We start from the raw sequence: 71,709 nt of genomic DNA on the forward strand, positions 1-71,709 counted from the left end.
AGTAAAAAACCTGTTATCTACACACTGTTCCCAGAGCTGGATAGGTGACTCCACATTCTACAGCTCTCTAGCAATAGAGGAAGTCAGACTACAGAAATGGAGAAAATCTCCTCTTCAGAATGTGGAAATATATTCCTGAGAGAAGTCCTTTCTTGAAGTTCAACACTCTCTGCAAGTCACCCATTCCCACCTTGCGCAGTGTAGTGGTTATCACATTCTCTTAACACACCAAAGGGTTTCAGTTTGAAAGCGGGCGAAAACAAGTGATCACTTTTCGCACATTTGTCACTGCTGACGTTGCTTTATGAATCTATTTTCTATACTGTGCTGATCAATTGGAAACCAAAAGGCGAAAAAGACACGTTCCCTCACCTAAGGTTGAACCTACAGAACCACATCAAATTCCAGGAATCGAAACTGCTAGAGCGTACGGAAGCACACAGCTTTATAAAGATTTCCAAGTGCAAGAGCTTTTTATTCATAAAAGACCCTATTTATGTTGTGTGAGAAATATTAATACAGAATCTTTTTTCACCAAATAAATGGGCTTCCTGACTTCAGAAAGCCATCTAAAAAAATACTAAAAGAACAAAAATTCCATTTGCTAAATGAAATGAAAACACATACCCTACCAAACCTCGAGTACAGGCCATTCAGGGTGATAATACAAAACCATTTATAATTCAACAAATAAAACCTGTCAACTGGTAATCACCACTTATCATAAAAAAATAAGTAGCAATACACAGTAGGTGACTCTTGGGTGCAAGTTAAATCCATGCAAGAAGGGGTTTAGTGTTATATTTCCAAATCAGATATGCAAATGAGAGATCTGGCCCAGCCAATCTCAAAGCTCCCTTGGTCTGGAATGGAGCTGCTCCCCTCTTCTAGTTATTCACACTGGATTTAGGTTACATATTAGCACATTTCATCTAACAGTTGCTCCAGAAACAAAAACGTAAACAAATGACCTGGAATGTGACCACACCTATGAGAATGTAGTTCAACAGATAACTTGTAAACCTTGTCATAAGATTTTTTTTGTTCTACAAAATAGACTTTATTCCGCAAAAAAAACATCTCAAAAGGAACATCTCACACATATTAACACTCCATGTAATAAAAAACAACGGCGGAACGGAGATTGATTGTCCGTTATCAATTTTTGCAAGTGGGGGCAGATTTGCACAATTAAGAGAGTCCCTCCAAACCTACCACTTGCTATTGTCCTTTAATCCCTGTATATCCCGAAGTCCTTTCCAGCGCTCCCTCGCCGTGGGGAAACCCCATCTGGCGATGTGGCGCTTCGTCCTCCTCCTGAGGTCCACCAGGATCCTCTCCTCCAGCTCCCTCGCTCCCCACTTTATGTTGTGCCGGATCAGAGTGTTCGTCGCCTTCCACAGTCCTTGTTTTGTGAGGGACAGCAGCAGCCCCCGCAGGTCCTGTGTCCCCTTGTCCAGTCCGGTGGGTGCCAGCCCCCAGCAGAATGTACTGGTGACTGAGCACCGCACCCGTTCCCAGGAGTTGCATAATGTTGTCCATTCTGCCCCACACTGCCATGGCGAAGGGGCAGCTCCAGAACACGTGCTCCTGAGTCTCCTCAACAAAACACGTGTCCCAGGGGCAATGCGGATTCCTGGAGATCGAGTGTCTGTAGAGGACCTTTCTGGTAGCCAGTCTCTTGTGTACAGCCATCCAGTTGAGGTACTTCAGTTGGTTGTCAAGTTCTTTGGGCTGTGTCCTTTCCCAGACTTGTCTGGGAACCTGCAGCCTTTCGTCAGCGACCAAATGCCCCCTCACCTCTTTGTACAGGGCTCTGTGTTTGGTGCAGAGCTCTGGCTGTCTCGTGGCCTCGTACCTCCTGCTCCACTTGACAGCGTGGATGTAGAACTCCGGTTGCCTCTCTGCCTTGGGCCCAGTGTTTGACCACTGGACCAAGTGCCTTATTGGGACGGAGAGCCACAGCCTGACAAAGTACTGGTACTTGTGGCAGATGGGCTCCCGCAGCGCCCGACAGAGGTTGCAGTAGAAGATGCAGTCGAGTTTCAGGGGGAAATATGGACATCTCGACCCCCTTCCTCGACCAGCTGACACATCCGGTTTCTCATGATGTACTCGTACGAGCTGCCCCAGACGAAGCCGAAGATCATCCCTTGCAGCGCTCGTTTGAGTCTGGCCGGCAGCGGGTACACCACCGCCAGGTAAACCAAAGCCGGCAGGATGTCTGCTTTCAACACCATCACTTTCCCTGTGTAGGACAGCGACCACGTTTTCCACAGACCCAGCATCGCATTCACCTTGGCGATCCTCTCGGTCCAGTTGATGGTCTCGTTGTCCTGGCTCTGGAAGGAAACCCCCAGTATTTTGAGAGGCTCCGTGCAGAGCTCGAGACCCTCCGGCGCCGTCGTCCTGTGCTTCCAGGGCCCGAAGAACTTCAGTTTGCTCTTTCGGCGGTTGAGCTTTGACCCCAAGGCTCTGGAGTATTGCTCCATGACCTGCAGGGCTCTCTTCAGCCCCCTGTCCGACCTCAGGAACAGCGTCGTGTCGTCGGTGTACTGGAAGATCTTCAGGGTTTCCCCTGCACCTCCCGGTATCCAGCGTCATTTCTGTGTTTCCGAGAAGGATTCCCACTCCAGAAGAGTGGGCCCCCCCTACACTCCAGCATGATTCTCCCTTCGTCCATTCCCTGGTGAATGTCCGCTTGTCGCTTTCATCCTTCAGGTGGACTTCCTGTAAGAAACAAACTGAGAAAGACTTTGAGGTCAGATCATAAAAGTCTCCCTGTCTTTTCACGGGGTCTCTCACATTTGATGTCAGAAAGGTAAGTTTCACAGTCATGATTAAGCAAATGAAAGTTTAACTTCCTCTCTGTGTACTTACAGTGGAAACTGGGGAGTCTACATCTGGGTACTGTTTAGCCTAGATGTAACTCCTCTCATTCGGGTCCTGGGGGGAATATGCTGGGCTCCCTCCAGGTCTCATTGGGGACTGAAAATTATAGATGCTGGAAAGGTCCAGCCCTACCATCAGAACCTGGCTCCAGAGTGGCTTTGAAGTAGTCCTCGTCTTCCTCGAGAATACTCTCCGCCACCGCTTCGGGAGGGCTCTTTTCTTCCCTTTCTCCAGTTGTTTCGGGGACCTCCAGTTGCTCCTGGACCTCAGGTGAGGGGGTCCCCACTTCCTGGGCTGCCTCCTCCTGTTGCCCTTGGGCCTCTGGGGAGGGGGGTTCTGCTTCCTGGGCTGCCTCCTGCTGTTGTCCTTGGACCTCAGGGGGGAGGTTTTCCATTTCCTGGGCTGCCTTCTCCAGTTGTTCCTGGGCCTCAGGGGAGGGATGTTCCGTTTCCTATAGGACGAGGAAACGGTTCTCCCTCACCACTCTTTTTTTTTCTGTCCTTCTGGTGGATCCGCCCTACTTCGCTTCTTCCGCTTTCTCTATCCCTTCTTGGTGGGAGTTATCCAGGGCCCTCCGGTCGGCCATTTTGTCCGTCATCTTGTGGCTCCACTGCGGCTGGAGGTGTGGCCTCGGCAGTTTCGGTTCTTTGCGGGGGAGGTGCGGGTTCTTTGTTCTCACCTCCCTCCCTTTGTCTTGAGACCGGTTTCTGCCGGCCGGCTTCCACGACCTGCGCAAACGAAGGTTTGCTTACCTTACATTGGCGAAGGAGGTGTCCCTCGGCGCCACATCCATCACACATCTTGGCAGCCCGGCAGTTTTTTGCCAGGTGCCCATCTTTGTTGCAGTTGTGACATCTGACAATGTCACACGCGTTTTCCTTGCGGCCGGACTGTCTGCACTTTTTGCAGAAATCCGGCATCCTGGGGTAATAAAGGTACCCCCTGTCGGATCCGATGTTGAAACGGGCCAGGGGGTGCTGGAAACCGTCGACATCCTCTGGGTCCTCTCTCAGGAGGACTCGGAACTGGCGTTTGCCGTACCAGATGCCGAGACTGTCCCTTATCTCCGTCGGTTGGCCCGCCACAGTTACATACCTCCCTAGGAACGCTGTTATCAGTTCCGTTGGCACATAGGGATTGTATGTGTGGATTGTGATGGTCATCTGGTTTATCTTCCTCATCGGCTCCGGCCTGATATCAGAGAAACCAGTGTGCTTACCTTTCTCTCTGATTAGTTTTGTTGCCTTCTCGTATGAGGAGTCCGTGACCATATAGGCCTCCATGTATTTCTCTGCCTTGTTGTCTTGAAGGCAGTAGAGATCTCCAGCCACCAATTGCAGGATCCCTCTCAGGAAGGTCACGAAGAAGGTTTTTGCAGTTGGCATCGTCTCTCCTTTTTTGGTCCAGTGGAACCGGATCAGTTTCCTCTTGTCTGCCATCTTCTCTTTTTCCTGGAACAAAGAAGAAGGGAAAAAGGGAGAGAAAGAGAGAAAGCAAAGGCCCTGTGGGGAGGAGGGTTTAGCTGCTAAAGGAGCAGCAAGGGATCCCTGGCCTTTGTCCTTGTGGGCAAAGCCCAGCTAGGTGCAGGCACAGGAGGAGGCCTTCGCTGGTCTCGAGGAGGGAGACAGGTGCTTGTGGTGAGCTACACGTACTCGGTCCCGGCTGAGAGGCAGGAGAGGCAGAGAGAGAGGAGAGCTGAAAGTGCTCTCGAGGGTCTCAAGGAGAGACTGAGTGCCACGTGCAGGCCACGTACACCCACTCTCAGCCGAGAGGCCAAGGAGGCAGAGAGAGAGAGGGAGCGGATAGCGCTTCCGAGTCTCGAGGAGAAAGCAAGCACTGCGGGCAGGCCACGAGTACCTACTCCCAGCCAAGAGGCCAAGGAGGCAGAGAGAGAGAGAAGAGAGAGAGGAGAGAAAAGCGCTGGTTCCCACCCAGCTCACCTGCTGCTTGGCCTTAACCCCCTGGGCTCAACCCAGAGCGATACCAGCTCAAGCACTCTTCGGGGTTCCGGAGGGGGAGCAAGAGAAAAGTGGAGAGGAGAGAGAGCAGAGAGAGAAAACATTGCTGTTGGATCCCACCCAGCTCAGCTGCTGCTTGGCCTTAACCCCCTAGGCTCAACCTAGAGCGATACCAGCTCAAGCACTCTTCAGGATCTTCGATCTTCGCCTAGACTTTGGAAAGACAAGAACTGCGGGCATGCCACTTGAACTTGATCTTAGCCAAAAGGCCGAGAAGCGACCTTCTGGTCTAAACACCCTGGTCTTTACCCATCATGGTCCCCTAATAACCCCCCCTCTCTGAACTAGCTTCATCACTCTGCTCTCTTCCCCACTGAGATCTGCTGTGTGCTGAGCGGACTGGGGCTGCACACTGGTGGGGCTGGGGGGATCCCCATTAACCTGTAAAGCGCTTTGAGTGGAGTGTCCAGGAAAGCCCTATAAAAATGTAAGGGATTATTATTATTAAGCAGTAAAAGATGGCAACACACTTCAGGCATGCGGAACATGAATGCTGGCCATGAATATTAATAAGCTCTGCATTCAATGACAACACCACAGAGAAAGAACACGTTTGAGCTGAAAGATTTATGTTTCACATTGAAACTGCAGGAAGTCTGATTACAGTGTAATTATGTGGCGAATGTTTTTACCACCAGGGGGGGTGTTAAAGTGTTTTTTAAAACTCTGTTCACTTTTGGACATCCACGTTGTAGGAAGTGATTTAGCTCCAGTTTGCCTTTTATTTTATTTTTGAGTAAATAAACATAGAAATTGGCCTGTCTCATTATTGTCCAGTGCTTCAGATTAAGGAGCTAGAATTGCATTAAGGAGCCTCTGAGACTCCTTATTTGATATATATGGAGCACTTGGGTGACAGCTCTGTGGCTCAGTGGTTTTGCTTGGCTACCTCGTACTGCAGGTGCCCCGGGTTCAAGTCCAGACCCAGAGTGGTGTCGGTATGGAGTTTGCATGTTCTTCTGTGTGTGTGTGTGTGTGTCCGTTATTGGACTAGCAAGGTACGCCTCTATCCATCCTGGATGCATGCACATGACCTAGCAAAAGACTTGAACCTTGTGCTTCCATAGGATAACAGAGTAGCTACGAACACAATGATTACACAGTACCTAGTTTGGGCGATGTCTTACACCCATGAAAGTCCCCTGCAGTTTCATCCTCAGATATTGAGCAGATATATTCCAGATTTATTCAACCCTGACAGCCTCGATCCTCTCTTGACAGCCTTGTTAGGAGCAAAGCCAATTACTGCTGCGTTTAATTACTCTGGTGACCGACACCAAGCTGCATGGTCACTATAATCCAGTATTTATTCCCTACATGCCAGCGTGATTAAGTAGCACTATAACCCTGAGTATGCACAGATATATATAGTATGTCTCCTTCAAGAAGTTCCTTGAAGTATGTTCCTTTTAAATCATTAATACTACGCATTTTTATATAGATAAAATTAAATGGTCTGAGACCCATGTTTAAAAGTTTAAAACAGATGTAAGGGCGTTATCTACAATACAGTATTTCTAAATGTAAGAACGTGAAAGCTGTGTGGACCTGATCTTTTTTTTATCTTGTTTAGTTTTTTTTTTGTCAAGTGCAATTGTATTACAGATTGTAGCCCCTGAATGTGTTATTGGTGTTATATGTTATATGTATTATTGTTTGTACTGTATTAATTTTTGTTGTTGCAATAAAAAAAAACGAAAGTCGTGCATAGCAACGGTCACTAAGGAAGTGCGGCTTAACCAGGAATTCCGGTGTCCATGCAGTAGCGTCTGCGGCCACAAGAGGGAGACACACCCGTCCGCTCTCACAGTGGATCAGCTGTCACACTGCTCACATGGGGGTGGAGGGGATCCCCATTAACCTGTAAAGAGCTTTGAGTGGAGAGTCCACAAAAGCGCTATATAAGTGTAAGCAATTATTATTATTTATAACAAATCAAATTACTTAAGAACATATGAAAAGGTAATGATACCAATAGACAATTCAGCTTATTAGAGTTCTGTGTTTGTCCTGTACACATGTACTTACGATACATGGAATAATTTACAAAGATCCCACTGTGTCCCCCCGTGTAGAATAGATGTTCATAATCTGTTTAGTCTATTGTTAGTCTCTAAGCCGTCAACATTGAAAATCTGCCGTTTAATCATATTCCACTTACTGTAAGTCCACCTGTTCTGATCTGTGGCTTCAATGTCATCCACCATCAACCGACCAACCATTTTCATTCTCTTTAAAACTTTGAAACCCAACTTTTCAGCAGCTGGTCAGAAAGTCAAGTTACCCAGTAAGGTTTATCAAATGTTCCCTTCCAAACATACGCAAGAGAAAAAAACACCAAAGCAAACAATTCTCAAATAGTATTTCCTTGGACTTTAATAATACTACTACATTTAAATGTGATAATATATATATACATTCACTAAACAACTCTAAATGAATTTTCACTGTACTGAGACCAGACCTTCATGTTTAAGAATCACTTATAAAGAAAATATTAAAATACATATCCATATATATTGAACCTTAATATAAATGCTACGGTATTTGAAGTTTGATGTCGGTCTGTCGCCAGTGGCGTTTTGTGTAGACCAGTGTTTCACACTGCCCAGAGGAATCCTGTGCAGACTGATCTTCTGACACTCAGTCTCCCATGGGGTGGTACTGCCCTGCAGAGCAAACACATCACTGATGAACTACCCGGCTTTCAGAACACATGACGGCAAGGCTGTGCTGCTTAAGCATCTCACCGTCTTCCTCCTCATCTTTCGAGAACACCACGCCATTGTCCTCCTGGCTCCAGCACAGGCTGGTGTTTCTCAGCTCGGTGTGCTTGGACAGCTCTCTCGTCAGCTGCGGAGGGAACAGCATCACAGCGCCCGGGTCAGAAATCGGGCTCGGTATGTCTTCCTGAATGAGAGCTGCAGTCTTTTCGCGGTGGGGAGGAAGCAATCGCTGGGCGAAACAGGGAAGCAGCAGCAGACAGTGCCTGTGGCGGGTGATAGTGGTCTGTAGTGGAGGTGGAAGCTGGAGTGAGCACTCTGAAAACACGGGACATAGCAGGATTCGAAGTTGCAGAACAAAGCACGAAGGCAGCCAGAGAGGCGATGTCGAAAAAAGGCAAATCTCTGAGCCGATAGATACCCAAGCGAAGCAGCTAAGAGACAAAGTCGAAGCGAGAAATCTTCAATGCCAAGGAGCAAACACAAGTGCGATCCAAGAGCAAGGTTGAGGGAAACGGGGTCAAAGCATCGAGGAAAACTTGACTAAGGAATGCCAAGGCTAAAGCCTGAACTCCCTAAGACTGAGCGAGGAAGTGATGTCATGTGAGGGCTGATCGTCAATATACTTGGATAAGGAGGCAGGTGATGGCTAACTGTGAGCAGGTGGAACTGATCTTCCACCTGATTGCACTGTCATGGCAACTGGGTGATTGACAGGTGGCCACGTCGGTTGCTGTGGTTACTCGGGAGGGTCTTCGAGCAATCCGATGTGAGCAGGCATGACACAATAAAGCCAGCAAGGGAAACGTCAGCACTTCAATATAACCGCAAGCATGATCTCCAGTATTCTCTCTCTTACATTCCAGTTTAAAGCCCTTACTAACTCTGTAGCGGCGAGGCTTATTAAAATACAGGAATTAAGTTTTCTGTTCCCTTGCCAGTCCCTCTCTCCTTCACTTCAGTGGTGCTTGAGGCCACTCCATTTGGTTCACAATTAAGGTGTTTCCCTAGCTGATAGAGTGTCCTGATAAGGAACAGCTCCCCAATTCCTGAGATTCTCCAGCAACATTAGTAATCTCAATTCTGGCGCCTAAAAGTCTGAGATTCCAAGGTAAAGTGTTATTCAAAGTTGGTTTACGACTCTAAGGTCAGAGGGCATGGTTACTCATTATCAGCCAATCAGGAACTGGTAGGGCAGGTTAACCCCACGTGGGTCATGATGCCCATGAAACTTTAAACCAATGAACAACCTGCAGTTCCTCCAGGTAAAAACAGGCAACACAGACAGCCTGTAAACCGGTTCTCAGGGCAGAACAGTTAGGAAGCGCAGAACAGTTCGCAAGGAAACACAGTTCCCAAGCGCAGGACATTCTCGCAGTGCGCCTGCTGGACATTCAGCCTCAGGGTTCCACTTGAACATCCTCAGACTCAGCCCGGACCACCACATAACGGCCAGTGTGTCTGAGTGCAGGACTTTCCTTTGTTCTAAGAGTTGAGAACGGAGGTAGCTAGCGCGTAACCTCCACCCGAGGTTAGCATCAGCAGCAAGCCTCGTGAACAGGTTGGAGGCTTGCTGCTGATGCTATTCAGCTGAATCACTATTCAGAACTAGCGCTTCATCACGAACAAACCGGTCTTCTTCTTGACCTGCTGGGACCCGCAGTCATTTTTCTCCTGTGCACAAATTTTGCTAGTAAGCCAGAACTAACTAACTTCAGAGAGGCCACTGCTAGAGCATCACAGTAGAAATCTCTCTCACCACGTCGCAAACAGCACCACTGCCTGGCACCGAGCCAGAGAGCGCGGATTGGACAGCAACAAGCCGCCCTTTGCTTCTTTGTGTCTGCAGGAGATCTGACTCCACACAGATTGGATGAGTATACAACATTCTGCATTACAGCTCGAGAATTCAATTGTTACCTTAACCACAGTTGATATCAATTTAATTCCTTTGAGTGATGTACTTGTTTTGAGTATCTAGTGTAGAAGTTGTAACGAAGTTCACTTATGAAACGGTCTAAATGAATGATATACTGAACGTATGTCCTCTTGGTATTGGTAACTCTTCGTGATTGAATATATACCTGTTGTATTCTGCTAACTCTCGATAAGATCTGTTATGTTTATATGCACATTTTATGTATTAATAAATGTATTCTCGTATATTAGTACCTGTGTGTGTGCGTTGTTTGAGTTGGATTCTAATACCATGAAAAGAATAATTTTGTGACTCACTGCTACAGTTAAGAATTATCCCAGTTAAGGCACAACCCCTACATTACTGGTGCCTCGTGAGAGGATACTACAACTCTATAACTCCACCCTATATCTTTGTGTCTATTCATATGCACCCTTAATGCAAAATGCCAAAAGGAAGATAATAGTAACTTCTTGTGTTTGTTTTGTATGGTGTTTATTAATCACTTCCACTCCCCAGTTTATAAATACTCCCAGTCTGTCCACAGCTCTGCGCTCAGCTTCTCTTGCTCCCCTCCCTCCACCCCAACTTCACCCTTTTGGCTGCCTCCCTGGCTCATTCTTCACAAATTATTTCCCCAGCCAGGTGAGGTAACACTAAAATAATAAGTACACTATCCCTTTTATATTCATCTGATTGTTTCCTCATTAGTCGATTTTGGAAGAAACTACTAAAATGCTTTTTTTCAACCAAAGAAAATCCCAAGTAATGACTCATATTGGTAGGAACCCACTGCGTGTAATGTGTGACAACCATTTTGATTGAGTGTATTTCTGATTTCTGTATAACGTAGCAATGTGTGGCTCCTTATGCATAGCATTGACTGGATTATCTTTTTTGTCTACTGCAGCTCCACCTATGCACACTGACACAGTCTAGCAGTCGATTTCCTATACCTGGACCAGAAGCCACTCCTCAACATCTGGGTCATTAGGATTCAGTCCCGAGTCCATTAATATCCTCACTCTCAGTACCACCCTCTTCCCTGCGGAGGAAATAATGAAATCAGCGTAGAAGACAATAAAAGAGGCAAACCCCATTCTGAAGGAGCATTAAGTGATTCAACCTGCCTGGTCTGAGGGACAGTTATATGGTCAAGGACGTCAAAACATCACTTACAATATTACAAAAGACTGGTGCTCCGGAGGTGGCTCCAGAGTCTATCCCAGCAAGCAACAGGTGCAAGGCAGGGCTCACCCTGTAAGTAATGCCAGTCCGTCACAGGGCACACACCACAGCTAATTTTGCCCAGGAGGTAATTCAAAACCTACCAGCATGTCTTTGGACTGCAGGAGGCAACCCATGCAAAAACAAGGAGAACATTCAAACTCCATGCAGACTGAACCCAGAGCTCAGGCAATACGAGGCAGCAATGCTAACCTCTGCACCCAGTGCACCCTGGGACTGACTCTGGGCCACCACAAGCGCAAACTGGACAAGCAGTCGCGGAGAGCGAAGTGCCGGCGACGTTCCCCGCAAGTTTACCCCTATAAGGCTGTTGAAGTGGCCCCGCAATAACTTACCACTGTAGCAGAAGAACGCGTAGGTGGTATTGCAATAATAGTCATTCCAGGAGCCTCTCGCACTCCCCTGCAGATTCACAGCGCCACAGCTCTCAATGCCGCCATAATTGTTCGGCTCCCCCTCGTACCAGGGGCGGAAAGTGGAGAAGTCCCCATCGGACCACTTCCAGGGCTCGGTGAACAGCCCGATCCAGACTTCCCTGCCTCCGGCTGTGACTCTTACTAACTCATTCTCGCTCTGGCTCCTCACCCGGGTCAGGTGGGTGTAATGTTCTCTGCAAAACATCAGGGCTTCTGTCCAGTTCTTGGCCTCAGCCACCAGGAAGTATTGATCGGCTGCGCCTTCCCCCCCTGAAGAAGTGAACCCCAGTCAGTAGTCTGGTTGAGGGTCACGGAGCAGTGTTAGCAAGCAACAGGCAGGATACCACCTGGATGGGACGCCAGTCCACCGCACGCAGACACAAGCCCTAGGGTCAGACATTCCCAGCAGCCAATTCACCCACCAGAGCTTCGGACCATGGGGGACACTGGAGCACCTGGAGGAAACCTAGGGCCCTGGTGCAGGATTTGAACCTAGGGCCCTGGTGCCACGAACACGGGGAGAACATGCAAACTCCACCTCGCCACCCCAGGATTTGAACCTAGGGCCCTGGTGCCGCGAGGAAGTGACGCTAACTGCTCCTTATATAGCACTTTTCTGGACTCCACTCAAAGCGCTTTAACGGTAATGGGGACTCCCCTCCACCAACACCAATGTGCAGCCCCACCTGGATGATGCGACGGCAGCCATAGTGTGCCATAATGCTCCACACACATCAGCTATCAGTGGGGAGGAGAGCAGAGCAATGAAGCCAATTCATAGATGGGGATTATTAGGAGGCCATGATTGGTAGGGGCCAATGGGAAATTTGGCCAGGATGCTGGGGTTACACCCCTACTCTTTTCGAGAAATGCCCTGGGATTTTTAATGACCACAGAGAGTCAGGACCTCGGTTTTACATCTCATCCGAAGGACGGCACCTGTTTACAGTATAGTGTCCCCGTCACTAAACTGGGGCATCAGGACCCACATGGACCGCAGAGTGAGCGCCCCCTGTTGGCCCCACTAACACCTCTTCCAGCAGCAACCTTAGTTTTTCCCAGGAGGTCATCCAGGTACTGACCAGACTCACACCTGTTTAGCTTCAGTGGGTTGCCAGTTGTGAGTTGCAGGGTGATATGGCTGCATTATTATGACTACACATTCAGTATTCGTGCGAGAAAGACTGTAAAAGACTCATGGGACATTTACCTTGATAGCAAATGGAATACCTCGTGAAAGTGCAAGAGCGATCAGCCCACAACCCGCTGCTGATCATCGCCACGCAGTTCTCCTTGCCGCTGTAGTTGTTCGGTTCTCCCGCGTACCAGCTGGTGAAAGCAGACCTCCTGGCGCCATAGAGGTAGCCCCCCCCAAGGGACCACTGCCACAGGTCCCAGACGTAGTACAAGCTGATCCAGGCGAAGCCGGTGGCCGGCTCGGCGGTGGCGAGGAGCTGCTCCAGATCGGCTGGCCCGCTCACGGTAGCCATGTCCGTGTACTGGCCCCTGCAGTACGCCCGAGCCCCCGCCCATGTCCTACGCTTGCTAACAAAGTGGTAGCGGTGAGGTGAGGCCAACGCCCAGAGGCCTGAAATGCGGGAGGCAGGGTTGAGGCTTAGGAGCAGTGAGTGATCAGCTCGTGATGCCTGGCCAAGCCAGCCAATGATGGGCCAACGCATTGGAGAAGCAAATCCGGTCAGGAAATGGCCTGGCACTTCTCAACCTGACATTTGTGGCTGTCGTTTTGAGTGGTTTCATCTTCCCTGGGGGAGAATTTCAAATGGGTCTGCCCATGCACTGTGAAGTGGCACAGGGGCTAGAGCACTGCAGTTTCTCAGCGCTGGGACGCTGGGTTCAGCTCTGCTTCTGGTCTGGTTTGTATATTCGACACTGTGCTCACACTGGGTTTCCACTGGGTGCTCCAGTCTCCTCGCCAGTTGAAAGGCATGCTGGTATATTCACTGACGTCTGGGACAGTTAGTGCAGGTGTGAGTGTGTGTGCCCTGTGATGGAGTACCACTCCTTGTGCCTGCTGTAATAAGCTCTGGCTGTGCCACCACCCTGAACTGGATGAGGTGGAACAGGTGGGAGGATGGAATATTATATAATCAAGAGCACCTCTGATATAAATGTCGGGTGGAACGATAAATTGACACAAAGCAACAGCATCAACAAGACCAGATGATAATCGGTCTAAGGAGGTACAACCTCCAAGTTGATAGGCTGGTGGCCACAGGTTTCTTGATGAGCAATCGGCCCCTCAGTTATTTCTGTACTTCGCTCAGGTCCAGATGAGCGGACGAGTCCAGACGATCGCAGGCCATACAGAGGGATTAGCGGAGGCCGAGAAGCGGGCAGCAAATGAAATTCAAATGATTTAAACCAGAAACACCTGACAGATGACGTCTAACTGCAGGGTTCTGGCGTGCAGGCGGGGAAAACAAACTTTTGATGCAAAACTCAGGGAGGCGACTCAGGGAAAAGACTGAGGTGTTTATGCTGATGAGTCGTTTGCATCCTCAAAACAATGTGGGTGAGCCATAAGCCACAGGCACAAGGCAGGACAGATGAATGACTACGTTAACACAGGGACACCAGCCCATTGCAGGGCACAGATACGCCCACACTCACATCAGGGCCAATTTTCCCAAAAGCCAATTGACCCTCCAGCATGTCTCTGGACTGTGGGAGGAAACTGGGGCAAACCTATAAGAAACACACATGAACTAGAGGGACATACCACCTCCAGACAGCAGACAGCGGAACTGAACCCAGGGTTCAACCACTCCAGTCATTATACATCAAATGAAACCCAGTTAACTGATTGAAAAGGATCTATCCAGGTGAGCCAAGTGCTTAAGAGAGGTTAGCCATCTTGAACCTGCAGAAAGAGACTGTACCCCCAACAGAAAAAGTCTTGAACAGGTGTGCATGTGCAAAACTCTTTGCAGAAACTCCAAACTCTCCTCGCAAAGCACATAATCAAAGGACATATCAATGTCCTTTCCTGGACTCTTAATGGCTTGAATACACTCTTCATGTAATTAGACTCGATTGGCGCTGTTACAAGGCTCTCACTCATATAAATTTACTTGTCATGCTGCAGGACCAGGAGTAAATAACAGTGCTTTGATTAATTAATAAAGGCCTGGATCACCTTGACTACAATCAATTAAACAATTGGGCTGTTAAATTAAGTAACTGAGGAATCATTGGGAACAAACATAAATAAAACAGGTGATTCAGGGTGACCTATAAGATTCACTAGACCTGAGCTCTCCCTCGGTCAGGATCAGAGAGCCCTGTACTGACTGGACCAGAGTTACAGACCCCTGGACTGACTGGACCGAGGCGCTGGCCCTTTCAACACCGAAGTTCAGAGGTCTGAATAAATCTCTTTTTATCTTCCATCTCCGCCGGTCCAAATTGGAAAGGAGATTACAATACATGTACTGTTTATAATCAATTTTTTTAAACCAGCCATAAATGAACCTTGGCAAACTGTCTACAACTGTTCACCGTTTTTTTTTCCTCTACAACACTATATAAATTTGTGACCAATTCTAAATAAAGTAAACAAGTAGGAAGTAGCAAATGGTGTATTTGAATGAAGCTGAACACATATTTCTTTGCCTCTTTACTGGAGAATATCAAAAAGGTGCTCCAGGAAAATCCTAACAGGCCATCATGGACATCTCCCCTCTTTGACACGCTTGTGAGAATGAAGAGCACGTTCAGCAACAGACTGATCCAACCGCGGTGCAACAGGGGGCGCTACAGGAGGTCATTCGTGCCTTCTGCCACCAGACTGTACCACTCATCCACTGTGTGCCTGGGATGGGGCAGCACTGACTCTGACCTGGTTTTGGACTAAACAGTAAACTCTGTGCTTCCATCGGGTTTTTTCCCCGTTTACAATTGTTTTTTGTGCAATACATGCCAGGGACTTTTGCAATATATTTACATTGTGCAATACAACTTTTTTGTGTACTGTTCTGGCTTGCTCTTTGTATATTCTGGACTGTGAGCGACTCTTCTTAGTGCACTTCTCACTGACTGTACTGATTGGATTGTGTTGTTGTATTGTTGTATCATATCGTTACACTGTCGCTGTGTTGACAGTGCTGCTGTCGCACTGCAATTTCCCTCACGGGATCAATAAAGTATCTGTCGATAAGTAACCGTCGTTGTGTTTCAGATAGTTACAGAGAGCTGGTGACACAGTTCTGTTCACATACTGGGGTTGCCCTCCCATCTATCCAGGACATTTATGACAGACGGTGCTTGAGGAACGCTCTAAGCATCATCAAAGATCCCACACACCCCGGCTACAAACTGTATGACCTTCTACCATCTGGAAAACGGTACCGGAGCATTCGGGCCCGGGCTACCAGACTCAAAGACAGTTTTTACCCCCGCACTATTAAACTATTAAACTCACAGCCTCTCTCACTCTCACCTCACCTCTCACCTATGATTTGAACCTCATAATGCCTTACCAAAAACTCAAACACACATTGAAATCTACCTCTACCTTACATGTCAAAAAGCTCACTCCCCATAATTTCTATCCTTTTATTTCATTCTGTTGATGCATGTTTTTACACATCTGACGTTGTTTTGCACATTACCTGTTACCTTTTGTTGTTTTGTACATTGCCTGTTGTTGTTTTTGCACACTGCCTGTTGTCTCTGTCTTTCTTTTATTATACAATTGTATTGTTGTTTTTTTGTATTACTTATCGTCTGAGAGCTAGCTAAATAGCTTTTCGTTCTACCATATACCTGTATACAGATGCAGCCATTCAAAATGGGTGAGGTATTTCGCGGCATACCCCGGTGGGCGTGTCACAGTATCACGCGGTATCACGCATTTCACGTGTGTCACGTGACTAACTATCCGGCGTCGCCTTGTAAAACCGCCAGGGGGAGCTTAACCTCTCATGTACAGCATTTGAGCCTTTAATTTTGAACTGTGTATTACAGCATGTTAATCATCAGTCATTAAAATGTTGGTATATATTATGAAAGCAAGATTGCTCAGTTGGACAGAAGTACACAACCTACCTTTATCAGAAATATTTATGCATCAAAGCCTTTACTGAAGATATTACTAATAGTATTAATAATGGATGACTTTGGACAAGCTGTATACTCAAAGTATAATTTCTTTAGCACATTTGTACAAGCACTTGGAATCTGTCCAAGCCATACTTTGTCAGGCATTTTGTTTTACTTCAACGGGGCATAAAAACTTCCTTGCTTTTAACAGGGCGTTTCATAATTTCTAGCTACGAAAATGATTTAAAATGCGACACCTATCATTCAACTAGAGCTTAAAATATCACAAGGAAAAATACACACCGGTATTCCATTTCTCCCTAAACATTGTAAGCTTCGAAGTCTTTAACTAACGTGATACCGGAGTCAACAAGCATACTTTTAGAATTTGATTAAAAGGGAATATAATATGGAATCGCGTATCTAAAGAATTTAATAACGGTATGATTATATCCGTGTACTGCGGCAGGACTGTGTAAGGCTGTTTCGCCTACCTGAACATGCGAGCTGTCTTGTAGCCTACTGGTCTAGGTGCGTGACTTCCAACTGGTAGGTTGTGTGTTCGAATCCAGCTGGTGCTGGACTTTTATTTTAACAAACATTTCTTCGAAAAAATAGGTAAGCGATATTATGGACAATCAATTGACTTTTATATTTCAAAATATCGCAACATGATCGATATTTGCGATATTTTGAATATATCTTCCCTTCTGACAGTGGTTCCTGCTTCTATTGTGTGTGTGTGTGCAACAGTAAATTGTTATAGAGAAATGGAGGCGGGACAGTATGCGTTACAATATAAACATTTATATTGATTTAAATCGTGTTCTGATTTAAATCGCAAACGCGTGTTTAATTATGTGTTTTTTAATCATGATCAGGCTAATGCATTTCTACATTTTCTGTATGAACCAGCTTAGAGGTTCATACTGAAAGACAGCTTGTGTTTAAATTGAGTGTAAGGTAATTTATGCTTCTAAAGTCATGGTCAGTATTGTTGTACTGTGCTGTACTGTGTCACATTATTTTATAGCGTTTTTATTGCGTTATTAAATCCGGTGGCGCTGTGTTAGTTTCCTGACTCACATTATTTAAACTGCGACACTGATCATTCATCTCTAAATAAACTTTATTTTATATAGCATTTTAAGCGAATAGGTAATTAGATTGCTCATAAACCTAATCACTTTTTCTTCATAAACACAGCGTGATTGCTCTCTGAAAATGCTTTTCCTTTATTTTTAAAGTAGGCTCAGATTTCAACTATAGATCGTATTATTATAAACTTTCTTGGAAAAATGTATTTTATGTAAACCATGTTTGCTATTAATTCATTTAGGGCTAAAATACGTTCATTGTCTTCTAATCGAGTCGAGTTGACATTGGAAGCCTGCCACACCCGGACCGTTAACGCATTAGCACGTCAAAGCCCATTGAGCCAGTATTGGCTTTAGTATCCCCCCCTTCTCCCCTCAATTCAATTCAATTCAAGGTGTTTTATTTACATGACAGATGGGTACAAGCAGTGTTGGGTACTGTATGTATATTGTAACGCTTACGGCAGACAGGCACTGTGTAGGAGCCGACGCACCAGAGCAGCGCCTGCAATTTTTATATTTATAACTTAGTTTTTAAAATTAGTCAAGCAATACGAAGCATCTCCTTTTACTTAGTGCCTGAGCATACTGCAACGCGTGTGAAGCCCATAAACGATATTAATTTTGGAACTTAAACATACAGTATATGGCTGGTCTCGGTACTTTAAAGAAAACATACACACCAGTATTCCATTTCTCCCTAAACATTTTAAGCATCGAAGTCTTTAACTAACGCGATACCGGAGTCAACAAGCATACTTTTAGAATTTGATTAAAAGGGAATATAATATGGAATCGCGTATCTACAGAATTTAAAGACCAGACAATCGCAAACTCGTTTTCAATAAAATTATTTTATTCATTCAGCAGTTTGTGAGAGGGACATCCAGCAGGGAGAGACACACACACCGGTTTTCATTGACAACATTGTTTTTTTTTCAATTCCTCTTGTCTAACAGGAATGTTTTGTTTGTGGACAGACTGTTAGACAAGAGGAAAAGACTGCCTCCTCCTACGAAGCATTTCGTTGATCCGATCACGAATTCTTTTCCAGTCGTACGCAGCAAGGGTTGAGAATCTCCGATTCACCATCGTACTAATGGTTTCCCGGAGATTGGGTTAAAAAAAAACAAAAAACATACTAACAACTGTGCCATCCTACTCCTTAGTTAATACATTTTATTATTCATAAACAGTTAACATTGTTAGCAAAATATTTTGAATTATATTTAACCCTATTTTTTCTTTAGTTTTGTATTTAACTTATTATATGATAGTCAGACTTAATGTATATTTGAACAATGAAAATATATTTTTACAAGATTTTACATTAAGCTCTTAAAATTAATATGGTTAATAATAGTAAACTGTAACATGCTGTAACAAGATCGGTTACAAGAAGAAAATGCTTTCAGAGAAAATGTTTCAACCAAACTTATTCCCACACACCCCGCCCCCACTACCATTAGAATATACACAAACATTTTAGCGTTTCATTCTGAGCAGAAGACCCTCACACCTGAAGAGTGCTGGCTGTGACGAATTAAACCGGTTTTACAGGTTTCAATCACAGACCATGTGACATGGGACTCAGTAAACTACAGTAACACCGTATTTGATAACGCTTTAAAAACGCTATAAAATAATGTGACTTGGCACAGAACAAGTTTACAACACAGTACAAAGATAAATGCTGACCATGACTTTAGAAGCATAAATTGCCTTACACTCAATTTAAACACAAGCTGTCTTTAGCCCTCTAAGCTGGTTCATACAGAAATGTAGAGATCTAGGCTCAGAACACACAGCTTCATTAGCGAATACATATGTAGGACAACTAGAGAAGACGTTTTACAGAGGGTGGATTTTTAGAAACATCCCATCAGACATCCCATCATATTCACAACGTGAAATCTAGAAAATAATATTACGTAACCAAAATCCGCAATATGGAAACAGAACCTGTGTAATTGTTGATAGATGATGTACTCGTAACATTTTTTCAAGACGAACTACAACATTTAAAAAATGACTTGTATGTACTTGATATCTCTAATCAATCCACGGGTCCCAGCACAAAACGAAAGTAAAACGCATACCGTTTCTCGCTTCTTATTGCTCAAAAGTAATTTGACCGTATGAAATGCATAATATAAACCTAGAAACATATACGTGAGCAGTACTTAAGCACTGTAGTATCGGTGTTAAGACATACCTCTCAAATACTGTAAATCAAGTTAAAAATATCTCAAGACCGATTCTGGTCGTAATGAAACCATGCAAGGGAGTTTTTATGTCCGTTGCAGTTCTTTTGCAACATGAATATAATTATATCGTTATTAATTTCTTGAGATACGCGATTCCATATTATATTCCCTTTTAATCAAATTCTAAAAGTATGCTTGTTGACTCCGGTATCACGTTAGTTAAAGACTTCGAAGCTTACAATGTTTAGGGAGAAATGGAATACCGGTGTGTATTTTTTTCTTTAAAGTACCGAGACCAGCCATATACTGTATGTTTATGTTAAGATTTCCCTTCAGTGGTAAAATTAGATATGAATATTCAATACTTAAACGGGCACAGTTAAGACATTAAATATACATGTACATATTGTATACAGTACAGTTTGCATACGGTAATATGTTTATGTTACGCGATTAAAAAATAAATAAATAAAACTGGAAGGTCCAGCACCACCATTATGTTTATATGGTTGTTTTTGTTGGTTGGTTGTTATTATGGTTATTAATAATTCGATCTATAGTTGTAATCTGAGCCTAAATAAAAAGAAAAAGCAAGTGATTAGGTTTATGAGCAATCTAATTACTTATTCGTTTAAAACGCTATATAAAATAAAGTTTATTATTAATTTGCTGGACAGAGCGGTGAACATTATTATGCATAAGACAAAGATAACGATCCTGATCAGTTTAGAAATCTGTGTACGCTGTAAGGTTTTTACTTCTTAAACTTTTAAAATACACGTTTAGAATTGAAAGAAATTCTCTTCCTGGTATAGCAAACCAGCACGTCTTTTTTCTCCAATCAGAGGGGTGTCAGATGGTGTCAGCCAATCACCATTCTGCGTTGGGTAGCAACGGGTGACTGTTCTCAGGCGGAAGATGTAAACAGCTTAATGTTCGTGTTAAATATTTTTTTTTAATTAAAATTCATTCTATACAGCAATCGCATATTTGGGTACCGTTTCATAAAACTTTCATGCTTAAAATGTTTAGGGAGAAATGGAAGACTGGTGTGTATTTTTTCTTTAAACTACCAAGACCAGCCATACACAGTACAGTTTACATACATACAGTAATGTTTTAAATTAATATCGTTTATGACCTTCAGATGCGTTATGCTCCTCTTCTTTTTATGCTCAGCTACTAAAATTTCCCTTTAGTGGTAAAATCCATATAAATATTCAAAACTAAGCGGATTAAAATGTGCACAGTAAAGACATTAAATGATTCAATCTTTCCACTACCAACCAATGCACCACGAGTGCCCCTGTCGGTCATTTTGGCCAGCCAATCACTTGCCCTGCGGTATGCTCCGGTGCCCCGCGGTGGCTTGTGGGTAGGTTACCGTACCGCGGGTTTTTACCGCGCATTTTGAATGGCTGCATCTGTATGAGTATAATGACAATGAACTTGAACTTGAATACTGTGCAGTAATGCAACATCATCCATCCAAACAGAGGTTCAGGGTTAGTAAACACAAATGAAAAAAGGACACACTAACCTGAGACGATCAAGGTGAGGCATGCCTTCTTAGCCATCACTGCGGGTCGGCGAGCTGCAATCAGAGAAACACTTAAGAGCTCCTTTCAGATTTCTTTGATTTTCATTTAGATGTAGTTTCCAATTAGCTTCTGGCCCTTAGTGGCCCAGATGGGAGCTTGGCTTTGCCGGACAAACGCAACATAATAAAGACATAATACATGATCAATTTACCAAGACCTGAGATGGAGTGGCGTCCTGTCCAGGGTGTAGCCTGCCTAGTGCCCTTTGCTTGCCAGAATAGGTCCTGTGGTCCTGAATTGATAAGATCAGATCACTTTTATTAGCCATATTCAATTTCTTGTATTAAGAATTTGTCTTTTCGCAGACCCCAGCTTGTTCTCCATGAGACACACAGACAGGGAGAGAGAAGCTGGGGGTCAGAGCGCAGGGTCAGCCATTTATACAGTGCCCATGGAGCAGCTGGGGTTCAGGGCCTTGCTCAGGGGCCCCAACGGAGTAGGATTCCTCTGCCAGCCGCTGGATTTGAATCGGCAAACCCTTCCAGCCACAGACACAGAGCCTTAGCCACAGAGACACCGATTTGTTTTTAAATGGATAAGCAGTTACTTAAAGCAAGGTGATGTCATGAAAATAAAGGAGAAGCTGATCATTTTTCATCTTTCTCATCAGGTTCTCCCTGGGTCAACATCACTTGACCGGTGCAGTTTCACTTAAGGCAGAGCCTGGCTTTGGAGTCGTCACTTACTTCAACAAAGCAACCGACCACTCCCTCTTCAAAACAGGTCGCATCACAGGCTACAGTGAAATAAACACTCTTTTTGAGCCCTGTCGGTACGCTGGGTACTCCAAAAAAAAAAACCCTACCCGCTTAAAAGTTCCCAGACTCTCAAATGAACAAGGCTTTCATTTCTTGCAGGTTTGGACATTGACAATCTTTTAAATGTCCTGAAATTTCCCTATAATCCTTAAACGCTCCCTCCACACTCTGAAACAATAAAATTGGGATTTCCAAATAGGTCACTCATTCTTACACCTCATTTCTGAAAATTTGCACTTTTTTGTGCATTTTTTTGTCGCTTTGCATGGCTCCTGGACATTTTTTTCCCCTTTAGTTTAGTCACCACTCACCGTTCTCCTCCCCTCTGGAAGCGGGGGGTGTCTCTGACCTGCCTGGGATGCTGGGTAGACGCGGACTGTTTCCAGGCCTGTACGGCCCTCGGTCTTAACTCAGGTCACCTAGCTGCGGTCCCCATGGAAACCATTTGGGCTTAGCGAGGTCCAATCTAATTGGTTCTCTGCAAGGCTTGGACAATATTCAAATCGGACTCCCCCCACCCCGTGCCAGGTGTCTAGGCAAATCAGTCTCTCTGCTTTACTTTGGAATCATTTAATTTTAATCCCTGGCAAATCAATTTCATTTGCACTCAAGGTTTGGATTTATATCCACTGGCGGGGGGATAAATGTGTTTTCTTACGGCTAGGGTCCAGCAAAAACATATACGACAAGACAAAACACTGTCAACAAAGAAGGTGGCGCAACAAAGTTTTAGCAGATTATTTCAGAAAATTAGTTTACACTGTTCAGAAGTCAGACGGTGGCACGGTTCTGGTACAGCGGTTAGCATCCTTTGACGGCCTGGCACCCTGTTCATCAAAGGTACACTGACAGGCTGAAAGAACTCTTTAGTCTGAAGGAACTGAGTCTCTTCAGTCTGAAGGGAGTGTCCCACACTGACAGGCAGGAGGAACAGAGTCTCTTTAGTCTGAAGGGAGTGTCCCACACTGACAGGCTGAAGGAACTGAGTCTCTTTAGTCTGAAGGGAGTTTCCCACACTGACAGCCAGGAGGAACTGAGTCTCTTTAGTCTGAAGGGAGTGTCCCACACTGACAGGTCTGAAGGAGCTCTTTAGTCTGAAGGGTAGTGTTCTACACTGACAGAATCTCTTGAGTCTTGAACATAGATCAAAGTGTCAGTGGATCCAAAATCCACTGACAAAGTCAACCCATCTGATTTCTTCGGAATGAACCGTGAAACTCCAACCACAAGTGGAAACTACCTGAAATTGAGAAGAGGCACCAACATTGTATGCACTATTCTAAATGAGATCCTCCTACTGTGCAATACAATCTTAACACAACATAGTTTCATCTCTGCTGGCAGCTTTTCCCATATATATTCTAATCTATTTACTTCAGTACCACTTCGCATGTGTCTGCAAATGTCTTGTTTAGCCAGCAAATACTCGTCTTTTTCAAAAACAGCTTCAACCTCAGTGGGTCCCCTTTTGTAATGGCATTTAGTACCAGCATGCAAAACAAACCTAGGTTGAAGGTGCAGGATCGTGGCCATAAGCCCTGCTATTTACTTTGCAAATTACAGCAGTGAAGTGGCGTTTCATTTCCTCTCGACCCGTGTGCCACAGGGTTAGATCAGCTTGTCCTGAGTGTAAAAGACTAAGCCCACTGGCAAAGAGGTGCTTAACCCACCCAAGAAAAGTTCAATTTCTTAAAAATAAGGGATTGGCGATAAAAAAGGCTGGATCTTGGGTTCCCCTGAAATTGTGCCTTTCTCGATCACATACATTACGTTGACATTATGCGACGCGTTCCTTCTGGTGCGATAGCACAATTCCCGGTTGCCATCTTATAGCACAGGAACTAGCCTTCAAGAGAGCAGCAAACACTGTACTGTACACTCACAGGCTGTGGGCCTGAACCTTTTTTTGAGCGCTGAAAACTCTGAAAACTACGAGGGAAGATTCTCCAAAGCACGGACAAAGTTAACCCAGTCGGGGGATGTAGCCAGATTTGGGGGGGCCTGGGGTGCCACATCAGCCGCCCGGCCACCATTTTAGGTGTTACCCCCAAACCCCCTACTGTCTTAAATGTACCAACACAAGCACAAGAAAATGTAGAAATGTTTCAACAATTGTGACGCGTCTTCATGGGGGAACTGCAGTCCCAATTTCTCATACCGGTGATTAAGCCCTAGTAACAAAATAAATCCATGGATGGTTTAGAAAAATTGGATAAATTCTGAATTAAGCACAAAATCATAAGCTTTGTGCAAGTGCCGTGACACACCGTGTTGTTGCAAATCCCTAGTCTCCCCACAGGCGAGGGCGAGAGTTCCCACAAAAAGAGCGTCATGATGTAGCCCTTCCTGCTCACTAGTTCACTGTGATGACTGATGTAATGCGATGGACGAGTGAACAAGTGCAGGTGGTGCAGCAGACATTTCACTCCAGAAATGTTCCAACACAGCCTGCAGGCAGAGTTAACAAGTCAGCTCCACGTATTGGCACAACAGCCTGGAGGTTGACAGCAATATTTCTGTTAGATCAAAAGACACGTATCCGCAAGCCTGCTTGTTTACAGTGTAATAAAGGCCGCTTCACCTCAGCCGAAGTCTTGTTTCCTCACTGAATCTATTTTGTGATGCAGATTGGAGCTTTTACAAGTTACTGTGTAAGTTTTACTTTTATTGTGGTTTGAAATGCGCTCATCAATGGCGATTCTCTCTAACCTATAAAAATAGCCGTGCAGCTCCCCTTTGTTTTAAGAGTGCACGTGCAGCCTATATCAGCATCTTGCAAATATGCAGCAGATCACTGCAGATCACATGAACAGAAACTGTCACCAGGACCTTGTGTTATATTGCAAATAGGGAGTTTTTATTTCGAAAGCTCTTGAACTGTATGACAAAATACAGTGACAAATTACGTGGCCCACACGTCTCTCCTCACACAGAACGCGGGTCCATTCCAGGAGGCATCCCTGGTTTTGCAACCCTGAATCGGATAAAGGGGTCGGAAAACGAAGGGATGGAATGAGATTAAAATGTGTGTGTGTTCCTGTAAGGTTGAACTGGCCTCACTTTCGGTCAGTACTGCTGGCTCAAATGCACATCCGGGAGGATCCACCGCAGCTGTCTAGTTATCCTGGACTTCGGCAAGGTTCTTCCGGACAGTGGAGAAGCGGATGACCCTGACCTCGTTCACACGCTGCTTCTGGTCGTCCCAGATGTACTCGGAAGAAAGCAGCTTGGTGGGCTTGTTGCATATCAGGTACTTGTTCAGGTGGCTCTCCTCCTGCCAGGCCGCCTCGATGTTGTTCCTCTTGTCCACCAGCAGGTTCTCCTGGCAGGTCTTGACCAGCCAGTACACGTCGTCGATGAGCCCCCCGAACACGGCCACCTGGAAGTAGAAGTCGCCTCGGTTGAAGGGGACGTAGGCGGTGGGGGCCGGCCGGCGCTCATAGGGGAACTGGTCCCGGTGACTGTAATAGAACCAGGCGCCCCCACGTGGTTCTGGAAGTGCATGTCCATGTAAATATAATGGGCTCCCCCCGGATCTGCTCCTTGTTGGTCTTCCGGATGATCTCCATCCTTCTCAGGGAGATCTCCTGCCAGCGGTCGAACTTGGGCACCCGGATGGCGGTGAGGTTTCTCCCGGGGGCCAGGGACACCTTCGGCACCTCCCCCGGCTGGTCAGTGAAGACGTAGTAGTGCACCCGGAACCCCACCAGGTAGTGCTTCTCCGCCGACTTGAGGAACCCCTTCAGGAAGCGCATGTACCTGGGAAAAGAGGGAGGATGGTTCGGGAACAGAGGGGACGTGGTGGTTAGTCTTTGCTTCCTCGCGGTGATGGGGCCCTGGGGTGCTATTTCGCATGATCTCACCCTGGGTTAGAGTGGGTTTCCTCTGGGTGCTCCGGCTTCCTCCAACAGTCCAAAGACGTGGTGGTGGGTAAATTGGTGTCTGGGGAAAATTGGCCCTGCTATGAGTGTGTGTGTGAGCGTCTGTCTATGCGTTTGCCATGAGATGGACTGGCGTCCCATCCAGGTTGTAACCTGCCATATTCCCACTGCTTGCCTGGAAACCCCACTCTTTTTTCTCTACCCCTCGGAAGAGATATTTTCCCTTTCCAGGGCCTTTTCAATAGCGGATCCTAACTTTCAGCCCTGCTAGAGATTTTTCCTGCCGACTCCTTTTTCCAGGCATTTTTGAGAGCTTGCCTATACGAAGTGAAATATATTCAAAAATCAACATCAAGAGTTTAGCCCCCCCCCCCCCCCCAGAGCCAGTTAAATGTGCCAGCCTGAATTTGTGTTTTACTGAAATGGTTTACCCCTCAGCCAGTGGTTAAGGAATCCAGAAGTGAATTGCATCGACCTCTCTTGCCCTTGAGTGAACTTGTCTTGCACATAAAAAGCTCATGAACACGTAACATTTTCGACAATAATAATGCGGTACAACAACAATGCAATACCATAATACAAAACATTCAATGGCACCGCTCAATCAGAACTTCAGTACCATTAATAATAATAATAATAATAATAATAATTGCTTACACTTAAATAGCACTTTTCTGGACACTCCCTAACTCTTCACAGGTAATGGGGAATCCCAGTACCACCACCAATGTGCAGCCCCCACCTGGATGATGCAACGGCAGCCATAGTGCGCCAGAAAGCTCACCACACACCAGCTCTCAGTAGGGAGGAGAGCAGAGTGATGAAGCCAATTCACTGATGTGGATTATTAGGAAGCCATGATTGGTAAAGGCCAATGGGAAATTTGGCCAGGACACTGGGGTTACACTGCTACTCTTTTCGAGAAACGCCCTGGGATTGTTAATGACCACAGAGTCAGGACCTCAATTTTACGTCTCATCAGAAGGACGGTGCCTTTTTACTGTATAGTGTCCCCCGTCACTATACTGGGGCATGAGGACCCACATGGACAGCAGTGTGAGCGCCCCCTGCTGACCCCACTAACACCTCTCCCAGCAGCAACCTCAGCTTTCCCAGGAGTCTCTTCTCCAGGCTCTCACCTGCTGAGCTCCAGTGGGGTTGCCAGTTGTGAGCTGCAGAGCGATATGCCTGCTAGCATTAGATTTGAATCAAACAATTAGCTTGTGAAGAGTCTAAAAATGACAGTAGTAATAAGAGGCCAGCCTCTTTTTGTTTTAGTGTTCAACAATAGAACGCTTTTAGTTAGAAAGAAAGTAAATGTTCTCTTAGTCTTGATACAGGGGATCTGGAACAGTGCCTCCTCCCAGTGTAGGAGAGCACATTCTAAAAGAAGTCACGGATACAGAAGACATATTTCTGTTAAGTACTCTTTGTGATCAACACGTCTTACTTGCCGACCGCGAGGACAGTGGTTGCTATTGTGAGATTGAGGGGCTTGTTAATGCTGTCGATGATCAAGGGGTCAAAGGTCCCATCCCAGACGATAGGAGCCAGCCAGGGGGTGACGGTCAGCATGTCTCTCATCCTGGGACACGAGCGAGAGGCGATCAGAGATCTGGAGACCCCAGTTCCAGCTGGCGCCTCATTTTCACTTATAATCTCAGGGATTGAAAACCCGGAGGTGACGGTGTTATGACACAGATGGGATGGGAGACCTCCTGGGAAAAACTAAGGTTGCTGCTGGAAGAAGTGTTAGTGGGGCCAGCAGGGGGTGCTCACCCTGCAGTCCATGTGGGTCCTAATGCCCCAGTAAAGTGATGGGGACACTATACTGAAAACAGGCGCCGTCCTTCGGATGAGACGTAAAACCGAGGTCCTGACTCTGTGGTCATTAACAATCCCAGGGCGTTTCTCGAGAAGAGTAGCGGTGTAACCCCGGTGTCCTGGCCAAATATTCCATTGGCCCTTACCAATCATTGCCTCCTAATAATCCCTCTCTATGAATTGGCTACATTACTCTGCTCTCCTCCCCACTGAGAGCTGCTGTGTGCTGAGCAGACTGGAGAATCATCCAGGTGGATGTTGCACATTGGTGGTGGTTGTGGGATTCCCCATTACCTGTAAAGCGCTTTGAGTGGAGTGTCCAGAAAAGCGCTATATAAGTGTGAGCAATTATTATTATTATTACTGACCAACAGATGGAGCTGGGCATCGTTAAATCTGTGTGAGCTGGGATTGCATTCATCACACATTTAAGTCGTGCTGTTGTAGTGACAGGCAGGGCATGTTACTTCTCCTTGATCCAGCACAAAACGCTTGTCCAGTCTTGCTCCGTGACACTGTTAGGACATCAGGGAGGTAAATCTGTCTCGCTAACAACACCTCTCATCCGCTTCATGGGACTGTTATTAGGGAGCGGAGCACTGCTCCAGCTACAGCGTTCAGGGGAACGTTTCTGCAGGTCTTTCCTCCCGGCGGCTGTCAGGGTGTATAACGCTGCCCTAGGCTAGGACTGTTAGCCCTTCATCTGCTCATCTATGGACAGCATGTTACACTCATGCACTTTGTGACACTGCATCAATATACATAATTTATACATTTTATACATAATGTTTTCTGGACATTTTGCACATCTTTTATTGCTTTACAGTGTCTATAAACATATTTTGCACACACCAATTTTGTCAACTTTATTTATTTTATTTTGAATTCTACGTACTTATTTAATTATTCTAATGCTGTGGTTATTCTGATTTTAGCTTAGTCTGATCCTTGCTTTTCTTGGGCTGGGCTGCTGTAACGCCTCAATTTTCTCTTTGGGGGTCAATAATGTCGTGTCTTACTTTGAAAGATCTCCAGCAACAGCAATCGACAGTCATACGGTTGTCAGATATACAGTCCACACAATTATTGGGACATCGATGTCCAAAACATTTCCTCTTTACAAACAGGAAATGTGTATTTGTCATCTTTAGTGTGAGTGATATAGTAAGTAAACTGCTATATGTATTTTATTTTGGGGATAATTCCATTCGTGCAATAAGATGTCTGGACTACATTCCCCAGAATCCTCCGGGGGATGAAGGAGCTGCTGCTTTTTTTTTAACCTGGTTTTAGTCCCCTTGCCAATTGTCTTCCCAAAACTGGTCAGATGACTAAGGGCAGCACTTCCTTAACCTACAGATTAAGGAAGTGGGAAATGTGGTCCAAACTGGGCTGTGCTCTTACAGTACATCTAGTAGACATTTGGGTCCAGGCCAGTGATTATAAGTACTGGAGCTCTGGCATATCCCCCTTAACTGGTAGCATGGAGAGCCCACACAGACTACATTCCACCCTGGTGCTTAAAGATCGGCAAGCTACACAGTAACTAAGGCCCATGATATCAATAACTGATTCACTTAAGACATTACGTGCCCATTACCCAAAGACCACTATGGAACGCTATTCAAATCAGGGGATGGAATGCAACTGATGGAAAGAATACAATACAAAACTTTATAGCAGACATCACTTGAAATTCATTATTGACTGGAAGCCAGTGCGGGGATGCGAGGACTTGGGTTATTCTGAAGTAAGGTATAAGACAGCTCCAGAGATAACAAACAGAATCATTGTCGTAGAGAGGTACTTCAAGATATGTTTACCTACTTCCCAACTGGATTAAAAAGGGATAAATCTTAAGACAAGCGTTTTACGTAAGACATTGTCAAAATCTGTACTCTTATAGCATTAAGGGAGAGACTATACAACCATTTTGTCCCCATCTGGAACAACGCATAAACTACAGTTAACAGTTCACTTTTCATTTCCATAAGCAAACTATTTTTAAATGTTTCTCCAAGTACTGAAAATGCAAATGTTCTCCAATATCTTCGAAATACAACCATAAAGTTTGTTTTCACAACAGCACAACTTGTTTGCAAGAAACAAATCAATTGCATAATATTGACAACAGCACTTCAGACAGAAACTGCACCATGGGCGTATTATAAATCAAAATCAAAACATAACACCAATGTTATTTTCAACATCCCTTGGAAAAAAAGCACATTTCCAGAGTAAAAACTAACTTTACATGCTAAAGAAGCACACAATAAAAGTTTTTTTCAACTGGCCAAGGAGAAGGCTGATATAACAAGTAGAAATATTTATTTCACATATTTGGAAGGCAGAGAAAATCCTTCCAAGACCAGTCTTCATTAAAAAAAAATCACACACAGAATTCTTTAGATTTGTTCAATAATCTTGGTTATTTTTTCATCTAAGGCAGCAAACACACAAGAGAAGACCTGGAAAGATAAAATTATATCCTAGGTGTGCCACAACTTGCAAAACTGACTTTTGAAAAATGTTTTTCCCCCCGTTTTTGTTCTGGATATTTTTATCCGGTGTTTCTGGCTAGATGTCCAAGGGGGTCCCTTCAATTCAAGACCCTTGCCAGGCCTGTTCTGTGTATCCTTTCCAAGTCAAAGTTTGCTGGGCCTGAAATCCCATTTCTGAGGTTTTAAACAGTTCAAACTGAACTTGCTGATGCATTTTCATGTGTGTGTTTTCATTTGGTGCTTCCAAGTCAAATCATTCTAACAAGCTAGTTCACAAGATAACGTGGAGTTGAACTGATTTATTAAGGATTCTTTTATGATTTAAAGATGACTTGACTTTTACCACAAACTCACTGGAAATGTTTCTCAAATGGATGAAAGACAATACCTACCCCTCTGGACTGACATTAATCCCTGGAATGTTGTTCCAGTATTTCCTACTGTATTTGGGAGGGGCACTAAGAAAAATAGAACGGAGAAGAGCTGTTATTATCGAGAAGCCCTTAATAAAATGAGTTTAAAAGGCTTTCTTTTTAAATTCTCCCAGGCTTTGAAGTACAACCATGTGTGGAGCAGATCAGGTGCTGGGAAGTAAGTTTTTTTATGCAAAAGTATTCAACATAATTCCAAAGATTTGTATCTAAACCTGGGCAGCATGCTGGCACTGCTTCGGAGGGCTGAGGCTTTGAGTTCAGTTCCTGAAGCACTGTTTGCGTGGAGTTTGCATGTTCTCCCTACATTTCGAAGGCTTTCCTCCCACTGCCCAAAGACATAGCAGTAGGCCAACTGGCTTCTGGGAGAAGAGGTCCTGGTGCGAGTGTGTGTGCGCATGTTTGCGTGTGTGTGTGTTAATGTGTGCTCTGCAATAGACTGGCGGCCTTCTAGGGTGGATCCTACCTTGTGCCTGTTGCTTGCTGGGATAGGCTCTGGCTCTTCCATGACTCTCGAATGACCTAGACATATATGTCATGAATCTTAAAAGGTCTTGATAGGAGCATCGCTGAAGTATACTTACCACGCAATACAACTCAGAATCGCTGGAGGTTTAGTGCCTAAATATCTGTGGATGAAACAATATCAGATATTCATTACAAATGTGGGGATGAACCCTTTAACATCATGTTTTCTAAACCTTATAACTCCTGTTCCTGTATCTCCTGCTATATCACGTGGAGGAAGACCTCATACTGTACGCAGCAGCACGTGGTCACACTCATGAATAATAATCCAAATCATGCAAAGTGCCTTTCTGTTCAAGTTCCCATTCAACGCTCTGAGGATTTGCCTGTACAAACAGGCTCTTAACTGAACGTGGCAATGTCAGTGCACATCCTTGGATCATGAAGTCATACTGTACTGTACACAGCAGTGTGTTCGGGAAAGATGGGGGTGTCGCAAACTCGCCTTCGAGTTCCCCGAAGAGTGATGTGATGCAGCCCTTCCTGCTCACTAGTCCCTGTGATGATTAAGGCAATGTGAGGTACGGAGGAATAAGTCCAGGTTGTGCAGCAGACATTACACCACAGAAATGTTCCAATGTGATCTGCATGCAAAAAGTTAACAAATACGCAGTATTTGTGGGCAAAACCGACTGCAAGTCGAAAGGAGTATTTCTACTGGATCAAAAAGAGACAGATCCACAAGCCTGCTTGTTTACAGTGTCACAGGGCCGCTCCTCCTCAACGGACATTTTGTTGCCTCGTTTTGAATCACAGAACATGGTGCTGGGCAGACCTGGAAATGTGATCTATTACTGTTACTGTGTTACTGTGCACATGTTTTTTTTTTCAATTTGAAATGCACTCATCCCTCATCCACGCTGAATATTTCTAACCCCAAACTATAAAAACAGCGTTGCCCGCTCCTCTTCAAAGGGATAACTGGGGCCAGGTGGGTCAATAAAACAACCTTTATAAAGCCATCGGGGCTGACTTAGCTCAGCCCTGCTGGATATAAAACTCACTTCAGCTCTCATCATCACCATGACCTTCCCAGCTCTATTGACTCTACCCTACAAACACAGACGCACTCAGAGGATAACACACATATCTTCACAACGAGCAGCTAACTTCTTCCCAGAACTACATAACACAGGGAAAATAAGCCAACGTCCCCCGAGAAGGAGCTGAACAACCATTGCCAATTTCCATTCTATGTCACGCCACACAGAATCCCATCATGCTTCACCCTTGTTCAGGCTATTCTGATCATTTGAATTTCTTTATGTACCCAATCACTAGGACTTTGACTCATGAGGTCTAGAGGTCTTTCCTTCCCTATTCTTCAGTCTGTTGCTTGAGTGTGATGCATTTTGGCTTAATCCCATCTCACGTGACCACGTGCAAGAATCTGAATAATTCAGTATATGCAAAACAAAACGTTTGAACGCTTTCAGTCTTGATTTTGATTCATCACCCATTTGTTTAGTGAGGCAGCTCATGCAGAATGGATTACTAAAGAATGCCTTTAGGGATTTTTATGCTTACTGTGGCACTACATAATCATTATTAATTGTTCTATTATCCTTATCTTATCACTTTCAGACACATTTTGTGTTAATGTGTCTGAAAGAATGAGGATTGGAAGGCAAAGCACTTCAAGCAACATTCCAGGGAAGCACTTCAGTCAGCCAACTCATAAGAGGCAACTCTAATCTCATTTTTCAAAATTCATTGAGAGAGAAAACACAGACAACTTCTTTAAAATGAAAAGTGAAACACTGAGCAGGGGACAAAAGTGCAAATTGCAAGGAAGAGCACTTGGGGACCGAGAACACGAGGCACTTCTTTACACAAAGGGTGGTGGAGGTGTGGAACAAGCTGCCCAGCCGCGTGGTTGAAGCCGATACCCTGGCTTCTCTCCAGACACAGCTGGGTGAGCTCCCTCCAGTCAGGACAGGAGGAATATTTTGCTCAAAGAAACGCCACTCAGGATGACCAAGAGGTGGATAGATTGTCTATGCCTTAGGTAAGAAAGAACAACCAGCACACCAATAGTCCCACCCACGGCACTCTCACTGACACTGCAACACACCATCCACATACCATAAACCACCGGGCGTTATCATTTGAGTAACTCAAGGTTACAAACACCCCCTCAGGGGGGTGGGGATCTGAGCACAAATGGAGAGCTGAAATACAGGAGAAAAACAGCCACGCAAAGGCAACATTCTGGCAACACTGTAAATAACTAAGTTATTTGTCTTAGCCTATTATTTGTTATTTGTCAACGCATTGCAAAACTGTAACTTTTGGGTTGCGCAAGCAGGTAAAAAAATATATGATTCAGTGGTGCAGTTGCTAGCATTGCAACCTTAAATCACTGGGCGCTCTGGGTTCACTTTGGGACCTGGGGTGCTGTCTGTGTGGCGTTTGCATGTTCTACCCGTGTCTGCATGGATTACCATGGGCAGCTACAGCTTCCTCCCCGAGTTCCTGGACTTGCTGGTAGGTCAATTGGAGTAATGTGTGAGTCAATATCGGTGTGTGTGTGTGTTGTAATAGACTGGTGTCCTGTCCAGGGTGAACCCTGCTGGTACAGACTGTAGCTCCCCAACGACCGAGAATTGAAAGAAGCAGCTAGAAAAATGCATGGATGTACTGTCTGTAAGCCCATAAAGACGAAGTGAAAGGTAAAGTGGTTATCTGTTAATGCCGCCAAAGCATGAGTATTCTTTGAAATTCTTTTGATAAAATAGACAGTTTTCTCAATCTGGCTGCATCAACCGCAGCCAAGCTGTAAAGCAAACTCTGAGCTGTACGTACCCGAATGTCACTATAACCCCCAGGACAAATCCTGCCAGGGCACACTGCAAATACTTGGAGGTGGTGGTGGCCATGTCTCCTGCACAAAGAAACAGAAAAATGACTAAAGACTATGACTAAAGGAGGGCTGAGACATCGGGTGTGATGTCACTGTGGCTCGGGTGTGATGTCAAGCCAGTGATGGACTGGCGTCACAGCAACCGGGTCTTTACCTGGCACGGCGCTTTACCTGCGGCCAACGGTGGGGGAAAAAAAAGGGGGAGACACACATCCATGGTCCAGGAGCTTTTTGAAGCCACTCCTTTCCGATCATTTGTGACAGAACGAGAAAGGCTCAGGTTTCGACTCAAGGGGTCAACATGGGGCGAGGTCACATCTGGCTCGCACGAAGCAGAATTTCTACCTGAACGCCGATATGCTGCGGCCTTGTACTGCGGGCCTCCAACAGAGTGAGCTGTATCTTCCAAAGGATTCAGGCCCCCCGTACACCGGCAGCACCGTGAAATGTGATGTCAAGCCACTGACCTTGCGGTGGACTGGCGTCACAGCAACTGGGTCACCAATGATGTCATTGGCATGGTGCTTTACCTGCGGCAAATGGTGGGGGAAAAAAAAGGGGGGAGACACACATTCATGGTCCAAGAGCTTTTTGAAGCCACTGCTTTCCGATCATTTGTGACAGAACGAGAAAGGCTCAGGTTTCGACCCAAGGGGTCAATGTGGGGCGAGGTCACATCTGGCGAAGCAGGATTTCTACCTGAACGCAGATTTGCGGTCCCACACATTTTATTGACATTCATTTTGACTGATGATGCCGGTCTTCTTCCTTCATTATCTACTGTTGAATTCCACTGCCCCTCAAGTGTCGGACTGCGCTGTTACCCCCTGTTCTGCTGCCCCTCTTCACCCTACAGTATATAAGGGGGGGCACCCCAAACTTCCTTGCTCTCTTATGCCCTCTGGCCAGCTACAAGAGACTTGATTCAATTCACTAAGCCTTATTGACATGACCAATGAATAAGTCGGTGTTGCCAAAACATATACAATTAACATTAGATCTACAGACAAGAGACTCTCTCTCTGCCTGCAGTCTCTCTCCGTCCTTATGGCCAGCACCCATATCACCCTGCAGCTCCCCCAGCTGGCAGCCCCCCCCAGCCGGCAGCCCCCTCCACTGGAGCTCAGCAGGTGAGAACCTGGCCAGTCCCTGGAGGGGAGAGTCCTGGGAAAACACTGAGGCTGCTGCTGGGAGAGGGGATAGTGGGGACAGCGGGGGGGGCTCAAATCCACAGACTTTCAGGGCGTTGTGTGGCCAGCAGCTACTGGAGCTCAGCGGGTGGGAGCCTGGTCAGCACCTGGAGGGGAGACTCCTGGGAAAACTGAGGCTGCTGCTGGAAGAGCTGTTAGTGGGATGAGACGTAAAACTGAGGTCCTGACTCTCTGTGGTCATTAACAATCCCAGGGTGTTTCTGGAAAATAGTAGGGGTGTAACTCCGATGTCCTGACCAAATTCCCCCCCTGTCCTTTACCCATCATGGCCTCCTAACAACCCCCCTCTCTGAACTGGCTTCATCCCTCTGCTCTCCTCCCCACTGAGAGCTGCTGTGTGCTGAGCGGGCTGGAGCATCATCCAGGTGGGCTGCACACTGGTGGGGCTGGAGGGGATCCCCATGACCTGTGAAGAGCTTTGAGAGGAGCGTCCAGAAAAGCGCTGTAGAAGTGTCAACAATGATTAATTCTCTCTCCCTCTTGAATAGCACACTGTTGTAACTCAAAGGGCAATAAACCTCCAGCCTTCGGAGCCTGTATGACGTATCTGTGACGCCATCCTCCTCATGGCTTTGAGGCCAAATCGCCACAGTGCCCTTGTCTGCATCCTTAAAGAAATCCCAGAAACCCCAGCACTGCTTGGGTGCTTAAATCTCCCTCAAGTCCGTTTAATGGGGGGGGAGGGCTCCGTCTCGTCTGACCTCTGACCCCAGAAAACCAGTGCGTTTGGGTGCTTTGCGTTCGGATTTCGTTATCCCCGCAGGAAGGACGTTCCAAAAGGAGTTCTGGCTTGTGCCATTTGTGGGGAAGACTCAAATGGAACAAGTTACTGTCGAAGTCCAGAGCAGTATTTCTACTGGATTAAAAAAGACGGATCCACAGGCCCTGTATGTTTACAGGGTCACAGGGCCGCTCCGCCTCACCGGGAGTTTTGTGGCCCTCGAATCGCAGAACCTGGTCTTTACCCATCCTGGCCTCCTAATCACCCCCCCTCTCTGAACTGGCTTCATCCCTCTGCTCTCCTCCCCACTGAGAGCTGCTGTGTGCTGAGCGGACTGGAGCATCATCCAGGTAGGGGCTGCACACTGGTGACGGTAGTGGGATCCCCATGACCTGTGAAGAGCTCTGAGTGGAGTGTCCAGAAAAGAGTTTTGTTGCTTTGTTCTGAATCGCAGAACACGCCGCTGCGCAGACCTGGAGATTCAGTCTGCTTTGGGATGTAAATGGGAGGTTTTCCAAGTTACTGTGTACATTTTGCTTTTATTGTGGTTGTCGATGCTGATTCACTCTAAGCCAGAAGCTAGCATTGTAGTCCCCCTTTAAACCAAAGACAGCTTTATCATGTATTAACAAACCTCCTGATAAAGGGGAAATCAACAGATCCCAGCGATAACTCTTACGCTTTTGCTTAGGTAGTAACATGTAGTGCGCGCAATGTGTACAAGATGAAAGGGGCAAAAACTGTGTATGTTGCATCGAAGATGAGACTAGATGGGTCTTGTATCGGCCGAGAGAGAACCCAGAGCCTGCACATCCATCGTGACTTCCACAGGACATCCGACCCAACCCTGAAGTTGAGAAGAGCTGGAGAACGAATGATGAATCTTCAGGACAGCCCCCGGGTCTGGCTTTTGACACCCAAATCTTTCTAATGAACAATCCAGTGGGAGTGCCGGTTGCAGTGTGCATATTGATTTCACTCTGTGTTCAGGACCTTGCTCACAAAGCCGAGAACAATGCTCTTTCTGAGAAACGCCCTGGGATTGTTAATGAGCACAGAGAGTCAGGACCTCGGTTTTACGACTCATTTGAAGGACAGCGCCTGTTTACAGTATAGTGTCCCCCGTCACTATACTGGGGCATCAGGACCCACACAGACCGCAGGGTGAGCGCACCCTGATGGCCCCACTAACACCAGTCTATCACAAACAGACTCACACCAGAGCCCAGTTTTCCCAGAAGTCAATTAACCGCACCAGTCTGGTTCTGGACTGTGGGAGGAAACCGGACCACCTGAAGGAAACTCAGGCCAACAAAGGGAGAACATGCAAACTCCACACAGACAGCCCTCTGAGTCAGGACCTCGGTTTTACATCTCATCTGAAGGACGGCACCTGTTTACGGTATAGTGTCCCCCGTCACTATACTGGGGCATCAGGACCCACACAGACCGCCGGGTGAGTGCCCCCTGCTGGCCCCAATAACAGCTCTTCCAGCAGCAGCCTCAGCTTTCCCAGGAGTCTCCCCTCCAGGTACTGACCAGGCTCCCACCTGCTGAGCTCCAGTGGCTGCTGGCCATACAACGCCCTGAAAGTCTGTGGATTTGAACTCAGGCTCTCATCGAACACAAACCAGCGCACTACACTTCAAGCTACGGTGCCTGGTGGGCTTGAACCACCCATCTTTTAAGTAACAGCCGAAAGCGCTAACCAAGTGCGCCACAGAGGCCCAGACCAATACGCCCCCAACGGGATCAGGAACAGAGGCAGGAAGAGGAAACAAAAGGCTGGAGAGGCGAATCGTTACACCTGAATAAGGCAACGGGCTGAAACCAGAAATGATTGCTTTGGGGAGTGGAGAGGCAGAGTATCTGTGAGGGTTTTGGGGTGGATGTGCTTAATTTTCTGGATTTAGCTGGGATTTTCGTTGGGCAAGATGACAAGCCAAAAGGAATTCAGGGTTACAAGCACAGCGGGTCATCTGTCTGGCTCTTGGTCGGATGAGAGGGATAGCGACAGAAAGCACTCCCGCTTCTGACTGGGGAGAAATATCAAGGTTAGCTGCGAAAAGAGATCTTTGCAGGACACGTATGAAAAATCCACTAACAGCGGATAACAAGCCTTGACGTTCTAAATGCATGAAGCAGGCACTTGATAAAAACTGCCTAATGCGGGCAGTATTTCTAAGGTGGGGGAAAAATGCTGTCTTAATCACATCTTTCACATATCAGGAGACAAGAGAGGATCGAGTGCTAGTCACAGATTTCTGGCTACAGATATTGTCTGGCGGGCCTTTTACTTCTTAACGATCAACTTCGCCGCGCTTCAAGGGATATCAAACATCTTGGAGGTGTTTTAAACCTTGCTCCTGATCTGCTGCTTTATAAAACTAGCTCCTTCATTTTCATTATTGAATCTTTGCTTTGAAATTCACTACTACAATTTATTCTGAAATCATGAGAACCCCTAGTATTGCACACAGACGGGAGGCCACTTTCATGGTGTGGCTTGTGAAGATAATTTTGTGCACATAACTGAGGTATGCCAATACAAAGAGTTAGAATCATGTGCTTCTTTCATATGCTCTATTTATTTTTGGGGTTTTTACTTTGAATGCGTGGAGTGGGTTGTGGACACTACCTAAATATGAATTGCCGGTTCAAAGGCTTGTGGCTACAAGTAATGAAATGTGAAGAGCACTGCACACATCTTGTAAAATCCACTGAGCGTTGAATGTGCTCATGAGGCCCGAAGGAAATAGATTCTAAAAAGCGTCAAATACCTTTGCAGGGCTCTGTATATCAGACTCATCACAAGGAAAAACAGGAAGAATGATGTAGTTAATAATGGCAATAAAGTAACAAAACAGTAAAAACTAGCAACAAAGAAGCAAAAGGAAATTTTGCCCTGAATGTTACTGGTTTCTTTAAACAGAACCACAACACTATCCCATAAGTCCTCTGCCTCCTGCTAGCACTTTTGCTGGGGTTTTTTTTTGCAGTCTTGAGAAAAGCTGAAAAATGCACCCCCTTCTAGACCGAAAGCACTGATCCAACAACGTAAAAATGAATCCTAAACGGCTGTCCAGGAACGACCCACACAAACTGCCAAGAGAGCCACACAACTCACCTGATGATGGGACTGGAGGGGGCAGAATTGTGGAAGAGCGTCTCCGAGCCCCTAAACAAGAGCAGCTTTGGTTCCCTTATGAGCAAACAGACCAGGAACAAGAACAGGAATAGAGACCACAGCCCAGGAGCTGAAAAACGAAATCACAAGGGGGTTAATGGTTAACCCGCTAGGCAGGGGCTACGCCTCGTGTTGTGGCAACAAGTTAGGTTGCTCTGGAGATTCGTCATCTCAAGTGGAAAGCAGGGCAACAGTGGGTAGCGCTGCTGCCTTGAAGCGCCAAGCCCCCCCCCCCCAAGTTCAACCGGTTGTCTGTGTGGAGTTTGTGTATCCTCCCCATGCCCGGATGTCCTACACCGACAGGCTGGAGGAACCGAGTCCCTTTAGTCTGAAGGGAGTGTCCCACACTGACAGGCTGGAGGAACTGAGTCTCTTTAGTCTGAAGAGAGTGTCCCCCACTGACAGGCTGAAGGAACCGAGTCTCTTTAGTCTGATGGAACTGAGTCCCTTTAGTCTGAAGAGAGTGTCCCACACCGACAGGCTGAAGGAACTGAGTCCTTTTAGTCTGAAGGCAGTGTTTCACACTGCCAGGCTGAAGGAACCGAGTCTCTTTAGTCTGAAGAGAGTGTCCCACACTGACAGGCTGGAGGAACTGTGTCTCTTTAGTCTGAAGGGAGTGTCCCATAATGACAGGCTGGAGGAACTGAGTCTCTTTAGCCTGAAGAGAGTGTCCCACACTGCCAGGATGGAGGAACTGAGTCCAGTGATAACAGGTTTCCCTGTCTGTCGGGGCAGTGAACAGTTTCTCAGACAGGTGCTGGTTACAGGATCTCTGAAATCGGCTCCGACCTACCATGTTGCCACGGCGACGGTGCGCCACCCAGTGAAAGTGGCAGCCTGTCCCTGGACTGGGGGTGGAAACTGGAGCGCCTGGAGGAAACCAGGGAGAGAACATGCAAACTCCACACAGACAGCACCCCACACCCCAGGTCCAGCACTGTGAAGCAGCAACGCCCGATGATGCAGAAGGGCTTTTCCAAATGAGTGTGCAACTCACACTGGTGCCCAGGAAGGCCTGCTACCGGAACGCAACCTCATTTTCTTAATGTAGTTTATTCGAAGCAGTTCGCAGGAGCTGGAGGTGAGGACTGAGTGGGGGTCCAGCATGCGAGAGTGACTGCTGATGTTGTGTGTGTGTGTGTGTGTGTGTGTGTGTGTGTGTGTGTGTGTCTGGATCGTTGGGAGGGCCGTCGGGTTTGTGTATTTGCTAAAACAAGAGGACGTGTCTGTGTGTGTGTTCGACTCTGTGAGGATGCAGTTCTAACTGTCTCTCTACAACGCATGAGTGGCTTAATCTGCCTCTGAGAAGCTGGCTTTTCAGAAGAAAATTCAATGAATTTTCTCTCTCTCCCGACGTATAATGCGTGTTACACACTGAGGGGAGAAGCTGGTGTCTTCAGCTGGAACCCAAATGCATCTTTGATTTATGATGTATTCAACGCAGACGGAGCCCTGTGATACTGTATCGTAGGAATCAGAGATGAAGGATAAGCCGTTTAAAGAAATCAGCTCAGGAGTTGCCGAGTGTGAGAGAGGTGGGGGTGCACATCACATTTGTGAACGGGTAAGGCTTGTGTGTTTTTATCCTGACTTATCTTTATCAAGCTCATTTGCGTGCGAGCGTGTGTGTGTGTTTGTGTGTGTGGAACTCTGTTCAGGCCTATGTTTGTAACCGTGTGGGTCTTCTGTGTAGGTGGGGGGGCTGAGCCTGTCTCTGAGAAGCTGGGTCTTCAGAAGAAAAATGAATTAAAATGCAAGGCCTCGCCCTCTTCTCTCACTCTTGATGTAGAACGCTTGTTTCACACTGAGGGATGAAGCTGGTGTCTTCAGCTGTAACCCTAGCTATTTATACAAACGGCTCTTTTATGAAAAGCAGCTCTAGGCCTAGACAAGAGGAACAGATAAAACAAATCTTGGATTTATGGCTTATTCAAAGCAGACTGAGTGCTGCTATACTGTATGTAGGAACCAGAGATGAAGAATGAGCTATTTAAGGAAAGCAGGAGTGTGAGAGAGGGAGTGTGTGTCCCCCCTCCCAACAGAGAAGGCTTGTGGTTCTTTCTGCTTTTCTGCGCAGGCTGCCAGCATGAGTGCGTGTTGGGTTCTTGGTTTGAACACTCAAATTGTCCGGCTGGAGTTTTTTGTTCCTATTGGAGGCCATATTTCTGCACAGGGTGCTTGCGGCTGTCTCTGTGTGGGTGTGCATTTGTAATGACGTGTGCGCGCCTCTGTTTCAGTATAAAAAAACGCATTTAAGACATTCAGCCTTTTCATGTTCCTAATATTCTTTCCTTGTTGACAGTAATAACTAAGGTGGCTGCTGGAAGAGGTGTTAGTGGGGCCAGCAGGGGGAGCTCACCCTGCGGTCTGTGTGGGTCCTGATGCCCCAGTATAGTGATGGGGACTACACTGTAAACAGGTTCCGTCCTTCAGATGAGACGTAAAACCGAGGTCCTGACTCTCTGTGATCATTAACAATCCCAGGGCGTTTCTCGAAAAGAGTAGGGGTGTGACCTCAGTGTCCTGGCCAAATTTCCCATTGGCCCTTATCAATCATGGCCTCCTAATAATCCCCATCTCTGAACTGGCTTCATCACTCTGCTCTCCTCCCCACTGAAAGCTGGTGTGTGGTGAGTGTTCTGGCGTACTATGGCTGCCGTCGCATCATCCAGGTGGGGGCTGCACATTGGTAGTGGGATTCCCCATTACCTGTAAAGCACTTTGAGTGGAGTGTCCAGAAAAGCTCTATATAAGTGTAAGCAATTATTATTATTATTATAAACAGCCGACCTGCGGCTCCTTTAGCTAATCGCCCGTAATGACTACATGGACATACAGTTTTCATTGTATTCAACATACTGCTCTACTTGGACATAATATATTGCATACACCATGGACTCATAGCAGCTCTATTCATATTGGGTTTTATTCAGTTTCTATTACATTATTATCTATTATCATGTAACCTTATTTTCATAACCTTAATTTTGTGTTTTGTAAAGACTCAGATCAGTGGATTAAAGATTACAAAACGACAAGCTCGGCTTGGACGGGACACCAGTCCATCACAGGACACACACACACAGCCCCTGGACAGGACACCAGCCAATCACGGTCAGATATCAGAGAGTCACCTTCTCTAAACTGCTTCAAATCCAGACTCAAAATCCTCTTCTTCAGAAAAGCCTTACTGAACTGGTTCCATTCTTCACCCCTCTGCTTCTCTTAGTACCACCATCCACGTCTCCTCTGTATATTGTAATTGTGTTTTATCTTGTGTATTCCTCTTATTTATTGTTGTCATCCTGTAAAGCGCTTTGAGAAGCCACCTTTAAAGGCGCTATATAAAATAAAGCTTATTATTATTATTACTGTATATCAGGACACACACACATGCACACCCCCTGGACAGGACACCAGTCCATCACAGGACATACACACACGCACAGACGCCAATAAACTTACCAATTTAACAGACTGTGCACCAGCCTATTGTTGGACTGCTGGGAGGAAACCAGAGCAGCTGAAGAGTAAGAACACGGAGAGAACATGCAAACTCCACCCAGACAGCTCCAAGGTCAGGAATTGAACCCAGAGCTGTGAGGCAGCTATGCTAACCACTCCACCAGTGTGCTGTCCACCACGTGTACCAAGTTTTGCCTTTTGCATTCGGTTAACCTGTTAGCCACGTGATCTAATTTACCAGTTCAAAAAAGGCACGGCAGCACAGAGACGGAACACACCGGCAACGATTTTGTGCTCACAGATCGGAGCTTCTGCCGTGATGAAGAGGACCGTACTCCACCACCTGCTTTTAACAGGTCAGTGTCTTATCACATCGATCACCGGTAACCTGAACTCGTGCCTCCTTTATTCTGATCATTGTTTTGGGATCATTTGGATTATTTCACTGCACGATTGTTTGCCAAGTTCCTTCTCATCATACTTAACCGGACCTCGAATAGGTTGCACCACAGGCACAGAGCCGAGTAGCTGACGTGTTGCAGTAATTGTTCCATACACTCACATCCTTACACTTATATATAGCGCTGTTCTGGACACTCCACTCAGAGCTCTTTCGAGGTAAGGTGGAATCCCACTACTACCACTTGAATGATGTTCCAGTCCGTTTGTGGAGTGGAGAGGAGAGCAGAGGGATGAGGCCAGTTATTAGGAGGCCATGATGGGTAAAGGACATGGGGAAATTTGGCCACAACACTGGGGTAACCTGGGATTTTTACTAAGCACAGAGAGTCAGGACCTCGGTTTCATGCCTTAGCCAAAGAATGTCAACTTTTTACAGTATTCGGGCATTTGGACCCACACAGACCGCATGGTGAGATCACCCCCTGCTGCCCCCACTAACACCTCTCCCAGCAGCAACCTTAGTTTTTCCCCAGAGGTCTCCCCTCCAGGTACTGACCAGACTCACACCTGCTGAGCTTCAGTGGGGCTGCCAGCAGGGGGAGCTGCAGGGTGGGATGGCTGCTGGTGTAAAGGACCGTCTCTCGTCCAGGGCTGTGAGTGCTGACACCCCCCAGCCCCGGCCGCACCTTCCTCTTTGAACAGCCCCAAGACCTGGCCCGAAGCCCGGCGGTACTGCTGGGATGGGCGCGGCGACCTGGCCTCCGTCCTGGCCCGGCCGACACCCGGCGGCTCCTGGAGCTGGTCCGGGGTCCCACCTCGAGCTGGGCCTGGCTGGGACTGTATCGCGACGGCGGCAGCTGGCGGTGGTCGTAGGGCGAGGGGGAGGGGAACAGAAAAACTTTGTCTGCTACCAGCGTGAATATTCCCGCTCCGGAATGGGAGTGTTAATGCATAGCTTGGGAAAGGGCTCTGTAGCTTAACCAGTAGTTAACAATAATTGCTTACGCTTATATAGCGCTTTTCTGGACACTCCACTCAAAGCGCTTTACAGGTAATGGGGACTCCCCTCCACCACCACCAGTGTGCAGCATCCACCTGGATGATGCGACGGCAACCATAGTGTGCCAGAACGCTCACCACACAGCAGCTCTCAGTGGGGAGGAGATCAGAGTAATGATGCCATTTCATAGATGGGGATTATTAGGAGGCCAATGGAAAGTTACACCCCTACTCTTTTTGAGTATCATCCGATGGGCAGTGCCTTTTTACAGTCCAGTGTCCCCGTCACCTTACGGGGGCATTTGGACCCACACAGACCGCAGGGTGAGCCCCCCCCTGCTGGCCCCACTAACACCTCTCCCAGCAGGCCGGACGTGTTCTGTGATGGCGGTGTAGTGTGCCATGACATCATACCCCACAATCCTTTGCGTCGCCCCTCCTCACTGTCTGTAGGTCTTAAGGTGAACGCAATGCACATGCTTCATCTTAATGTATCTATGCACACCTGTAACCCTGAGTGGGAACCAAGGTGCTGGTGCAACGTTTAGAGTTAAGAGGCCAAATTTAGTGGGAGAGTAGCTGTGAAAACAGACTTCCACCATCAAGCTTAAAATCCATTTCCAAGAGGAATAAGGTACTTGTCTATTACTATTTACTGTTTTTAAGGGTTATGAGTACATTATACAGTGGCTGGTGCGTACTCCCGCGCAATGTTTGAGTAATTTGCCAAAACCAGAGATCACAATAGTGTCGTGAATACTCACGACAAACACAACTACAAACTTGATCTGGACATTTGACTGAGACTCTTGAAATTTGCCATTTTAGTTTCATACTTGCACATGAGTCCTAACGATTTCAGCTGTTCATCTCATTTTAGCGCTAGGAAATAAAATATTTATTTTACGTACAGGTTTTATTTTCTAAAATAAATGTCATTATTTATATATTTATTATTTCATTATAAATCGTAAGTATTTTCATCATCTTTAACATGTCCATAAGGACTAGCATTCTGCCTTGTCACTGTGCACTGTCGCGATGAGCAGCATCTGACTCAGCTGGGATAATAAGGAGTGATAAACTGAGCTGTCAGACCCTTGCTAACAACTACAAGTGAAAGTAAATGGGAGGTCCTAAGTTCGTCTGATAACTTGTGTCTAAAAGTGTAAATAAGATGTTGACACAAAAGGCGTGATGCTAAGATGACAATCTAAATAGATACTTTATTGATCCCGTGAGGGAAATTGCAGTAGGGGTTGTGTGACTGTCTTAATGCTTAACAGTGTTTAACATAATAGCTCCCTGGCTGAAAACCTAGCACCTCTTCCTCCACCTCAACTTCACCCTTGTAGCTGTCTCCCTGGTTCATTCCTCATGAAGGAGGTGGGTTATGACAGTGCTGATCTTCGGCCAGTGCTCTCGGTTCCTCAGCCAGGCAAGCTAATGTCAAACACTGAAATATTAAGGAAGTATGCAAACCCCCAAACCCCCTATTGTCTTAAATGTACCAACACAAGCACAAAAAAATGTAGAAACGTATCAACAATTGTGACGCGTCTTCATGGGGGAACTGCAGTCCCAATTTCTCATACCGGTGATTAAGCCCCAGTAACAAAATAAATCCATGGACGGTTTAGAAAAATTGGATAAATTCTGAAATAAGCACAAAATCATAAGCTTTGTGCAAGTGCCGTGACGCACCGTGTTGTTGCAAATCCCTAGTCTCCCCACAGGCAAGGGCGAGAGTTCCCACAAAAAGAGCGTCATGATGTAGCCCTTCCTGCTCACTAGTTCACTGTGATGACTGATGTAATGCGATGGATGAGTGAACAAGTGCAGGTGGTGCAGAAGACATTTCACTCCAGAAATGTTCCAACACGACCTGCATGCAGAGTTAACAAGTCAGCTCCACGTATCGGCACAACAGCCTGGAGGTTGACAGCAATATTTCTGTTAGATCAAAAGACACGTATCCGCAAGCCTGCTTGTTTACAGTGTAATAAAGACCGCTTCACCTCAGCCGAAGTCTTGTTGCCTCACTGAATCTATTTTGTGAAGCAAATTGGAGGTTTTACAAGTTACTGTGTACATTTTACTTTTATTGTGGTTTGAAATGCACTCATCAATGATGATTCTCTCTAACCCAGACCTATAAAAATAGCCGTGCAGCTCCCCTTTGTTTTAAGAGTGCACGTGCAGCCTATATCAGCATCTTGCAAATATGCAGCAGATCACTGCAGATCACATGAACAGAAACTTTCACCAGGACCTTGTGTTATATTGCAGATAGGGAGTTTTTATTTCAAAAGCTCTTGAACTGTATGACAAAATACAGTGACAAATTACTCGTCCTGCACGTCTCTCCTCGCACAGAACGCGTGTCCAATTCCAGGAGGCATCCCTGGTTTTGCGTCCCTGAATCGGATAAAGGGGTCGGAAAACGGAGGGATGGAATGAGATTAAAACGTGTGTGTGTTCCTGTAAGGTTGAACCGGCTGCTGTTGACAGTTGGTGGGGGGGATGTCAGAGGTTGGTTAAGCCACTGTGGTATGTTCCCGTAACAGATTCAAACCCAAGACGCAAAGCCGTCTCTGGACGAATCGCTTGGACGTGGACGGTTGACTAAACCCGTCTGAACCGCTAACGTGACAAATCGTCTCCGGGAAAACGCCTCATAACCTGTGACAGGATGTGCCCATCACGCCTCACTTTCGGTCAGTACTGGCAGCTCAAATGCACATCCGGGAGGATCCGCTGCAGCTGTCTAGTTATCCCGGACTTCGGCGAGGTTCTTCCGGACAGTGGAGAAGCGGATGACCCTGACCTCATTCACACGCTGCTTCTGGTCGTCCCACATGTACTCGGAAGACAGCACCTTGGTGGGCTTGTTGCGGATCAGGTACTTGTTCAGGTGGCTCTCCTCCTGCCAGGCCGCCTCGATGTTGTTCCTCTTGTCCACCAGCAGGTTCTCCTCGCAGGTCTTGACCAGCCGGTACACGTTGTCGACGAGCCCCCCGAACACGGCCGCCTGGTAGTAGAAGTCGCCCTGTTTGAAGGGGACGTAGGCGGTGGAGGCCGGCCGGCGCTCGTAGGGGAACTGGTCCCGGTGACTGTAATAGAACCAGGCATGCACGGCGGCCACCAGCTCGCCCAGCACCTCCGCCCCCACGCGGTTCTGGAAGTGCATGTCCACGTCCAGGCAGTAAATATACTGGGCCTCCCGCCGGATCTGCTCCTCGATGGTCTTCCGGATGATCTCCATCCTCCTCAGGGAGATCTCCTGCCAGCGGTCTAACTTGGGCACCTGGATGGCAGTGAGGTTCCTCCCGGGGGCCAGGGACACCTTCAGCACCTCGCCCGGCTGGTCCGTGAAGACGTAGTAGTGCACCCGGAACCCCACCAGGTAGTGCTTCTCTGCCGACTCGAGGAACCCCTTCAGGAAGCGCATGTACCTGGGAAAAGAGGGGGGATGGTTCGGGAACAGAGGGGATGTGGTGGTTAGTCTTTGCTTCTTTGCAGTGATGGGGCCCTGGGGTGCTATTTCGCATGATCTCACCCTGGGTTAGAGTGGGTTTCCTCTGGGTGCTCCGGCTGCCTCCAACAGTCCAAAGATGTGCTGGTGGGTAAATTGGCGTCTGGGGAAAATTGGCCCTGCTGTGAGTGTGTGTGTGTGCGCGTCTGTCTATGCATTTGCCATGAGATGGACTGGAGTCCCATCCAGGGTGTACCCTGCCATATTCCCGCTGCTTTCCTGGACACTCCACTCTTTTTTCTCTACCCCTCGGAAGAGATATTTTCCCTTTCCAGGGCCTTTTCAATAGCGGATCCTAAATTTCAGCCCTGCTAGAGATTTTTCCTGTCGACTCCTTTTTCCAGGCATTTTCGAGATCTTGCCTATACGAAGTGAAATGTATTCAAAAATCAACACTAAGAGTTTAGTCCCCCCCCCCCAGAGCCAGTTAAATCTCCCAGCCTGAATTTGTGTTTTGCTAAAATGGTTTACCCCTCAACCAGGAATCCAGAAGTGAATTGCATCGACCTCTTTTGCCCTTGAGGGAACTTGTCTTGCACATCAAAAGCTCATGAACACGTAACATTTTCGACAATAATAATACGGTACAAGAACAGTGCAATACCATAATACAAAACATTCAACGGCACTGCTCAATCAGAACTCCAGTACCATTAATAATGTAACGCTTACGGCCGACAAGCAGTGTGTGTAAGAGCCGGCGTACCAGAGCGGGTGACGTCACCGCCCTTCCCTGTGATAGCAGGACCACAGCTACTGGGCTGTGGAGAGATCTCTCTTTAGCTCACGGGGCTAGGTCGCTGCAGAGAGACGCGGAAGTCCCGGGTTCGAGCCACCTATACTTTGGGCCGACCTAATGCGGCAAGGGCGCCCGCCTGAGCCCCCGTTGCGTTACATTGGTGTCAGAAGCGGGGCGGGATAGCCCTTCGCCGGGGACGGCGATTTAAGCGGGGGAGAGTGTAACGCTTACGGCCGACAAGCAGTGTGTAAGAGCCGGCGTACCAGAGCGGGTGACGTCACCGCCCTTCCCTGTGATAGCAGGACCACAGCTACTGGGCTGTGGAGAGATCTCTCTTTGGCTCACGGGGCTAGGTCGCTGCAGAGAGACGCGGAAGTCCCGGGTTCGAGCCTCCAGTCGGGATGGGGCCGACCAGATGCGGCAAGGGCGCCCGCCTGAGCCCCCGTTGCGTTACATTGGTGTCAGAAGCGGGGCGGGATAGCCCTTCGCCGGGGGCGGCGATTTAAGCGGGGGAGAGTGTAACGCTTACGGCCGACAAGCAGTGTGTGTAAGAGCCGGCGTACCAGAGCGGGTGACGTCACCGCCCTTCCCTGTGATAGCAGGACCACAGCTACTGGGCTGTGGAGAGATCTCTCTTTAGCTCACGGGGCTAGGTCGCTGCAGAGAGACGCGGAAGTCCCGGGTTCGAGCCACCTATACTTTGGGCCGACCTAATGCGGCAAGGGCGCCCGCCTGAGCCCCCGTTGCGTTACATTGGTGTCAGAAGCGGGGCGGGATAGCCCTTCGCCGGGGACGGCGATTTAAGCGGGGGAGAGTGTAACGCTTACGGCCGACAAGCAGTGTGTAAGAGCCGGCGTACCAGAGCGGGTGACGTCACCGCCCTTCCCTGTGATAGCAGGACCACAGCTACTGGGCTGTGGAGAGATCTCTCTTTGGCTCACGGGGCTAGGTCGCTGCAGAGAGACGCGGAAGTCCCGGGTTCGAGCCTCCAGTCGGGATGGGGCCGACCAGATGCGGCAAGGGCGCCCGCCTGAGCCCCCGTTGCGTTACAATAATAATAATAATAATTGATGCAATAATTGATGATGCAATGGCAGCCATAGTGCGCCAGAAAGCTCCCCACACACCAGCTCTCAGTGGGGAGGAGAGCAGAGTGATGAAGCCAATTCATTAATGGGGATTATTAGGAAGCCATGATTGGTAAAGGCCAATGGGAAATTTGGCCAGGACACCAAATTTCGAGAAACGCCCTGGGATTGTTAATGACCACAGAGTCAGGACCTCAATTTTACGTCTCATCCGAAGGACGGCGCCTGTTTTCAGTATAGTGTCCCCATCACTATAATGGGGCATGAGGACCCACATGGACAGCAGTGTGAGCACCCCCTGCTGACCCCACTAACACCTCTCCCAGCAGCAGCCTCAGCTTTCCCAGGAGTCTCCCATCCAGGTACTGGCCAGACTCACACCTGCTGAGCTCCAGTGGGGTTGCCAGTTGTGAGTTGCAAAGCAATATGGCTGCTGGAATTAGATTTGAATCAAACAATTAGCTTGTAAAGAGTCCAAAAACAACAGTAGTGATAAGAGGCCAGCCTCTTTTTGTTTTAGTGTTCAACAATAGAATGCTTTTAGTTAGAAAGAAAGTAAATGCTCTCTTAGTCATGATACAGGGGATCTGGAACAGTGCCTCCTCCCAGTGTAGGAGAGCACATTCTAAAAGAAGTCACGGATACAGAAGACATATTTTTGTTAAGTACTCTTTGTGATCAACACGTCTTACTTGCCGACCGCGAAGACGGTGGTTGCTATGGTGGCATTGAGGGGTTTGTAGATGCTGTCGATGATCAAGGGGTCAAAGGTCCCATCCCAGACGATAGGAGCCATCCAGGGGGTGACGGTCAGCACGTCTCTCCTCCTGTGACACAAAATCAGAAATCAGAAATCTGGAGACCCCAGTTCCAGCTGGCGCCTCATTTTTACTTATGATCGCAGGGATTGAAACCCGGAGGTGACAGTGTTATGACACAGACCAGCCAGGAGAGGGGAGCAGCTCAGATGCATTGTCTTTATTTCCAGGCAAAGCCAACAGGAAGTGTCAAATTTCCTTTACTTATCAACTTTATTTCATTTAAGGGCTGTCAAAAGCATCTAGTTAAAAAAAGAAACGTTTCAGTTTGACCATGTTAACAGCAAGGCAGTCAGACTCAACATGAGAAATATGAGGATTTGAATACTCACAGGGGCTCCATGACTTTGGTCTGTTTGTAAACTAACCTGAAAGAAGGAAGACAAGGGTTTTCATTTGACATTTGTCAAGCAGATCATCGCTTGGACTTGGGCAACTACAGGATTAATTCTGATACTGAATTATCAAAGTATCATTAAGTATTATCCAGGTGGGACTGCACATTGGTGGCGGTAGTGGGATTCCCCATTACCTGTAAAGCGCTTTGAGTGGGGTGTCCAGAAAAGCACTATATAAGTTTAAGCAATTATTATTATTATTATTATTATTATTATTATTACTGACCAACAGATGGAGCTGGGCACTCTTAAATCTGTGTGAGCTGGGATTGCATTCATCACACATTTAAGTCGTGCTGTTGTAGTGACAGGCAGGGCATGTTACTTCTCCTTGATCCAGCACAAAACACTTGTCCAGTCGTGCTCCGTGACACTGTTAGGACATCAGGGAGGTGAATCTGTCTTGCTAATGACGCCTCTCATCCACTACATGGGACTGTTAGGCAGCAGAGCTCTTTTGGCAACAGACTGCTCCAGCTACAGTCTTCAGGGGAACGTTTCTGCAGGTCTTTCCTCCCGGCGGCTGTCAGGGTGTATAACGCTGCCCTAGGCTAGGACTGTTAGCCCTTCATCTGCTCATCTATGGACAGCATGTTACACTCATGCACTTTTTGACACTGCATTAATATACCATTTATACAAAATGTTTTCTGGACATTTTGCACATCTTTTATTGCTTTACAGTGTCTATAAACATATTTTGCACACACCCATATTGTCAATTTTATTTATTTTATTTTGTATTCTACGTACTTATTTAATTATTCTAATGCTGTGGTTATTCTGGTTTTAGCTTAGTCTGATCCTTGCTTTTTTTGGGCTGGGCTGCTGTAACGCCTCAATTTTCTCTTTGGGGGTCAATAAAGTCGTATCTTACTTTGAAAGATCTCCAGCAACAGCAATCGACAGTCATACGGTTGTCAGATATACAGTCCACACAATTATTGGGACATCGATGTCCAAAACATTTCCTCTTTACAAACAAGAAATGTGTATTTGTCGTCTTTAGTGTGAGTGATATAGTAAGTAAACTGCTATATGTATTTTATTTTGGGGATAATTCCATTTGTGCAATAAGATGTCTGGACTACATTCCCCAGAATCCTCCGGGGGATGAAGGAGCTGCTGCTTTTTTTTAACCTGGTTTTAGTCCCCTTGCCAATTGTCTTCCCAAAACTGGTCAGATGACTAAGGGCAGCACTTCCTTAACCTACAGATTACTGGGAAATGTGGTCCAAACTGGGCTGTGCTCTTACAGTACATCTAGTAGACATTTGGGTCCAGGCCAGTGATTATAAGTACTGGAGCTCTGGCATATCCCCCGTAACTGGTAGCATGGAGAGCCCACACAGACTACATTCCACCCTGGTGATTAAAGATCAGCAAGCTACACAGTAACTAAGGCCCATGATATCAATAACTGATTCACTTAAGACATTACGTGCCCATTATCCAAAGACCACTATGGAACGCTATTCAAATCAGGGGATGGAATGCAACTGATGGAAAAAATACGATACAAAACTTTATAGCAGACATCACTTGAATTCATTATTGACTGGAAGCCAGTGCAGGGATGCGAGGACTTGGGTTATTCTGAAGTAAGGTATAAGACAGCTCCAGAGATAACAAACAGAATCATTGTCATAGAGAGGTACTTCAAGATATGTTCACTTACTTCCCGACTGGATTAAAAAGGGATAAATCTTAAGACAAGCGTTTTACGTAAGACATTGTCAAAATCTGTACTCTTATAGCATTAAGGGAGAGACTATACCGCCATTTTGTCCCCATCCGGACCAACGCATAAACTACAGTTAAGAGTTCACTTTTCATCTCCATAAGCAAACTATTTTTAAGCGTTTCTCCAAGTACTGCAAATGCAAATGTTCTCCAATATCTTCGAAATACAACCATAAAGTTTGTTTTCACAACAGCACAACTTGTTTGCAAGAAACAAATCAATTGCATAATATTGACAACAGCACTTCAGACAGAAACTGCACCATGGGCGTATTATAAATATTGTTCCCAGCAAAATCAAAACATAACACCAATGTTATTTTCAACATCCCTTGGGAAAAAAAAGCACATTTCCAGAGTTAAAACTAACTTTACATGCTAAAGAAGCACACAATAAAAGTTTTTTTCAACTGGCTAAAGAGAATGCTGATATAACAAGTAGAAATATTTATTTCACATATTTGGAAGGCAGAGAAAATCCTTCCAAAACCAGTCTTCATTAAAAAAAAAATCACACACAAAATTCTTTTTTTTTCAATAATCTCTTATTTTTCATCTAAGGCAGCAAACACACAAGAGAAGACCTGGAAAGATAAAATTATATCCTAGGTGTGCCACAACTTGCAAAACAGACTTTTGAAAAATGTTTTTCCCCCTGTTTTTGTTCTGGATATTTTTATCCAGTGTTTCTGGCTAGATCTCCAAGGGGGTCCCTTCAATTCAAGACCCTCGCCAGGCCTGTTCTGTGTATCCTTCCCAAGTCAAAGTTTGCTGGGCCTGAAATCCCATTTCTGAGGTTTTAAACAATTTAAACTGAACTTGCTAATGCATTTTCATGTGTGTGTTTTCATTTGGTGCTTCCAAGTCAAATCATTCTAACAAGCTAGTTCACAAGATAACGTGGGGTTGAATTGATTAATTTAGGATTCTTTTAGGATTTAAAGATGACTTGACTTTTACCAGAAACTCACTGGAAATGTTTCTCAAATGGATGAAAGACAATACCTACCCCTCTGGACTGACATTAATCCCTGGAATGTTGTTCCAGTATTTCCTACTGTATTTGGGAGGGGCACTAAGAAAAATAGAACGGAGAAGAGCTGTTATTATCGAGAAGCCCTTAATAAAATGAGTTTAAAAGGCTTTCTTTTTAAATTCTCCCAGGCTTTGAAGTACAACCATGTGTGGAGCAGAACAGGTGCTGGGAAGTAAGTTTTTTTATGCAGAAGTATTCAACATAATTCCAAAGATTTGTATCTAAACCTGGGCAGCATGCTGGCACTACTTCAGAGGACTGGGGCCTTGAGTTCAGTTCCTGAAGCACTGTTTGCGTGGAGTTTGCATGTTCCCCCTACATTTCGAAGGCTTTCCTCCCACTGCCCAAAGACGTAGCAGTAGGCCAACTGGCTTCTGGGAGAAGAGGCCCTGGTGCGAGTGTGCACGTGAGCGTGCGCGTGTCTGTGTGTGCTCTGCAATAGACTGGCGGCCCATCTAGGGTAGATCCTACCTTGTGCCTGTTGCTTGCTGGGATAGGCTCTGGCTCTTCCATGACTCTTGACTGGATAAAGAGATTAGAAAATAGATGGATGATATATACAGTATATAACCTAGACATATATGTCATGAATCTTAAAAGGTCTTGATAGGAGCATCGCTGAAGTATACTTACCATGCAATGCGACTCAGAATCGCTGGAGGTTTAGTGCCTAAATATCTGTGGATGAAACAACACCAGATATTCATTACAAAAGTGGGGACAAACCCTTTTACATCATGTTTTCATAACCTTATAACTCCTGTTCCTGTATCTCCTGCTATATCACGTGGAGGAAGACCTCATACTTTACGCAGCAGCACGTGGTCTCACACGCTCATGAAGATAATCCAAATCATGCAAAGTGCCTTTCTGTTCAAGTTCCTATTCAATGCTCTGAGGATTTGCCTGTACAAACAGGCTCTTAACTGAATGTGGCAATGTCAGTGTACATCCTTGGATCATGGAGTCATACTGTACTGGACACAGCAGTGTGTTCGGGAGAGATGGGGGGGAAACCGATGAAGCAGGGGGTGTTCATGTTGTCGCAAACTCGCCTTCGAGTTCCCCCGAAGCGTGACGTGATGGAGCCCTTCCTGCTCACTAGTCCCTGTGATGATTAAGGCAATGTGAGGTATGGAGGAATAAGTCCAGGTTGTGCAGCAGACATTACACCACAGAAATGTTCCAATGTGATCTGCATGCAAAGTTAACAAATACGCAGTATTTGTGGGCAAAACCGACTGGAAGTTGAAAGGAGTATTTGTACTGGATCAAAAAGAGACAGATCCACAAGCCTGCTTGTTTACAGTGTCACAGGGCCGCTCCTCCTCACCGGACATTTTGTTGCCTCTTTTTGAATCACAGAACATGGTGCTGGGCAGACCTGGAAATGTGATCTATTACTGTTACTGTGTTACTGTGCACATGTTTTTTTTTTGCAATTTGAAATGCACTCATCCCTCATCCACGCTGGATCTTTCTAACCCCAAACTATAAAAACAGCGTTCCCCGCTCCTCTTCAAAGGGATAACTGGGGCCAGGTGGGTGAATGAAACAACCTTTATAAAGCCATCGGGGCTGACTTAGCTCAGCCCTGCTGGATATAAAACTCACTTCAGCTCTCGTCTTCACCATGACCTTCCCAGCACTATTGACTCTACCCTACAAACACAGACGCACTCAGAGGATAACACACATATCTTCACAACGAGCAGCTAACTTCTTCCCAGAACTACATAACACAGGGAAAAAAAGCCAAGAAGGAGCTGAACAACCATTGCCAATTTCCATCCTATGTCACGCCACACAGAATCCCATCATGCTTAACCCTTGTTCAGGCCATTCTGATCATTTGAATTTCTTTATGTACCCAATCACTAGGACTTTGTCTCATGAGGTCTAGAGGTCTTTCCTTCCCTATTCTTTAGTCTATTGGAAAGCACAGCTTGAGTGTGATGCATTTTGGCTTAATCCCATTTCACGTGACCACGTGCAAGAATCTGAATAATTCGGTGTATGCAAAACAAAACGTTTGAACGCTTTCAGTCTTGATTTTGATTCATCACCCATTTGTTTAGTGAGGCAGCTCATGCAGAATGGATTACAAAAGAATGCCTTTAGGGATTTTTATGCTTACTCTGGCACTACATAATCATTATTAATTGTTCTATTATCCTTATCTTATCACTTTCAGACACATTTTGTGTTAATGTGTCTGAAAGAATGAGGATTGGAAGGCAAAGCACTTCAAGCAACATTCCAGGGAAGCACTTCAGTCAGCCAACTCATAAGAGGCAACTCTAATCTCATTTTTCAAAATTCATTGAGAGAGAAAACACAGACAACTTCTTTAAAATGAAAAGTGAAACACTGAGCAGGGGACAAAAGTGCAAATTGCAAGGAAGAGCACTTGGGGACCGAGAACACGAGGCACTTCTTTACACAAAGGGTGGTGGAGGTGTGGAACAAGCTGCCCAGCCGCGTGGTTGAAGCCGATACCCTGGCTTCTCTCCAGACACAGCTGGGTGAGCTCCCTCCAGTCAGGACAGGAGGAATATTTTGCTCAAAGAAACGCCACTCAGGATGACCAAGAGGTGGATGGATTGTCTATGCCTTAGGTAAGAAAGAACAACCAGCACACCAATAGTCCCACCCACGGCACTCTCACTGACACTGCAACACACCATCCACATACCATAAACCACCGGGCGTTATCATTTGAGTAACTCAAGGTTACAAACACCCCCTCAGGGGGGTGGGGATCTGAGCACAAATGGAGAGCTGAAATACAGGAGAAAAACAGCCACGCAAAGGCAACATTCTGGCAACACTGTAAATAACTAAGTTATTTGTCTTAGCCTATTATTTGTTATTTGTCAACGCATTGCAAAACTGTAACTTTTGGGTTGCGCAAGCAGGTTAAAAAAATATATGATTCAGTGGTGCAGTTGCTAGCATTGCAACCTTAAATCACTGGGCGCTCTGGGTTCACTTTGGGACCTGGGGTGCTGTCTGTGTGGCGTTTGCATGTTCTACCCGTGTCTGCATGGATTACCATGGGCAGCTCCAGCTTCCTCCCCGAGTTCCTGGACATGCTGGTAGGTCAATTGGAGTAATGTGTGAGTCAATATCGGTGTGTGTGTGTGTGTGTGTGTGTGTGTGTGTGTGTGTGTGTGTGTGTGTGTGTGTGTGTGTGTGTGTGTGTGTGTGTGTGTGTGTGTGTGTGTGTGTGTGTGTGTGTGTGTTGTAATAGACTGGTGTCCTGTCCAGGGTGAACCCTGCTGGTACAGACTGCAGCTCCCCAACGACCGAGATTTGAAAGAAGCAGCTAGAAAAATGCATGGATGTACTGTCTGTAAGCCCATAAATACGAAGTGAAATGTAAAGTGGTGATCTGTTAATACCGCCAAAGCATGAGTATTCTTTGAAATTCGTTTGACAAAATAGACAGTTTTCTCAATCTGGCCGCATCAACCACGGCCAAGCTATAAAGCAAACTCTGGGCTGTACGTACCCGAACGTCACTATAACCCCCAGGACAAATCCTGCCAGGGCACACTGCAAATACTTGGAGGTGGTGGTGGCCATTTCTCCTGCACAAAGAAACAGAATTTTTTTAAAAAAAGACTATGACTAAAGGAGGGTAGAGATGTCGGGTGTGATGTCACTGTGGCTCGGGTGTGATGTCAAGCCAGTGATGGACTGGCGTCACAGCAACCGGGTCTTTACCTGGCACGGCGCTTTACCTGCGGCCAACGGTGGGGGAAAAAAAAGGGGGAGACACACATCCATGGTCCAGGAGCTTTTTGAAGCCACTCCTTTCCGATCATTTGTGACAGAACGAGAAAGGCTCAGGTTTCGACTCAAGGGGTCAACATGGGGCGAGGTCACATCTGGCTCGCACGAAGCAGAATTTCTACCTGAACGCCGATTTGCTGCGGCCTCGCACTGCGGGCCTCCGACAGAGTGAGCTGTATCTTCCAAAGGATTCAGGCCCCCCGTACACCGGTAGCACCGTGAAATGTGATGTCAAGCCAGTGACTTTGCGGTGGACTGGCGTCACAGCAACTGGGTCGCCAATGATGTCATTGGCACGGTGCTTTACCTGCGGCAAACGGTGGGGGAAAAAAAAGGGGGGAGACACACATCCATGGTCCAAGAGCTTTTTGAAGCCACTGCTTTCCGATCATTTGTGACAGAACGAGAAAGGCTCAGGTTTCGACCCAAGGGGTCAATGTGGGGCGTGGTCACATCTGGCTCACACGAAGCAGGATTTTTACCTGAACGCAGATTTGCGGTCCCACACATTTTATTGACATTCATTTTGACTGACGGTGCCGTTCTTCTTCCTTCATTACCTACTGTTGAATTCCACTGCCCCTCAAGTGCCGGACTGTGCTGTTACCCCCTGTTCTGCTCCCCCTCTTCACCCTACAGTATATAAGGAGGGGGCACCCCAAACTTCCTTGCTCTCTTATGCCCCCTGGCCAGCTACAAGAGACTTGATTCAATTCACGATGCCTTATTGGCATGACCAATGAATAAGTCAGTGTTGCCAAAACATATACAATTAACATAAGATCTACAGACAAGAGACTTCAAGAGACTCTCTCTCTGCCTGCAGTCTCTCTCCTTCCTTATGGCCAGCAGCCATATCACCCTGTAGCTCCCCCAGCTGGCTGCCCCCCACTCGAGCTCAGCAGGTGAGAGCCTGGCCAGTCCCTGGAGGGAAGACTCCTGGGAAAGCTGAGGCTGCTGCTGGGAGAGTGGTTAGTGGGGACAGCAGGGGGCGCTCTCCCTGCAGTCTGTGTGGGTCCTGATGCCCCAGTATAGTGAAGGATGAGACGTAAAACTGAGGTCCTGACTCTCTGTGCTCATTAACAATCCCAGGGTGTTTCTGGAAAAGAGTAGGGATTTTACCCCGGTGTCCTGACCAAATTCCCCCCCTGTCCTTTACCCATCATGGCCTCCTAATAACCCCCCTCTCTGAACTGGCTTCATTCCTCTGCTCTCCTCCCCACTGAGAGCTGCTGTGTGCTGAGCGGGCTGGAGCATCATCCAGGTGGGGCTGCACACTGGTGGGGTTGGAGGGGATCCCCATGACCTGTGAAGAGCTTTGAGTGGAGTGTCCAGAAAAGCGCTATATAAGTGTAAGCAATTAATAATTCTCTCTTCCTCTTGAATAGCACACTGCTGTAACTCAAAGGGCAATAAACCTCCAGCCTTCAGAGCCTGTATGACGTATCTGTGACGCCATCCTCCTCATGGCTTTGAGGCCGAATCACCACAGTGCCCTTGTCTGCATCCTTAAAGAAATCCCAGAAACCCCAGCACCGCTTGGGTGCTTAAATCTCCCTCATGTCCGTTAAATGGGGGGGGGGGGGGGGCTCCGTCTCGGCTGACCTCTGACCCCAGAAAACCAGTGCGTTTGGGTGTTTTGCATTCGGATTTCGATATCCCCGCAGGATTCCTGGCTTGTGCAACATTGATTTGTGGGGGGAACAAGTTACTGTTCGGATAAAAAAAAGTGTTACACTGGAATTTGAATAACACAGAAATGTCCCAACGTGATCTGCATGCAGGGTTAACAAGCAGTATTTGTGGGCAAAACCATCTCGATGTCCAGAGCAGTATTTCTACTGGATTAAAAGAGATGGATCCACAGACCTGTGTGTTTATGGTTTCACCTCACCGGGAGTTTTGTGGCCCTCGTTCTGAATCGCGGAACCTGGTCTTTACCCATCATGGCCTCCTAATAACCCCCTCTCTGAACTGGCTTCATCCCTCTGCTCTCCTCTCCACTGAGAGCTGCTGTGTGCTGTGTGGGGGGGGGCTGGAGCTGGAGCTGGAGCTGTCCCCGTGACCTGAAAAGCTCTGAATGGAGAGTCTAGAAATTGCCTTGTTCTAAATCGCAAAACACGGCGCTGTGCAGACCTGTAGATTCAGTCTGCTTTGTGATGTAAATGGGAAGTTTTACAAGTTACTGTGTACATTTTGCTTTTATTGTGGTCTAGACTTTCGATGCTGATTCTCTCTAAGCCAGAAACATAAAACTAGCATTGTAGTCCCCCTTTAAACCAAAGACAGCTTTATCATGTATTAACAAAGCTCCTGATACAGGGGAAATCAACAGATCCCAGCGATTACTTTAACGCCTTTGGTTAGGTAGTAACATGTAGTGCACGCAATGTGTACAAGATGAAAGGGGCAAAAACTGTGTATGTTGCATTAGAGATGAGACTAGATGGGTCTTGTATCGGCTGAGAGAGAACCCGGAGCCCACACATCCATCGTGACTTCCACAGCACATTCAACCCAACCCTGAAGTTGAGAAGAGCTGGAGAAGGAATGATGGTCGGGCTTTTGACACCCAAATCTTTCAAATGATTTCAGATTTCAGCTCTTTCAACTGCAGTCCCGTCTTATAATTATCTTATCTTATCTTCTGGCTCTGTCCTCCTGTATTTAAAGTCATGAGCCGGGTGTTTGCTCTGTCAAGATAATTTTGTGCACATAACTGAGGTATGCCAATACAAAGAGTTAGAATCATGTGTTTCTTTCATATGCTCTATTTATTTTTGGGGTTTTTACTTTGAATGTGTGGAGTGGGTTGTGGACACTACCTAAATATGAATTGCCGGTTCAAAGGCTTTTGGCTACAAGTGTATCTAACCAGTTGGTTTTTGAACTCCTTGACACCATTTAGGGGCCAGTGGGAGTGCCAGTTTGCATATTGATTTCACTCTGTGCTCAGGACCTTGCTCACAAAGCCAAGAACAATGAGCAGTTGTTTGACACAGGGGTTACACCCCTACTCTTTCCGAGAAACGCCCTGGGATTGTTAATGAGTACAGACAGTCAGGACCTCGGTTTTATGTCTCATCCGAAGGACGGCACCTTTTTACAGTATAGTGTCCCCCGTCACTATACTGGGGCATCAGGACCCACACAGACCGCAGGGTGAGCGCACCCTGCTGACCCCACTAACACCAGTCCATTACAAACAGACTCACACCAGAGCCCAGTTTTCCCAGAAGTCAATTAACCCCACCAGCCTGGCTCTGGACTGTGGGAGGAAACTGGACCACCTGGAGGAAACTCAGGCCAACAAAGGGAGAACATGCAAACTCCACACAGACAGCCCTCTGAGTCAGGACCTCGGTTTTACATCTCATCTGAAGGACAGCACCTGTTTACGGTATAGTGTCCCCAGTCACTATACTGGGGCATCAGGACCCACCCAGACCGCCGGGTGAGCACCCCCTGCTGGCCCCACTAACACCTCTCCCAGCAGCAGCCTCAGCTTTCCCAGGAGTCTCCCCTCCAGGTACTGACCAGGCTCCCACCTGCTGAGCTCCAGTGGCTGCTGGCCATACAACGCCCTGAAAGTCTGTGGAATTGAACCCAGGCTCTCATCGACCACAAACCAGCGCGCTACACTACAAGCTACAGCGCCTGGTGGGCTTGAAATACCCATCTTTTAACTAACAGGCGAAAGCACTAACCAAGTGCGCCACAGAGGCCCAGACCAATACGCCCCCAACGGGATCAGGAACAGAGGCAGGAAGAGGAAACAAAAGGCTGGAGAGGAGAATCGTTACGCCTGAATAAGGCAACAGGCCGAAACCAGAAATGATTGCTTTGGGGAGTGGAGAGGCAGAGTATTTGTGAGGGTTTTGGAGTGGATGTGCTTAATTTTCTGGATCTAGCTAGGATCTTCGTTGGGCAAGATGACATGCCAAAAGGAATTCAGGGTTACAAGCACAGCGGGTCATCTGTCTGGCTCTTGGTCGGATGAGAGGGATAGCGACAGAAAGCACTCCCGCTTCTGACTGGGGAGAAATATCAAGGTTAGCTGCGAAAAGAGATCTTTGCAGGACACGTATGCAAAATCCACTAACAGCGGATAACAAGCCTTGACGTTCTAAATGCATGAAGCAGGCACTTGATAAAAACTGCCTAATGCGGGCAATATTTCTAAGGTGGGGGGAAAAATGCTGTCTTAATCACATCTTTCACATACAGTATCAGGAGACAAGAGAGGATCGAGTGCGAGTCACAGATTTCTGGCTACAGATATTGTCTGGCGGGCCTTTTACTTCTTAACGATCAACTTCGCCGCGCTTCAAGGGATATCAAACATCTTGGAGGTGTTTTAAACCTTGCTCCTGATCTGCTGCTTTATAAAACTAGCTCCTTCATTTTCATTATTGAATCTTTGCTTTGAAATTCACTACTACAATTTATTCTGAAATCATGAGAACCCCTAGTATTGCACACAGACGGGAGGCCACTTTCATGGCGTGGCTTGTGAAGATAATTTTGTGCACATAACTGAGGTATGCCAATACAAAGAGTTAGAATCATGTGTTTCTTTCATATGCTCTATTTATTTTTGGGGTTTTTACTTTGAATGTGTGGAGTGGGTTGTGGACACTACCTAAATATGAATTGCCGGTTCAAAGGCTTGTGGCTACAAGTAATGAAATGCGAAGAGCACTGCACACATCTTGTAAAATCCACTGAGCGTTGAATGTGCTCATGAGGCCCGAAGGAAATAGATTCTAAAAAAGCGTCAAATACCTTAGCAGGGCTCTGTATATCAGACTGATCACAAGGAAAAACAGGAAGAATGATGTAGTTAATAATGGCAATAAAGTAACAAAACAGTAAAAACTAGCAACAAAGAAGCAAAAGGAAATTTTGCCCTGAATGTTACTGGTTTCTTTAAACAGAACCACAACACTATCCCATAAGTCCTCTGCCTCCTGCTAGCACTTTTGCTGGGTTTTTTTTTGCAGTCTTGAGAAAAGCTGAAAAATGCACCCCTTTCTAGACCAATAGCACTGATCCAACAACGTAAAAATGAATCCTAAAAGGCTGTCCAGGAAGGATCCACACAAACCGCCAAGAGAGCCACACAACTCACCTGATGATGGGACTGGAGGGGACAGAATTGTGGAAGAGCGTCTCCAAGCCCCTAAACAACAGCAGCTTTGGTCCCCTTATGAGCAAACGGACCAGGAACAGGAACAGGAATAGAGACCACAGCCCAGGAGCTGAAAAACGAAATCACAAGGGGGTTAATGGTTAACCCGCTAGGCAGGGGCTACGCCTCGTGTTGTGGCAACAAGTCAGGTTGCTCTGAAGATTCGTCATCTCAAGTGGAAACCAGGGCAGCGCTGCTGCCTCGAAGCGCCTCGTGTTGTGGCAACAAGTCAGGTTGCTCTGAAGATTCGTCATCTCAAGTGGAAACCAGGGCAGCGCTGCTGCCTCGAAGCGCCAGGCTTTCACACTGCCAGGCTGAGGGAACAAAGTCTCTTTAGTCTGAAGAGAGTGTCCCACACTGACAGGCTGGAGGAACTGTGTCTCTTTACTCTGAAGGCAGTGTTTCACATTGACAGGCTGAAGGAACTGAGTCTCTTTAGTTTGAAGGGAGTGTCCCATAATGACAGGCTGGAGGAACTGTGTCTCTTTAGTCTGAAGGGAGTGTCCCATAATGACAGGCTGGAGGAACTGAGTCTCTTTAGTCTGAAGAGAGTGTCCCACACTGCCAGGATAGAGGAACTGAGTCCAGTGATAACAGGCTTCCCTGTCTGTCGGGGCAGTGAACAGTTTCTCAGACAGGTGCTGGTTACAGGATCTCTGAAATCGGCTCCGACCTACCATGCTGCCACAGCGACGGTGCGCCACCCAGTGAAAGTGGCGGCCTGTCCCTGGACTGGGGGCAGAAACTGGAGCGCCTGGAGGAAACCAGGGAGAGAACATGCAAACTCCACACAGAGAGCACCCCACACCCCAGGTCCAGCACTGTGAAGCAGCAACGCCCGACGATGCGGAAGGGCTTTTCCAAATGAGCGTGCAACTCACACTGGTGCCCAGGAAGGCCTGCTACCGGAACGCAACCTCATTTTCTTAATGTAGTTTATTCGAAGCAGTTCGCAGGAGCTGGAGGTGAGGACTGAGCGGGGGTCCAGCGTGCGAGAGTGATGTTGTGTGTGTGTGTGTGTGTGTGTCTGGATCGTTGGGAGTGCCGTCGGGTTTGTGTATTTGCTAAAACAAGAGGATGTGTCTGTGTGTGTGTTCGACTCTGTGAGGGTGCAGTTCTAACTGTCTCTCTACAAAGCATGAGGGGCTTAATCTGCCTCTGAGAAGCTGGCTTTTCAGAAGAAAATTCAATGAAAAGGCACAGCCTGGCCCTCTTCTCTCTCTCCCGACGTATAATGCGTGTTACACACTGAGGGGAGAAGCTGGTGTCTTCAGCTGGAACCCAAATGCATCTTTGATTTATGATGTATTCAACGCAGACGGAGCCCTGTGATACTGTATCGTAGGAATCAGAGATGAAGGATAAGCCGTTTAAAGAAATCAGCTCAGGAGTTGCCGAGTGTGAGAGAGGTGGGGGTGCACATCACATTTGTGAACGGGTAAGGCTTGTGTGTTTTTATCCTGACTTATCTTTATCAAGCTCGTTTGCGTGCGTGCGTGTGTGTGTGTGTTTGTGTGTGTGGAACTCTGTTCAGGCCTACGTTTGTAACCGTGTGGGTCTTCTGTGTAGGTGGGGAGGCTGAGCCTGTCTCTGAGAAGCTGGGTCTTCAGAAGAAAAATGAATTAAAATGCAAGGCCTCGCCCTCTTCTCTCACTCTTGATGCAGAACGCTTGTTTCACACTGAGGGATGAAGCTGGTGTCTTCAGCTGTAACCCTAGCTATTTATACAAACGGCTCTTTTATGAAAAGCAGCTCTAGGCCTAGACAAGAGGAACAGATAAAACAAATCTTGGATTTATGGCTTATTCAAAGCAGACTGAGTGCTGCTATACTGTATGTAGGAGCCAGAGATGAAGAATGAGCTATTTATGGAAATCAGGAGTGTGAGAGAGGGAGTGTGTGTTTTTCCTCCCAACAGAGAAGGCTTGTGGTTCTTTCTGCTTTTCTGCACAGGCTGCCAGCATGAGTGCGTGTTGGGTTCTTGGTTTGAACGCTCGAATTGTCCGGCTGGAGTTTTTTGTTCCTATTGGAGGCCATATTTCTGCACAAGGTGCTCGCGGCTGTCTCTGTGCGGGTGTGTGTTTGTAATGACGTGTGCGCGCCTCTCTGTTTCAGTATAAAAAATGCATTTAAGACATTCAGCCTTTTTATGTTCCTTATATTCTTTCCTTGTTGACAGTAATAACTAAGGTGGCTGCTAGAAGAGGAGTTAGTGGGGCCAGCAGGGGGCGCTCACCCTGCGGTCTGTGTGGGTCCTGATGCCCCAGTATAGTAATGGGGACTACACTGTAAACAGGTGCCGTTCTTCAGATGAGACGTAAAACCGAGGTCCTGACTCTCTGTGGTCATTAAAAATCCCAGGGCTTTTCTCGAAAAGAGTAGGGGTGTGACCCCGGCGTCCTTGCCAAATTTCCCATTGGCCCTTACCAATCATGGCCTCCTAATAATCCCCATCTCTGAACTGGCTTCATCACTCTGCTCTCCTCCCCACTGAGAGCTGATGTGTGGTGAGCGTTCTGGCACACTATGGCTGCCGTCGCATCATCCAGGTGGGGCTGCACATTGGTTTTGGTGGAGGGGAGTCCCCATGTCCTGTAAAGTGCTTTGAGTGGAGTATCCAGAAAAGCGCTATATAAGTGTAAGCAATTATTATTAATTATAATGTAATAAGTCCATTATTTCTCATTTCACCACTCCATTGCAAGGCATACACAACACAAACACCAGGAACAATTATCCCAGAAGCCAGTTAACCTACCAGCATGTCTTTGGACTGTGGAAGGAAACCCAATTGAGCACAGGAGAACATGCACACTCCCCCCAGACAGCTCCCAAGAGTTGAACCCGGAAACCCCAGCAATACTAACCATCCCCAAGCTACTCCACAATCTGCATCCAGTCATGGCAAAAGACTCTTTCCTGTTACAATATTACCCTCAGTGGGTCTATATAACCCTGAGGAAAACCTTAGGACAACAGCTGGTTGGCCTCACAAGTTTCAGGAAGAGAGGGGACGTCATCAAGGAGCTCAGAAATAAGATCGGGAGGGACTGGAACTGTGGGATGGTAGAAACTTCAGTAAGGAAGTCAGAGTCGGTGTGCTCTTCAAGGACAAACTCAGACAGGAGAAATTGAGATCACTTCCCATATCACTTATTAATAACAGGCTGCCCGCAGGCTCGGTGATTCTCAGCATGCACATCGGCACCACTGTGCAGCCCCAGAAGCGCTTGAACTTCAGTTCAGGATCATGCAAGACTGCAATCAACGTAAGCATCCTTCACATTCTTCACAAACTAAGAAAGCCAAAAGCATCAGGGAGTGTGTGTCTCACACTTCTCCCATCTGGGAGACACCTCTGTGCCCCTCAGGTGTAAAACCAACAGACTCAGGAAATCTTTCATCCCCACTGCAGTCACTCTCTTAAACCAAGCAGAGTAACTACCCAGTCTCCTGTTTCTTATCTCCTGTAACACCACTGTATTCTCTTCCCTATTGATGATGTGTATTTGTCATTGTGTTGTGTTTGACTGTTTCCCCCAGGTGACACTAAAGCTTGAAATTGATGTTGTGAGCATTGCTCAGGACAGTCGTATTGGTCTCCAGGGACAACAATTGACTGTAGTCTAACAAGGGTGGATGAAAACAACTTTGCATTTTTTAGAGATCACAGCAATGGATTCATGAATACCACATCAGCCAAATTAATTTACAAGAGTTCGTTTTGGCGCCTTGAGAGTCACTGGAGTCAGTGGGGAAATAGGGCGAGATCAGATGTCATATTTGAATGTATATCTCCAGTTATTTGAATGGACTGCCCTGGTCACAGGCGGCACAGAGAGTTTCCATACTGAAAGAGGGGGGTAATTTGAGGTACGTGGGCTTTAAGTTCATTCGCCAGTTCTAAATGCGGCCTGCACCAGCCTTTCTGAGCACAAACTCTCTGCTCTCTTCTGTTAACTTGAAGGTTGCAACAGATCTTGCAGATGAGGGCTGTGTTAAAAGAGCCTTGATCACACCCAGAAATTGTCTCATTGATGAATTAAGGTGGCAAAACGAACTTGTCTTCTGGATGTCGGCTTTGCTGATGACACAGCTGTGTAATGTGGTGTCAGCTAAGATACACACCGGCATGCACGCACTCAGACCAGGGCAATATAATACACGCTAAACATAACGTAACAGTGTAATAATATAGTGTGTGATCTCCTGTACCAACCTGAGGAACAGACAGGGAGCCCGTCTCTCAGTAATAATAATAATACAGTGTGTGATCTCCTGTCCCAGCCTGAGGAACAGACAGTGAGTCTGTCTCTCAGTAATAACAATAATACAGTGTGTGATCTCCTGTCCCAGCCTGAGGAACAGACAGTGAGTCTGTCTCTCAATAATAACAATAATACAGTGTGTGATCTCCTGTCCCAGCACAAGGAACAGCATGCCTGTCTCATAACAACAATAATTCTGTATTATGTGTAGATTCTGCTTTTTAAACTCCAACCCTAGCTCTGCCTCATTTAACCAGCCTGTTCATAACAGCAATCGTCGGGTTATGTAGCCCAATGCAAAATCATAAGAATAATTAAAATCATTTGCACAGAATTCCTTTTGGAAATTCCTACCAGGAAATAATCCATGAGTGCCCAGTGGTGCAATGGATAGCACTTCTACACAGCACTGAGGCCCTGGGTTCAATTCTGAACTTGCGGTGCTGTCTGTGTGGAGTTTGTATGTTGGTAGGTTCATTAGCTTCTGAGAAACCTGGCCCTGGTGTAAGTGTGTCTGTATCTGTGTCTGTACGCATCCTGTCCAGGGTGTAATAATAATAATAATAACAACATCACTTTAGTAACCCTTTACAATTTCTTGTAATTCATTAGGAATGATCTTTTCACAGACCCCAGCTTGCTCACCATGAGACACACAGATAGGGAGAGAGCCTGGGTTCAGAGCACAGGGGCTGCCATTGTATGGTACCCCTGGAGCAGTTGGGGTTAAGGGCATTGCTCAGGAGCCCAACGGAGTACGATTCTTTTGATAGCTGCGGGATTTGAACTAGCAAACCCTTCCAGCCACAGGCGTAGATCCTTAGCCACAGAGCCACTGCTCCGCCCCAAAATGTGTGAGTGTGTGCATCTGTGTATGTCCTGTGATGGACTGGTGTCCTGTCCAGGGTGTGTGAGTGTGTGTGTGTCCTGTGATGGACTGTGTCCTGTCCAGGGTGTGTGAGTGTGTGTGTGTCCTGTGAAAGACTGGTGTCCTGTCCAGGGTGAACAGGCCTTGCGCCTGTTGCTTGTTGGGATAGACTCCAGCTGCCCACTGTGACCCTCTACTTGATAAAGCAGTAAGAAAATGGACAGTAATAACCCAGAAAATAAAAAAAACAATACTTCCCCATTCCCTGCTATTAGTGTAAGCTGCTCTCTTTGTGAGGATAAAGGAAGCAAACACAAATTTGCATTTTTTTGCCTTTCAGCACATTTTCCTAAGCAAACGTTCCTGCAGAGTATTTAGCGACGTTTAAAACGACACTATGTCTAAGAAAACAACCTACAAAGTGCTCGGGGAACAAAATCCCTTTGCCTGTCATGTTCATGAGGGGGAGGCACGCTGATTTGAATGGTCTCTCTGTGACGCATCAAGCTGGAGGGGGTCTGGGTGTCACCTTTGTTGAACAGCCACGGGATCCCAGGCTTGCTGGATCCCAGAGGCTCAGAGGGAACAGGAGCAGGGGGAGGGGGAAAGAAAACAGCCTTCATCCCAGAGCAACGGACTGCATTCCACAGACCAGCAGCCTTCACCATAGGAGGAAGGAGTTTAAACACCGACTGAGGTGCGGGCGAGAACCAGGCTGCCTGTGGATGAAGCAGAAACACAGGAGGGATAAGAGACAGGCAGGTAGGAGGTAGGAGGAAGGGGGATTTTGTATACTGTGCACATACCGTTTACAGATGTTCAGGCACATAGCTCAAAGGTGTTTCTCAAAATACGCTTGAGTGGAAAGCAATCCGGATCCAACCTTACTTACACCACTAAAGGAGGGCATTTTGCCTCTGGGCAATAAGACTGCTAAACAGCAGCACAGCAGCCATATCACCCTGCAACTCACAACTAGCAACCCACTAAAGCTAAGCAGGTTAAGCAGGTGTGAGCCTGGTCAGTACCTGGATGGGAGACCTCTGGGGAAAAACATTGGTTGCTGCTGGAAGAGGTGTCAGTGGGGCCAGCAGGGGGTGCTCACCCTGTGGTCCATGTGGGTCCTAATGCCCCAGTATAACGACGGGGACACTATACTGTAAACATGTGCTGTCCTTCGGATGAGATGTAAAACCAAGGTCTTGATGCTCTCTGGTCATTAAAAATCCCAGGGTGTTTCTTGAAAATAGTAGGGGTGTTATCCCAGTGTCCTGGCCAAATTTGCAAAATTGTAATGACTATTAAATTGTTAATGTGCGATTGTTTCTAGAGATGCAAAGTTCCAAGTCGTGAAGGACAGGTGTTCTTCTTTCATAAGGTTAGGAGCTGGACTGTTACGGAACGTAGTCACTTCTATTATAAATCAGTGTCTCTTTTATCAGTATTCTGTGCTACACTGAGAAATTCTAGTACCACTCAAGATGATCTAGAATTTGTTTCTGTACACTGTCCAAGTGTGAGCCTTTAGAAAACCGAAAAATGTAACATAGCCTGGGCAACAGGGCCCTAGTTATCGAAACAGGTTACGCATTCACAGAGCAATGTGTGAGTAATTTGCCAAAACCAGAGATCACAATAGTGTCGTGAATACTCAGGACAAACACAACTACAAACTCGATCTGGACATTTGACTGAGACTCTTGAAATTTGACATTTTAGTTTCATACTTGCACATGAGTCCTAACAATTTCAGCTGTTCATCTCATTTTAGCACTAAGAAATAAAATATTAATTTTATGTGCAGTTTCTATTTTCTAAAACAAATGGCATTATTTATATATTTATTATTAAATAATTTTCATTATTAATTCGGAAATATTCTTGCTTGTATTTTCATCTTAACATGTTCATATGGACTAGAGTTCTGCCTCGTCACACTAAGCAGCACCTGACAGCTGTCTGACCCTTGCTAACAACTACAACATGGTGGAAACTGAAAGTAAATCGGAGGTCCTAAGTTCATCTCATAACTTGGTTCTAAAAGTGTAATAAAGATGTTGACACAAAAGGCGTGATGCTAAGATGACAATCTAAATAGATACTTTATTGATCCCGTGAGGGAAATTGCAGTAGGGGTTGTGTGACTGTCTTAATGCTTAACAGTGTTTAACATAATAGCTCCCTGGCTGAAAACCTAGCACCTCTTCCTCCACCTCAACTTCACCCTTGTAGCTGTCTCCCTGGTTCATTCCTCATGAAGGAGGTGGGTTGGGACAGTGCTGATCTTCAGTCGGTGCTCTCAGTTCCTCAGCCAGGCAAGCTAATCTCAAACAATGAAATATTAAGGAAGTATGCAATATCACCTGAAGACTAAATTGACTTTATACCAATATGTATAGTGATGATAAATAAATGAAAATTATACTAACATTACAGTATTTATTCCTATATCAGCCTACTATATTCCCGGCCAACGCAAGTGTTTCTTTGGTGTTAGTGGGGCCAGTAGCGGGTGCTCACCCTGCGGTCTGTGTGGGTCGTAATGCCCCAGTACAGTGACGGGGACACTATACTGTAAACAGGCACCGTCCTTTGGATGAGACGTAAAACTGAGGTCCTGACTCTCTGTGGTCATTAACACTCACACGGCATTTCTCAAAAGAGTAGGGGTGTTACCCCGGCGTCCTGGCCAAATTTCCCATTGGCCCTTACCAATCATGGCCTCCTAATAATCCCCATCTATGAATTGGCGTCATTACTCTGGTCTCCTCCCCACTGATAGCTGGTATGTGGGGAGCGTTCTGGCGCACTATGGCTGCCGTCGTATCATCCAGGTGGATGCTGCACATTGGTGGTGGTGGAGGGGAGTCCCCATTACCTGTAAAGCGCCTTGAGTTGAGTGTCCAGAAAAGCGCTATATAAGTGTAAGAAATTATTATTATTATTACTCACTTGATACAAAAATCACGTTTGTTTTCACAGCAGTGAAACTGTTTTGGTCACAAACAAATCAAACCGATAGCTTTATGTCGACAACAGCACTTCAGACAGAAACCGCACAACAGGCGTATTATAAATATTTTGACCAGCAAACTCAAAACACGGCGCCACGGACTGCATATCGCAAGACACAAAACAACAGCATGTTTCATAACCGGATACAACCGCACATGAATATTTTATCAAAGGAACGCATTATTTAATGTTGCCGTTCCTCCTGCAAAATACTGTAATGCCCTCGCCTGGTGGTGAGGAGGAAGCGCCCCTAGGCGCTCGTAGTGCCGCTGGGCATGCTGGGAGTGGTAGCTGGGGAGAGTCTGAGGGTCAGCGGCTGACCCTACCTGTGTAAATAATGTCCTATGAATTCTAGTGCCCTGTGTAGTCCTGTAAAAGTGTAGTGTGTTGTTAGGTAATTACCACCCTAAATAGGTGTACGTGTTCCGTCAGTCTCCTCATGTGTGTGTAGATCCTGTGTTTGGTTTTGTGTGGCTGAAAACGAATAAAGCTAATGCTTGTTTGTTAATTGCGTCTCCACTCGTCCTTGTTCTGGAAAGAACCTGCAAACGCTACAATACAAACCGCAAAGGCACAGATGCACACAAATACATACAAGCCATTTTCCCCCTGTCATGGAAAAAAAAACGGATTTCCAAAGCAAAATTGATTCACAAATGCTAGGGAAATCAAGAGATTTAAAAATGGCTGCCGACCGTCCCATTCTCTTTTCAAGCCGACCTTACCCAACCAGCTGATCTCGTGGGTGGAAACAGCTGTCATTCAGCGAATTCCGACCAATCAGAGACTCGGGGCGGGTCTTAGCTGTTGCTTTTTTATTTTTTCAAATTTTCTTTCTTTAGGAAGCTTATTAACGCCACCGAGAAGAGAAAAACATTGTTTTTTTTAAAAAAGGAGAGAAAACGCAATGGTTAATTTGTGACTATACTTCTATATTAATACCTTGTATTAGCTCTGCAATAATATTGGCCCACACAAAGTCACATCGACTTTACCAACAGATACACTTTGCACAACCGAAAAAGGCTCCACGGCCGAAACGTTGCGTTTCCTTTCTTCTCCTTTCAGCACAGAATAAACCTATTACTTGTAACTATTATTATTAGTTCAGGTGGGGTAGCTGCGTCAGCATGCGTAGGCTGCAAAGGAACAAGTAATAGGTTTATTCCCTGCTGAAAAGAGAAGAAAGAAAAAGTTTCGCCCGTGGAGACTACTAGTAGTAGTACCCACATCTCCCGACTAGGAGGGCGCAGTGAATAT

At 46.4% G+C, this 71,709-nt stretch overlaps 2 protein-coding genes, 1 non-coding gene and 1 pseudogene across 3 annotated transcripts; all 4 read right to left on the bottom strand.

The window, feature by feature from the left end:
* Nucleotides 1–542: 542 nt before the first annotated feature.
* LOC148670965 (U7 small nuclear RNA) lies at nucleotides 543–600 on the bottom strand. The gene has a single exon (XR_015939073.1). It is a non-coding gene; the product is annotated as a U7 small nuclear RNA (small nuclear RNA).
* Nucleotides 601–7,580: 6,980 nt separating this feature from the next.
* LOC148670966 (macrophage mannose receptor 1-like) lies at nucleotides 7,581–21,157 on the bottom strand. Its single transcript, XM_088631758.1, has 5 exons — nucleotides 21,121–21,157; nucleotides 12,426–12,803; nucleotides 11,135–11,485; nucleotides 10,508–10,596; nucleotides 7,581–7,763 (listed from the first exon to the last, which is right to left on the bottom strand). Exons 1-5 carry the CDS (start codon nucleotides 21,155–21,157, stop codon nucleotides 7,596–7,598), a joined length of 1,023 nt encoding a protein of 340 aa, XP_088487884.1. The 3' UTR covers nucleotides 7,581–7,595.
* Nucleotides 21,158–24,982: 3,825 nt separating this feature from the next.
* On the bottom strand, nucleotides 24,983–45,324 carry LOC148670967 (globoside alpha-1,3-N-acetylgalactosaminyltransferase 1-like; annotated as a pseudogene).
* A 1,392-nt stretch (nucleotides 45,325–46,716) lies between these two features.
* On the bottom strand, nucleotides 46,717–56,897 carry LOC148670968 (globoside alpha-1,3-N-acetylgalactosaminyltransferase 1-like). Its single transcript, XM_088631038.1, has 6 exons — nucleotides 56,824–56,897; nucleotides 53,943–53,987; nucleotides 53,283–53,330; nucleotides 50,465–50,500; nucleotides 50,007–50,141; nucleotides 46,717–47,407 (listed from the first exon to the last, which is right to left on the bottom strand). Exons 1-6 carry the CDS (start codon nucleotides 56,895–56,897, stop codon nucleotides 46,720–46,722), a joined length of 1,026 nt encoding a protein of 341 aa, XP_088487164.1. The 3' UTR covers nucleotides 46,717–46,719.
* Nucleotides 56,898–71,709: the final 14,812 nt, after the last annotated feature.

This window comes from Lepisosteus platostomus, chromosome 5 (assembly GCF_059453375.1).
Source record: "Lepisosteus platostomus isolate fLepPlt1 chromosome 5, fLepPlt1.hap1, whole genome shotgun sequence".
In the NCBI taxonomy this organism is placed as follows: Eukaryota; Metazoa; Chordata; class Actinopteri; order Semionotiformes; family Lepisosteidae; genus Lepisosteus; species Lepisosteus platostomus.

Coding starts and splice junctions, on each gene's coding strand:
- LOC148670968 (XM_088631038.1), bottom strand. CDS start 56,897: ATGGCCACCACCACCTCCAAGTATTTGCAGTGTGCCCTGGCAGGATTT. Junction 53,331..53,942: donor ATTCTGAGTCGCATTGCATG/GTAAGTATACTT, acceptor TCCCAAATACAG/TAGGAAATACTGGAACAACA. Junction 47,408..50,006: donor ACCGTCTTCGCGGTCGGCAA/GTAAGACGTGTT, acceptor CTCTTTTCCCAG/GTACATGCGCTTCCTGAAGG.
- LOC148670966 (XM_088631758.1), bottom strand. CDS start 21,157: ATGGCTAAGAAGGCATGCCTCACCTTGATCGTCTCAG. Junction 12,804..21,120: donor CCTCACCTTGATCGTCTCAG/GTTAGTGTGTCC, acceptor CCCGCATTTCAG/GCCTCTGGGCGTTGGCCTCA. Junction 11,486..12,425: donor GTATTCCATTTGCTATCAAG/GTAAATGTCCCA, acceptor TCACTTCTTCAG/GGGGGGAAGGCGCAGCCGAT.